Source organism: Mercurialis annua, linkage group LG7 (assembly GCF_937616625.2).
Source record: "Mercurialis annua linkage group LG7, ddMerAnnu1.2, whole genome shotgun sequence".
In the NCBI taxonomy this organism is placed as follows: Eukaryota; Viridiplantae; Streptophyta; class Magnoliopsida; order Malpighiales; family Euphorbiaceae; genus Mercurialis; species Mercurialis annua.
Window position 1 is genome coordinate 5861153 of NC_065576.1, and position 72089 is coordinate 5933241.

Genomic DNA, 72089 nt, shown 5'->3' on the forward strand with positions numbered 1-72089 from the left:
TTAGGACAATCATATTTAAATTTTTAAAAAAAATTAATTTTTGTTACAGTGATGATTTAATTTTTTTAATTTCATTCAATTTAATAAAGATTATGGGGCTTTAAATGAGAATTACGTGTCAAAAATAGCTTTAAATTGAAAATTTTGATATACTTTACTTTTAATATTTAATTTTGGTGATACTTAGATTAAGATGTATAAAAATGTGATTTATTTAAAAATTCATTACTTCTATGTCACAGGTGTTGATATTCTACATTCATTTATATGATCAGTCGAAGTAAAATACTGAAATAATAAAGTGTACAGAAGCAGCAGATTAATAAAATTATAAATGTAGCTTTCTTCAAAATGACTCTTAATTAAAAGGGTGACGACAAATTTATCTTATTATAAAACATGACATATTCATATTTTTACTTGATTAATTTACATCAAAAAGCTAGCAATGGACTGTAATTAATGTGCCAACTTACTGAATTTTCGATAATAAGTCGAGGGTAAATTCGGCTTTTAAATTTATATTTAAAGTTAAATAATTCTTTTTATTTTTTAATCAATTAATTATTAAAATTTGTATTTTCATCAGATTAAATAGTTTATATTAATCAGTTAAATCGCAGAAAATGTATATTAATATCAAATAAGTCAAACGTTGAAGATATATAAATTAAAGGGACAAAATTTGTCTATATCTCTAATGTATATTCTAAAATCCAGATTTGTCCCTACATTTAATTTTGGCTGAAATACACCCCAATGTTTCAAAACTTGCATATTTATGCCTTATTTTTTATGGGGTTAAATAATTCAAATTTTCTAGGCATCTCTTTCTTACTTGGATAATATGACTAGTACGCCTAAGTACAGGTTTGTTTATACCCCTAGTATTTATCTCGAGACCTAAATTTGTCCTTAGATTAAACACTAATTTAAATTATTTTTTCAATAAAAATTGAATGATTTTTTGAAAAACATTTACAATCTGTAACTCCGGCTAGTTAATCGGATGAACCTGATCTGGGTTAATTTCTCTCTGAAGCAGTTTTAGATAAAAAGGAAAATGTAGTTACTAGTTGGGACGACGTTTTAATCTACCAATTTTCAAAACAGAGGAAGAATCAGTATTATCATTTAAATTTAGAAGAGATAACACAAAAAATAGTAGGTATTGAACTAAAAAAAATCCGCTCATAAGAAAATACTTGAAAAGCATATGATGACGAAAAGGGAATATTGGAAGAAAATTGCAAAATTCTCTAACAACAGGTTTATCCTCTCGATCAGAGAGGATGAATCCAGATAGGGTTCATCCACTTTGCATGGGTTCATCATCAGAAAGGATGAACAACCGAGGATGAACTCCGGTGAGTTCATCCTCAAAGAGGATGAATCCAAGTTCATCCGATAAACTAGCCGGAGTAACAGAGTGTACAGTCGACCCTCTAATAATTAATATTCTATAAATTAATAATTTTAATAATTAATAGAAAATTGAGAGAACCAACTTCGTTTCACGTCGGATAATTAATAACTCTATTATTTAATAATTAATAAAATTTAAAATATATTATACATGAATATTAATTATTAGAGAGATTTTTTTAAAAAAATATATAACAATTGATGATTTATTTGAGACAACACTAATCTAAATTCATAATGTGGAAGTTAAAATACTATCAAATTATGACTTTCTTATTCTTTTGAGAAATTTTAAAAGAAGTTATTAGATAAACAAATTAAAGTAAGTAAAGTATCTCTAGTATAAAAAAATATTAAAAATTGTTTCACTTTATGAATACAACTTCTTAATAATTATTTTTTAGTTTGATATCAATTGATATTTTTTAAATTGAATATAAAATTATGTTTTTTAAATTGAGTGATTGTAAAGTGTATTTAGTTAGTTTTTTATAATATAATATTAATATTAGGTCTATTAATGTAAATGCTTTAAAATATCTTTTATAATTTTTTTATTCAAATTCAATAAATTAATAATTCTAATATTTTATAAATTTTTGATCCACCATGTGTATTAATTATCAGAGGGTCGACTGTAATTTAAAAAAAATCCTTCAATTTTTTTTAAAAAAATAATTTAAATCAGTGTTTAATTAAGGGCAAATTCACGTCATGCAGTAAACATTAGGGGTATAAATAAATTTGTACTTAAGTGTACCAGCCATATCATCCACATCATCATCTACGTAGGAAAGAAATGACGTAAAATTTGAATTATTTAATCCCGCCAAAAATAAGGGTATAAATAAGCCAGTTTTAAAACACCAAGGGTGTATTTCAGCCAAAATCAAAATTAGGAGAAAATTCGGATCACATGTAAATATTAGGGGTATAAACAAATCTTTCACTAAATTAAAAGTTAATTGACCAAAATTATTCGACGAATATTAATAGAGTATGATATCTAATTAATTAGTAAAAAGGTTTTTAAAATATAAAATTGAAAATCTAGTGAGACATAAATTTAAAAACCGAACTGATCCTTTGCTCTTTCAGTAATCAACTGCATAGGTAAAAAAAATATCGAAATCGTATTTTATTGATAAAAATAAAAAATAAAAGGCAAATGCGACGTCACTTTAGATTTTCACTTTACAAAATATATCACTAAACAAATCAGAAACCAGCTTAGTGCTCCATTAATAGGTGTTGGCTCAGCTAGCCGAATAGCTCACCAGCCCAACATTACACGCGTCTCCACGTCAGCAACTTTTTAACTATTGGCTACTCACACGCTTATCCTATAGAGAATTGCCACGTATAGAAAAGCGGGACCCGCTGCTTTTGTTTCTTCATGACTAAGCTAAAATAAAAATAAACTAATTGAAAAAAACCAATCAATTAATGGACCCATTTGCTTATGTCACCTCCATACACATTACAAAATAAATTAAAGGCAAAGGGTACTACGAAAAACACATATGTAGTGCATGTAGTGAGAAGTAGTAGTGAAGTGATCATTTATAAAATTATGTAAAAAATTGTTATAACTTTTTAGTATTATCTTAAACTTTTTTGTTTTAAATTATAGCTATTCATTTATTATTTAAATAACTAAACTTCATATATATGAATGATATTTTTAATAAAATTCATTTATTTTATAATATAATACATTAAAAAAAACATGTAGTGCCTACCTTCATATATATTATTATAATATAATATAATACATTAAAAAATAACTAGAGATATAAAGTAAATATTTATCAAACAAAATATGAATGATATTTTTAATAAAATTCATTTATTTTATTTGGATAAATTAAATTGTTTACTAATTTAGAGGAAGTGAGTATCTTGAATGTTTTATTTATGTTATTATATTATTGGTAATTTATTAAATTTTTAACACATAAAAAGACATGTAGTGCCTACCGACTCGAAATCCAATATTTTTTCATGACGAAAATACCCTTGATGGCATTTTTCTTGCCAAAATGTGGGTCCAAATTTTGTCAATAAATATGAGCCGCCTATGCTGCAATTCTTCCCTTTTCCCCTCCTTCCTTTCCTTCTTTCTATTAAGCAAAATTCTGCTAGTTTTTTTAGTTCTTGTTATTAATTTTAGTCATGTTGTCAACTATTCCGACTACCTTTCCGGCCACCGGCTCTTTGCTCGGAGATCCATTTCCGTCTTTCGAAGCTGGCTTCACCCCGTGGGATGATTATGCTCAATTCTTTGAGTATAATCAAGACTCACAAAACTCATCACCAAAACCGGTCGGTTCGAGCACCGGTTCTGTTGAACCGAACGAACAGAACCTGTCCGATCCAACTCCTGCCGACTCTAATTCCAGCTCTGACCGTGAACCAAACCAGACTGCGGTTTCGGTTATTGATGACCGGAAAAGGAAAAGGATGATATCGAACCGGGAGTCAGCCAGACGATCAAGGATGCGAAAACAGAAGCACTTAGAAAACTTAAGGAACCAAGTGAGCCGGCTAAGAGTTGAGAACCGGGATTTAACGAACCGGTTGCGATTTGTATTGTACCATAGCCAAAGTTTACGAAGAGAGAACGATCAACTCCGGTCTGAACATAGTATGTTAAGACAAAAGCTGTCGAACATACGTCAAATTTTGTTGTTCAGGCAACTTCAACAATTCACGTCTGCATGGCCATGCAATAATATAATCACCAATGAACAACAAATCTCATCATCGCTAATCACTTCATAATTAAGCTATTAATAAATAATCATCGATCAATGTTTGAAAATGAAGTTTTGAACAAGGGAACAAAGAGCAATGTTTTTCTCTCTCTCTAGCTTCTCTCTCTAGACTCAGTGTAAATGAAAAATGGTGGGGTTCTTTTTATTAATTAGAGGGGTGGATTTTTGATGGTAAAGGGTATTTTTGGAAAGTATATATTATCAGTTTTTGGTGAAAGCAAAGTTCATATGTGGTGTATAAAGCTAGTTAGTGTTTGGCTTATTATATAAAAGCATTAAAAGTAGTTTCGGCCATTGGCTTTTTCTTCTTTTGGTTTTAGAAATGATTAAATTAAACTATAGTTATTGTTAATAAGTACTATAGTAGTTTTGATAATAAAGATTATATTCTCTCCGTTTTTTATGGTTCATCTAAATAATTGTGGGAAATTCTAATATTAAAAAAAGTATCTTGTTAACCTTCAATTATAAAGATAAAGATCAAGATCGACTCGCCTAAGGCAAAGTCTAACTAAAAAAAAGCGCAAATATTATCATAAAATAAACGTATAATTCGAAATTTTGATATCGAACGAAGTATAATATTATAAGAAAACTCGAGCCAAAGGCATCATTTGACGGCATGAACATTCTGACAAGACAGGCATAACTCGTTCTAACAAATGATAAGCACACAAAAATAAGAATCTTCCGACACAAATGAGTCATTTTTTATGCATACCACGCATTCGATATATTCTTTCTAAAAGAATAAAAAAATGTACAACTTAAATGATACCGGAATCTTATGAAATAATAATTTTAATATGTATTTTCTACATTTTGACACTCATTTTATTATGTCTTATTTCTAGTTATACCTAATTAATTGCCGGAGTGAACGTCCAAAATTTTTTGGCATTCTTCTGGCGAATTTATTCTTGTTCTTAGGCGATAATCAACCATTTAGAGACATCGCAATTTGTGATTTATGACTATTTATAAACTCTCTGAAAAGCTCATGTAATTCCCTCAAAAAAAAAAAAAGCTCATGTAATTTCGAATTTTCTTGTCCCTTTTTAAATTTTTTTATTCATTAGATCTTAGTACTATTCATTTTTTATTTAATGGGTATTTGTGGACAAAAAATTTTAAATGTGTGGTTCTTGTTAAGTGATTAAAAGACTTCACGTCAAATATAACAAAAACATTTATATTTTTTATTTTTTATTTAATTATTTAGTTTCTTTTATTCAATAAGTCATATAAATTTTTATTTATCTAGTCCTTCAAGTTTGACATGTGACTCATTTTGGCAACAAGTCGAGTTAAGTTAACATTTAAATTTATTTTCATGCGTATTTTTATGGTGAGTATAATGTACACTTCTTTTTCGAAAAAAAGATCTACAAATTCAAAATAAATTAAATACAATAACTAGACAAAAACATAAATTTTAAAAATATCAAATATTTAAAGTTCTAAATTGCAGAGACCTAAAGATGAGTTTGTCTTTTGTTAAACCATCAATTTATAGTATTTATATTTGATTACATAGAGTAACTGATCATGAAAGTAGAAATTTAGCTTGGTAAATTCCACTTTTTAATAGAGTAATTTAATAAGAAGAGAAAATTGAAAAATAATTATTAAAATTATATAAATATTATAAAAAGTTAAATTGAACCACATATTCAATCATAATATTTTTAAAACTATAAGTTATTATTAATTATTTTATATCAATATAAAATTATAATTAGTTAATGCATGTGAAGCATTCTTTCCATCGCAAATTAATATATATTTTTATTTATTTTTTATTTTAAATTATAACTAAGTAATTATTACTTAAATGCTTGATTATTATATATACTCTTATTAATAAAATTATAATATAATAAAAAAATATTCTAAAAAAATTACAACTATGTTAAACTAGAATAAGTATTGTGTTTTCTTATAAATTAATTTAATTTATTTAGATAAATTAATTATTTTATCTTTGTTTTTATCCTAAATTGTCTATCAATCTTAAACAAATGGAATAGTTTATACCACCTTCAATTCAAATAATAAATAATTATTTTTAGTACAATCCAGTTCAATTGGTTAATACTCTTCAAATGCATTTATGAAATCTCGATTTTGAGATATAGCGAGATCAAGTTAAGACTGATCTAATATAATATATTTAACACGAACAACTAATTTAAATTAGATCTATCATTCGAAAAGGTAATAAATAATTATTTATAAAAGAACAAGTAAATAAATTGTAAAAAGAAAATGAAAGGATAAGAATATGTCAAAATAGGGAAACAGAGAAAGATAAATGGTAAAGAAATATTGAAGGATATTTCCGTCAAATAGTTTATACAAATGAGATATATAATTCGGACGACTTTGTATGGTCTAAGGTTCAGTTATTTGGGTGTCAAGATTGCGGATTCAAATTCCAATTACGTTCTTTTTTTAAAATGGAGCGGCTGAGATTAAGCTGCTGGCTATTATAGTCCGGTTTACTTAGATATGTAGGATTGCAGATGATCACATCCTAAAATTTGACAATAATTTTATATTTTGGTTCAAGGAAGTGAGTTCTTGACATAAAAAAAAAGTGAGATATATCAGTTATGTTATTTTATTATCTCTAAATGGAATAGAAACAGTTGAGAATTCATTTATCAGAAAACAAAGAGTTGAGAATTCGTAATTGAAGACGTAATCAAAATCATCAATCACATAACAAAATATGGATGTCTTATTCAATCGTCACTCCTAATTATTTTTTGTTCACCTTTTCAATATAGATAGAAGTTAAAAATGAACCCTGAAGTGGACTGTTTCATAATTTAATAATGAAGACAAACTCCTTATTTTATTGTTAAATAATTTTATTAATTTAGAATTATGTCCACCCAAATAATATGTAGGTCTAATATTAATATATATTTTCCCCATAAATTAAAAAATATATTGTGTTGAATTGCGTTATTGATCAATTTATTTAAAAGCATTTGCGTATCTTTTGGAGTAAATAATATTTTGATATGCAATGGATATTCTTCGCATATAATATTCTATACTTGAATGTATGAAATGTGCCATCCATACACATTTATCTTTCCCTTCTCCAATTAAAATCCCTATATGTCGATATCTATTAGCTGGATGAATAATTTAATGGCACCGCTTAAATTGAGAGACTTTAAAATTTATGAATTTTATTAAATTGATAGATATTAAATGCATGAAATGGAAATTCAATGGAGTTATAAATTCCACTGTTTGAATTAATTATAAAATACATGAATTTATAAGGATAAATTTAGAATACTTAAATTGTAATACAATCCACCATTTATAAAAAATGATGGATTTCAACTTTTCCACGCAGGGGATAGAAAATTAACGATGGATTTTGGAGGATGAGGGATTGTAACAATCCATGAATTCTCACGCTATTTTTTCACTAAATAATGAATTTTCATGAAATTTATGAATTATGCAAAATTCATAAATTTTATTCCTCTAAAATCTCTAAATCCAAACAGTACCTAAATTCTTTTAGATTTCCAATCATCATTTTCAACTTAGAATTTTTAATATTTTAAAAGACTAATTTCTTCACATTCTATTTTAAAAGATGTTGTGCACTTCTCGATTGTTTTAATTTTTATTTAGTAATCCCTTGTGCAAAACAAATCGTAAAGACTGTCAACTAATTAAATTACTAATGTATTAATTTAAAAATTAAGATTTACTTTTAGCAACTTTAGCCTTTAGTTAGGTGTGGAACTATACTTTTGTCTACATTTATTTCAAAGAACAAAATAAAGTACAAGGATTAAAATTTGAAAGTTATAGAGTCTGTGCATTCTGTTTTATTATTTGTAAAATTTAAAATTATCAACCATTTTCCAAATCTGCTTTCAGAGAAAAACACACACACACACACACACACACACACATATATATATATATATATATATATATATATATATATATATATATATATATATATATTAAATTATTTTTTAAAACAACAATTACAAAAGTTGGTAAAAACTGTTTGAGAAAAAAACATTTTGCTCAAATTCAGAGTCAAACAATATCCTTATCGTAGTCTAAGGTTACTTATGTAAATATTTTGTCAGGCTTAATCCAAATTGATTTTCTTGTACAATTCAAACTTTACATATCATAAAATTCTATTTAATATATTCAGAAAATGTGATTACTATCAGTAAATTATTTGTAATGGTAGGTATGGATTATAACATGTGATGTGCCAGCAGAAAAGTAAAATGTAGGGCTTGAAAGTGTTTACTACTTGTCTCTTCTTTCCTTGACTAGCAAGTTATAGACAACAACAAAACTTAATTTTCGAAACATTATATCTATTACCTAATAAAGTAATTATATGAAAACGTGTAGTTAGCAGAACATTCGTCTTCATTAATTAATTATTAGAATTAGGGGGTGTGCATTCAGCATCCTGTACATTTTGATAGTAAAAAATTATGAGATTAATCGATTTTTACGAAAATAAAAAAAATAAAGTGAATTCAATTGATTAAGTGCAGTTCATTTCAGTTGTATCAAAATATAAAAATATATTTCTCTTTTTCAAATTTAAAGATAAGATATGAAATTAAAAATATTTAAATTAGTAATCAAATTTTAACAAAAAATTAACATATAATATAGTTTAGCATTTGACCATGTGATAGATATTAAATTATATTTATAGTTCAATAGATTTAAAATTAAAAATTTAAAAAAAAATAAAAAAAATCAGATGAACTTAATACAAATTTTCCTTCACGATGTCCCTCCTTCACCTGAACCCTACCCTTCACCTGAACCCTACCCATAAACCAAACACCACAAACCACCAAACTCCGACCACCACTAAGCCACCCCATCACCAGCAGCCCCGGCCTTCCATTATCTACTTTGAAAACTACCCAGACCATTGGTTTTATTCAGACCTAGAACGTGCTTTTGAAAAGTTTGGTGTTTTTGGCAAAGTCATCATCACCAGAAGGAAGAACAAGAGAAACAGGAGATTTGGATTCCTCCATATCGACCAGAAACAGGTGATTGAAGACGTGGTCTTTCGGCTGAACACAGTCTCCATTGGTTATTTCAAAATCAGAGCTTTTATCTCGAAATTTCCAAACCCTAGTTACTCCACAATACAACGTCCTATTTCAGGATTACCCCGTCAACCTGTGCGTATTCCTTCTGCTCCAATCAGCAATCAGAGAGATTCTATTAGAGACTCAAGATCTTACGCCAATGTTGTCTCTAGCGACCCTATTCATTATAATATCGAGATTCAGGAGAATTCTTCCAGCTTATTGGTATCCGTCAGACGCATAACTAACCTGTTATTGGCTAGTTCTTTCCTGGAAAGCAATGGAATTTGCTTCTCTTCATGCTCCTTCTTGGGAGGACCTTACTTGCTGCTGAATTTTGAAACTATATCAGACCTTGACAGTTTCAAAAGGAATGCTTCAATTCTCTTTCCGGATTATTTTGATAAAATATTACCTTGGGATGGTCTATTTACTGCCAAAGAAAGATATACATGGGTATCATTCACTGGTATACCAATCTCTGCATGGAATGAAGAGTTCTTCATGCTTTTGGGAAACAGATTTGGGAAAGCCATATCGATTCATAATCTGATTATTACCAAGGAAAGATTGGATGCCGGTTCAGTTTTGATTTCAACATCTTCTCCTCTCATTGACAGTACAGTGACAGTTTTCATTAATGGGAAAGAATTCTTAGTTAACGCCAGGGAATCAGACTTACCGATGATGTGTTCGATTGACACAAACTGCTCATCCTCTCCGAATAGCTCAAACACTTCAAGCTCAGACTCAGACTCAGATGGACATTCAAAATCATCCTCGCCTCTTTCAATCAAGACCACCTCGGTCTCTTTACTACCGGCAGTTACGTCCTCACTCTCTCAAGATAGTCCAGTTTTCATACTGCATAATCCAGCTGTTACTTCGATGCATGATAAACCAGTTGACAGCCCTTCTAGTTTGCCTATCCAGAACTTGACAAATGTGACTCAGAGGAGGAAAACGAAATTTATTGATAACATTGGCAACCTTGGTTCAACCCGTCAAGAATCGAATTCTGAGAATACTATATCTGATGAAAGGATCAGAGACTGTGTTCGCCTTGCTTCTGCAGCTAAGGAAAAATCTGTTAACATCGACGAGGAGGCAAGGAAAACTTGGGAGATAGGACTCCAATTGGGATTATTTGGAGAAGAGAATGAAGAGCAGATCATTTCTCTTCTTTCACAAGGCATTCAGAATATCTCTTAAAAGAGAATTCTTCTACAGGTTATCTCTTTCTAATGAATTGTCCATTTAATCTTATTTCCTGAAATTGTAGAGGTGGTTTGACGTACTCTAGAAAGCAGCGGTTTATTCGTTCTTTGGTTTCGAATAATAATATTTGTTTATTGGGTCTTGTGGAAACTAAAAAAGCTTCATTTGATGATTTTAGTATTCGGCGGCTTTGGCCTAGCTTGGATTTCGACTTTTGTTTCTCTCCTTCACAAGGTGCTTCGGGCGGTCTCTTATGTATCTGGAACAAGAATTTGGTTATGCCGACTAGAATTTTAAAAGCAGACAGATGGATTTGCTTGGACTTTGTTTGGTTTTCTCTTGAGATGCGAGTTTTTATAGTTTATGCTAGTAATTGTTCTAGGCAACGGCTTTTGCTCTGGAATGAGCTTGCCTCTCATATTACTATTGACAGGATGTGCATTGTGACAGGAGATTTTAACGAGATTCTAGACCCTACAGAAAGGAGTAATTGCACGGGTTTTTCTAGTTCAATGCGTGAATTTTCTGACTTTATCTCTGGTTCCAATCTTATTGAAACTAACCTTCATGGCCGTTTCTTTACTTGGAGCAATAGAATATCCAGATCAAAGATTGATAGGTGTTTTATCTCGCCTAATATTTTGACTTCTTGGCATAAACATGTTCTAAAAGCGCTGCCAAGGACTTATTCTGATCATATTCCGTTGTTAGTTTGCTCGGAAGTTGCATTAGACTGGGGTCCAAAACCTTTCAAGTCTATTAATGCTTGGTGGGATCATCCGGATTTTTATTCTTTTGTGGAGCATTCTTGGCTTGATATTTCAGAGAGGGCCGTTTCTTCTAATTTGGTTTTCAAATTAAAGGAGTTGCGTAAAGCCATTAGAAACTGGAATAAAACGGTCTTTGGAGATTTGAATGTTAAGTCTTCGTCAATCCAGCAGAGTATCTCAGATTTAGAATGTGCAGCCGACACTCATTCTCTATCTGACCAGGAAACGGCTCGCCTATCCTCTCTACATACCGAGTTCAACTTGGTTACTTCTCAGTTGGAATCTTTATGGCTTCAGAAGTCGAGACTAAGCTGGAATTTATTCGGAGATAGAAACTCTAAGTATTTTCATTCGGTTGCTTCAAATCGTTCGAGGAGTAATCTTTTATCTCAATTGACTGTTGACAGCATTTGTTACAAAAACCCGACAGACATCAAGAAGAATGTCCACGTGTTCTATAAGAAATTATTTTAGAAAAAAGGGTCTCCGCCTTATTCTCTTCATCGCCTTCCAATTAAATATCTCTCTGCTTCTCAAGCTTCTACTCTTTCAGCCAACTTCTCTGAAGAAGAAGTCTTTTGTGCTCTCTCTAGTTGTGATAGCAAAAAGGCTCCGGGTCCTGATGGGTTCAATTTCTTTTTCTATAAGAAAGCTTGGAAAATCATTAAAGCGGACATTATGAAGTTATTTTCTGAGCTTTACAGTAATGGTGATTTTCCAGTTGGCCTTAATACTGCTTTTTTGATCCTATTGCCGAAAATTAAAGGAGCAACTGACATCTCAGATTTTCGTCCTATTAGTTTGATTAATGGCATTCTCAAGTGGGTTTCCAAGGTTTTGGCTATCAGGCTTGCTCCAATTCTCCCTTCTATTATTTCTGATAACCAATTTGGTTTTATCAGAGGAAGAAATATCCATGACTGTCACATGATCGCTTCGGAGCTTATAAATCTTATTCACAATCGGCGTGAACAGGTTTTCATGATCAAGCTTGACTTCAAAAAAGCTTTTGATTCTATTTCTTGGGAATTCATTCTGAAAATGATGGGTCAGATGAAATTTGATAATTGTTGGTTGAATTGGATTTCCTCCTTTTTTAATTCATCTCAGCTGTCAGTCTTGGTTAATGGTTGCCCTTCAGAGAACTTTTTCATGGGAAAAGGGGTTAGACAAGGAGATCCACTTTCTCCTATGATGTTTGTTATTGCAGTTGAAGCTTTGAGATCTCTTTTTGTCAAGGCGAATACAAAAGGTCTTTTGAATGGAATTTCAGTGGAAGGTTATAGCACTCCGATCTCTATTTTGCAATTTGCTGATGATACTCTTCTCTTTGTTCCTAATGATCTGGAACAAATTAGAAATATTTTAAGAATTCTAAGGTGTTTTGAGCTAGTATCGGGTCTTCAGATTAATTTCCAAAAATCTTCTTTAATTGGGATTAATGTTGACAAAGTTTCTTTAGACAGTGCGGCTGCTATCCTGAAATGCAAAATTGAGAATTTGCCTATTACATACTTAGGGCTGCCATTATCGTTCAAAAAAACCAATGCGAAATTATGGGAACCGGTGATTCATAATTTCTCTTCTCAATTATCTACTTGGCGAGGTAATCTCTTATCTCCGGCAGGAAGGCTTATTTTGATAAAATCTGTTTTGAGTAGTTTGCCCATTTACTACATGTGCTCTCTTAATATCCCTAAGTCGGTTGTTTTATGCCTGGAAAAATATATGAGACGTTTCTTGTGGGGAGGAACTTCGAATGGTCATTATTTTAGTAAGGTGTCTTGGCCGGTTGTTTGCTTACCTTTAGCGGAGGGTGGATTAAATATTACTCCTTTGAGATTAAAGAATTCTTGTCTGCTTTTAAAGTGGATCTGGAAATTGCTTAATGAGGAGAGCAACACTTTATGGTATGCAGTCACAACTTCTAGTTTAAATATTGATTCTTGGTTTGATATTCTTACTGTCAACAAGTCACGTTTATCACACCTTTGGCGTGGAATATTATCTGCTTGCATGGAAAATAAGACATTATGGAACATCTTTGTTTCACATGTTTCTTCAGTTATAGGAGATGGTAAACGTAATCGATTTTGGTTTGAGAGATGGGCAGGACAGAATACGCTTCAGCAGGATTACGATAATTTATTTCGAATCTGCAGATCACCAAATATGTTAGTGTATGACGCTTTTGATTGGCAGAATCAAGCTTTTATTTTCAGCAATTGGGCTCGTCGTCCTCGGGTGGGAGAAGCTGCAGACTTAGCCCGTTTGCAGCAGCAAATCTCGGCTGTTTCTCTTGTTCATGGTCAATTAGACCGGTTTTGTTGGATGAAGTCTCAACAATACACCTCTTCTTCTATGTTCAAACTGTTGCGTGAAAATGGAGAAGCTACTGTTCTAATGGGTTCAAACGTGGAATTACATTTCATTCGCTTGATTTGGAGAATCAAACTTCCCCCTAAAATCCAATTCTTTTTCTGGCTTTTGGCTCATGACAGAATTTCTTGTTACTCGGTCTTAGCTCGTAGGGGAATCATTCTTCGTGAAAATAGTGGTTGTTTATTATGCCTTCAAGAAGAGACGGCTGCTCATATCTTCATGCATTGCAATTTTTCTTGGAGAATTTGGTCTCATTTGATGAATTTGTGTAATCAGATTTGGGTTGTTCCTAGTACAGTTGATTATTTCTACTATTTTTGGTCTAACCTTTCGAAGAAACGGTATAGAATTCTTTGGAACTTGATTTGGTTTTTCACATTTTGGAATATTTGGAAAGCGAGAAATAGGCGAGTCTTCAAGTTCAAGACGTCTAAGATTGATAATCTTGTTTACATGAGCGTTACTCAGGCAGTCTTATTTTATAAGTCCTTCCATCCGACTTTTACTTATTCTTGCTTAGACGTTTTTAGAAGTTTGGATTTGTTCTTTATCCATTCTTGATTGTATTAGTTCCTTTGCCTTCCTCTATTTGTGGTTGTGCTAATACAAATATCTTTTATCAAAAAAAAAAATCAGATGAATTAACTATTTTTTCTGTTTTGTTATATGGTTAGAGTCGAGATTTTGTAGTCGATTTTAAACGATAAACCAATATCTTATGGGGCCAGGTCCAACAAAACTTGGACCTCTACTTGTCTGTTTGCCAGTCACGTGTAAAGCTTCTTTTTTCATTTGCCCCGCTTCAACTAATCAATCCTCCTTTTCTTTTTTCCTCAATAATTTTTTGTGGCTAATATATAATTTGGACCTTTATATTTGTATTCATTTTATTTAATTTAAACTAAAAAAAATTATTTGTTTTGAAATTTTATATTATATAAAACATGAAACAATGAACACCCTTTATGGAAAATTATGTTTCTGGTATAGATCAGGCTTGTCAGACTATTGATTTTTTTATATAAATCCAAGCTCAGCTCGAGTCCGGTCCGGCTTTCATATTTTCTAGAGGAAATTAGACTTAGCACTTAATTATCAAAAATAATTCCAAAAATACTTGAGCATCTTTTTTTTTCTGTCAACACTTGATTCCACCTTTTTATTTCATCTAGCACTTGATTCCACCTTTTTATTTCATCCAGCACTTGATTTCACCTTTTTATTTCATCCAACACTTAACCCAACCTTTTTATTTCGTCCAACATTTAACTTTATTTTTTTATTCATCCAACATTTAACTCCATTTTTTTAAGATTTAGAATTTAGATTTTAGGATTTTAGGGGTTTAGGGTTTATGATTTTAGGGTTAGGGTTTAGCATGATTTAGGGTTTAGGGTTTAAGATTTAGGATATAGGGTTTAGCATGATTTAGGATTTAGGGTTTAGCATTATTTAGGGTTTAGGGTTTAAGATTTAAAATTTAGGGTTTAGGATTTAGCATGTTTTAGGGTTTAGATTTTAGGGTTTAGGGGCTTTAGCATGATTTAGGGGCTTTAGCATGATTTAGGGTTTAAGGTTTAGTATAATTTAGGGTTTACGGTTTAGAGAAATAAGATTTTAAGTGTTAGATTTAATGTTTTTATTAAATCAAGTGCTAGGTGCAATTTATTTTCTTTTGTAAATATTGTCCGCAAATAAAAACGAACATAAATATTTTTGAGATTATTTTAACAAAATCAAGTATTTTTCAACTTTTCCCTATTTTCTATTCAATTTCGGCCCTTGCATTTTATACATGCGTGCTCGAGTCAAACTTTTAAATTTACATAAGAAATTATATAAAAATTAAAGCCTGAGTCTGTGTTTTTTTTTGGCTCGACTTCAGACTTAGGCCGGATATAGAACAAAAACTCATTGCCCAACCCTAGCTTAAGGTGATGGGACAGAGCGGACCGAGCTATTTACCATGCCCACAAATAGATATACTGACATGGACAACACGTGACATACATTTAACATAAATAGTGAGTACAATATGTACTTTTTTTAAAATGTTAATTTCAAAAAAAAAACATGTCCAAATTAAAAAAAAATATAATGTGTATAACATATGGCGTCTACATCATAAGAATAGCGATAATTATAATACCCCGTGTTTTTTCGGCATTTTTCTGATAAACTTTCCGATGCACCTTAGGTTGATTCTTATGGTTTGGTTTCTCAGAATTATGATTTGGGTGTTCATTATCTCTTATATGATGTTTTTAAATGTATTGAATGTCGTTCGGGCTTTTGGAGCGATCCCGAGTTTAAATTCAAAAATCGCATTTTTTATCCTAGGCAGTAGGATATCTTGGGCGCGACAAGGGAAGGATCTCGGGCGCGATACTCGTGTAGCGGGCGCGATGCGTGCATTGTGCAGTTTGCTACTTTTCTATAAATAGCTCTTTATTTCGACCTAAACTATTTTCCTTCATTTTAAAAACCCTAATTCGGCCGGAACACTTTGCTAACTCATTCTTACACCTATCCTCGTCACTTTTGATCCTTTGTTAGTGTTTTGGTCTTTGTTTTTGTAGTTTAATTGTTGGTTATTCATTTCTATCGTTTTAGATTCAACCTTGTAATTTATGGTTGTAGGCTGATTTTGATAGATTAATTTCTGGATTTTGGATTGCTTTGGCTTATCAAAAGATATATAGTCCTATTTCTTTATATTTTGCGTAGAGATTGTTAGGTTGCTGTTTTAGATCTATACATTTGGTGTTTTTGGATCTATACATTTGCGTAGAGAATTATTTAAATATAAAAAATTTAAAGACGGCATTTTATCGTTAGAATTCATTAAGGACATCTCATGTACATAGCTCATACCAAAAAAAAACGCTAGGAACAACCGGAAACAATCCCTGTGATTCACGGCTGCGGAGAGGCCGGCCACTTACCGGCCTCTGGTTCCACCCCTCCTTAGCAAGCTAATAAACTACCTAATTTCCATATATAATTAAATCTTCAGGAAAAGTACAAGTATAATTAACATCTAATCGACAATATTAACATAAAGAAAATGTTATTGATTTGATTCTCTAAATTAAATTAGCTTAATGGCAAAAAAAATCCAAACTTTTACGATTGATTGCAATTTAAACCAAACTTTTTAATTTTTACAATAACAGCCAAATTGCATTCCTTTATTGCAATAATAATCAAATTGCACTTTTTATATGATTTTTTTATTGAGTTTTTTGCCATTTCTTGTGAGTTTTAATATATTATTATACATGAAAAAATAATAATAGCCTAATATCTTAATTGAAAAAACAACAAGTTTGACCACCAATTTGGCTATTATTAAACAAAAAAATACAATTTGGTTATTATTGCAAAAATTAAAAAGTTTGGTTTAAATTGCAACAAGTTATAAAGGTCTGGGTTTTTTTATCATTAGACCAATTAAATTACTATTACAACAATTAATAGCTAAATCATTCTATTTGACAAGAGAAATACTAATCCTAAGCAAAACATGTACGTGGAACATTAGATTATACGTGCATTTTCCATCTTCCCTTCACCTTATTTCTAGGAATTGTAGGCAGATTTGGTAACTTAACCAAATTATCATCCTTAACATCACATGAATTCCTGCATGAAAATATAAGCATCTTACTCTTCTTTATTTTATCCCCAATAACACTAGTCTTATTGTAATTTTCACTATGATTTCTCTCATTCTTAGTGCACTCTTTATACGCTGCAAGAAAAGGGTCGTCTTGCCAAAACCCTAAACCTTTCGTTGAAATGCTTCTTCGCGGCGGCTGTAAATTTTGGCACGGAGGAAGAGGAATAATACTTCTCGTGTCTTGATCTGAAAAACTGTTGCGAAATGGAGGTGGAGATAGTAGTGGTGGTGGTGATGATTTCGGGGACGTTAGGTTAAGGGCATGTAGCCCTTTAGGAAGAGAGAAATCATGGGGAATGGCCTTAGAAATTCCGGGTGAGTCTTCCCAAGAGAAGGGTATATTCCCTTGTGAATAAACTTTTCTATGACTCATTCTCTTTGTGTTAATAGTAGGGTTTATAAGGTCTTATATATATTGAGAGGCGATTTTCATGCACTCTACACCCTCTAACCGCAAATAAATAAATTAACCACAAGAGCAAGCGAAGGAAACGTGAAGATGAAGCTGGTTTTTAGAATTTAAATTACCAATTCAAAGAATTATATGATGAATTTGGAGAAATTAATTGCTAGGTAGATGTTAAGATTCTTGAATGTTTGGTGGCTGTAATTTATACATGGCAATTTTGCAATGGGATTATAAGCAACTACCAAGTTTATGAATAAGTACAACGGATGTGATGAGATTAATTAATCAAGTTAATATGGCATTTAAAAGTCTTGAACAATTTTTTGGGAAAATCATTATAAGTTATGTGTGTGCCTGGTAATAAAGTAAATGCACTTTCCATCTTATGAGTGTAATTAAAAATAGATTAGCTTTTTATAAATAAAAAGGTAGGTAGGTAGGTAAGATTTAAATAAAATGTCATGTAGACCAACACCTAATTTGCTTGCTCTTGTGATACAAAAAAATACGAATCATACTGATAAAAGTGAGAAAAAATACATAGCAAAAGGACTGTAAAAAATCTCGTCGAAATATCTATAATTGTTCCGATAGGAAACCAAAGACGAGTTCAATAGCGTGGCACTAATCTGGCAGTAGTATAAACTCGTAGAGTTTGGTTCAGAAATTGACGGTAAGAATTATTTTTTTATTAGGTTCATTTAAATATCAGAGATTTTCTAGTTACAAATGAAACAAGACATTGATGGAATAAGTAAAATTTCAAGAGTTTTGGGTGAAAATTACCCCGAACCAACGTAAGCAAGGAAATTATATACTACAGCTGCATGATCATAATTTGTGTAACTTGTGCAAGCATAATTGAGAAGTAGAAGTACGAATGCAACCACTTAACCATAAAAAAAATGTGTCGTTGGGTTGAAAGTAATTTGGTGGAGTCAAATGTAAGGCAAAGTAATTGATTGGACCAGAACACAAAAAAATAAGACATTTTATGACCTATTGTTTTAATTTTATTTATGAAATGTAGGCAAAATAAATCTATGATTTTCAGTTCTTGATGAAGTTGATATCTAATGGTGGTAGCTGAAGGGGACTTAACTTATTATTTTTCAACATGTAAATCATGTTTGATGGACAATCATTTTTTGCTTCTCAATGAAATTGATAGAGTAGGTGAATCCTTCAGTTTCAGAATAAGAAAGAAATCAGGTGAAATGCTTCAGTTTTTAGTAGGAATAGACATAATATACTTGGGCGGGATTAAAAGATATAAAAAATGTTTGGTGACTGAAGAAGAATATATACAAAATGATATCGAGAAAACCGGCGATATTACATAATTGTTGATTGACGAAATAATACATAAAGACAACTAGATATAGAAATGCCATCGAAAAGAATTAAGAGACTATAGACGACTCAGACCGCTTAGCTATACTAAATCAGATTTGAAGCTGAATTTGCACTAATTTTGACTTTTATATTTTAAGTTTTAACTCATTTTATGTGTATATTTAACTAACTCGAACAGAACTCGTATAAATCTAATTTTTGTGCTAAAAGATAGTTTCGAACACGATGTTGCCATATTTGAACTTATACATAGAAGAATTGGGTGTCTACATAAATCCTAAGAATATAAAAAATATTTTTAAAAATGCTACCCGCCTTCTCTTTTTTTAAAAAAAAATAACCTTAGAAAAATTATAAAAAAAATAAAAATAAAAATTATTAAATAATATTTTATGTTTATTGCATGTATAATAAAAATCAATATAAAATTACAAGTTTGTCATTTAATATAGCATTGTGCATTGGAGTAAAAAATTAAAACTCATGCTATATTTAGCATTTTGCTATATTTTGTGCTAAAAATAGCACAATTTATAGCATATGCAATGGAGATGCTCTTATATCCCATTATACAATTATACATCAATCTAACATACTATAAATTTATTCATTGTTTTTCCTCTGCTTTTTTAAGTTGTCTCCTAAGAGCTATAACAAATCAGTAGACAAGTAACAAGCAACACAATAATTATTTTCTTACAAGCAATCTCTTTCAAAATTTATGTTTCATTCTGAGTCAAAACTAGTATAAGTGCTTGCTGCCAAAATCCCTGTTAGCAGATTTAAGTTTTTTTCCTAAGCTGGTAAAGCGACTTAATTAGACAAAAATATAAATAAAGCAATGCTCAAAATAAATCTAAAACAATCAGGAAGACATTCACCTTCGAGAAAATGCACCTGACATGTAAGAGGGAAGGCATGTCTTGATCCGTGAATGAATCATAATGTTCTCGCAGAAGGGCGGAAATCATTAGTTATTTATGAGATTGCTACACCAGGAAATTCCACACACACTGGTATAGACAAGTTTGACCGGTGTAGATGTATAAGCTGATAACTTTGAAGAAACTCAATCCTGCAAAAAGGAGCTTCGAATGACTTGTACTTCAAATCTCAGGCTCAGAAGGCTTTTCTTCTTTAGGAGGTGCAAACTGTTTGCTAAGCCGAGATCGTGTCCATGGATCCAAAGGATCTCTCTGTGGAGGTTGAGATGCTGGTGGTTTTGACTTCCTAAGCTCATTTTCTCTATCAATAAACCTGTTTAAATGTGTAGATACTTCAATCCAATAGAAAGCAAACCCCAAAATAGATGAATACTGAGTACAAAGTGGACTTGCATATGGATTAGCAAATGCATCAGATTTTTCATTTGAAGCGTACAAATTGATACTTATAAACAGACTGAGCACATATGGGAATTGACATATGTAGACTGTATATATACATAATGTTTTATCCAATCAGAAAGTCAAATTTTTGATGCAACAATACCCTCACTGAAATGGAAGACTTTCTTATTAATATCAGTTTATGCCATATTAGTCAATAGTCAATGAAAAATTCCAAAGTTCAAGAAGCCCAAGTAGAATCAAAGAATTGGAGTTGAAACTATCATTTGATTGGGTCAATTCACAGAATTTCACACTGTGCTGAGCGCGGTAAATGAGAAAAGATGATTACAATGAATGGCAGCAGCATCACACAGTCAGACAAACAATGGAGCAAAAATATATCTTACTCAATGTATGCCATTGGTGCCGCATCACCAACTCTTATACGTGTCCGAAGCAGTCTTGTGTAGCCACCTGCTCTATCTCTGTAAGACAAAACAAACCCAAGTTAATTTTTTTATGCGGATGAGAATAAAAAAGGGAAATCATAGGTCAAGATTTACTTGTAACGGTAAGCTAGTTCTGTAAAAAGCTTGTGAATTACATCATCCCCTCTAACAAAAGCCCCAGCGCGCCTTGCAGCACAAAGTGTTCCCTGCGATTTGTTTCCACAAAAAGAATAAACTGAAGATGTTGATAAGAAATAATTTGCGGTTATCCATAGCTTAGAAAAGACAAAGATCCAATTATAGTAGTGCCATTAAAGCAGGGCACATACACAGAAAAGTTCGAGACACTCCTAATTTCTACATTACTGCAGGAATACTTAAAAGCAGTCGGTAACAGACAAGCCATAAAGTCGACTCCCTTTTGTTTGCAGCTGATAGAAGAGAAGTTCAAAAATAACTGCAGGACCAATTTTGTTTGATTTTCCTTGTTCTGGTCTATCAACAAAAAAGAGTACTACTACTAGCAAAATAATACATAAAACGTGTACAGCCTACTAAGACTAGACAGCAAAACAAATCAAATCTGCATCCGAGCAAGAAAATAAGAAATTGCCGATTCTAGCAATAAATAACAGTTGCAAAATTTGCTCGAATCTTATCAGAGAATTTAGGAAGAATACCAGCAAAAAATTTACAATGAACATCCTCAAATTATCCAACTATGAAATGAAAACTATGATCAACCCCAAGTAAATCTTGACGTATGGTTTCCCTTTTTTTGTTCAATGAATAAAAAGAAGATTAACTATTTTGGCTAGATCATTAAGGTAATTTATTTCCTTCTTTTCATCGTTAATATGTCTATTTCCTAACGAATTCCAATTTTCATAGGTTCAATCGAAGCTTCATTGTTGTATTTTTCTGCTTGACTTAGGTTACATCTATATGTCAGCTCAATCGAACTCATGATGGATGGCAAATGAGTCTAAATAACGGTAGTTCTCTAAGCAGAAAAAGGGTTAAAAAGCTTCTATAAGTTTCACTAAGCTCTTGCTTCTACCGATTCTTTGTTTTGTTAGGTTGATTGTGCTGTTATTATTTAACCAGTGTCAACGTAGCTTCGTTTACTTGTCAATAATTATTTCTTAATCTTATAGAAGGTAAAAGAAACTGAATTATATAACTAATTCCTGAGGAATTACCTCTTTCCCAAGCTGTACCATATTATCGGCAAGTCGCCGAATTTCTTTTGCCTGCAAAAAAAAAACAATTTTAAAAAATAAAACAAGCAAATGCAAGTAACAACTGAACTCACGATTGTTCTGTTTACATAAATAAAACGATTAATGAAAGAATAATTAGATTCTTGTTCACTTAAAATGAAGCAGTCATAATAAACCCTAGAAGAAAGTACCTTGGCAACAGTGGTTTCAATACGTTCGTGCTTCACTAACTGGGAAACCATTGTTCTGCAATCATATCATATATATATATACATAATTATAATCAACAAATACATACATAAATGAAGCTAGAGAGTAATTAAAACAAGAACCCACCTGAGCATGGACATCCGGTGACCGGTTGGCCGGTTTAGCTTCCTGAATTTTGTCATTTTTTTACACACAAATTACAAACCGCAAACAGAACCGTAACAATGAAATCAGAAATACCCTTTTAATTAGGTCAAACACTGAATGAACACTCAAATTGATCAACAAAATGATTCCATGGGCTTTTCATTTATCTAAAAGCCCAAAATGGATTAATAGGCTTTTCTGGCCCAAGACAAAACCGTAATTACAGAAAAATATCATGTCCAGAAGGAGAAGTATGCAAAAATATCTCCACTATAAAATTCTCTGTTAAATTAGGGTTCCAGATTCATTTAATCTCAGTTTTTTTTTTCGTTTCACGTCTTATTAATCCTTTTTTGTAGTCTCTGTTTTTAATCTAACTATGTGAATTTGTTTTTAGTTTATTCAAAGTTAGATTAGAGGGCTGTGATGACTGAAAACATTTCTCGATACTGAATATATAATTTTGCTTTTGTATAAGGACCTTTCGAAAAGCAATTTGCTCTGTTTGAAGACTGTATTTGTGCGTGTCTGAGCCTTTTGTTTTTTAGATTTTTTTATAGTTTTTGAAATTTAAAAAAGGATTGAAGAAGAAATTTTTTGGGTTGCAGTGATTATAAAAATGAAATTTCTCGTACTGAAATGCTCTCTTTTGGGCATGGATCTGATAGACTCATTCTACACCCATAGAATCTGAGCAACCCCCAATTTTCTTCTGCTTTTTTTTTTGTTTTTTTTTTCAAAAAATTATAGAGATAATTATATTTTATGTGTGGAATTTTATGAGCTAATGCTCAGTACAGTTCCTGACTTGTAAACTTTAATACACACTTTCATCCATTTTTATGAGTTAAGTATGATATTTTTTATTTTTCAAATAATTATAAATAATTTTACATCAGCTGAACTTATTCATATTGAGAAGTTTGTCTGTTTTTTTTTTGTTAAATCTTTGTATTAATTCATTTTAAAAAATAGATAATTGTTTTAAAATTTGATGGTAGTTGTTAAACGATATTAATTTTAAAAAATAAAAATTTAGAGTTTTGGATACAACTGCAAAGATAATAGGAATTTTTATAAAAAGAATTATTTTCAGCTAAAATGTTTGTAAATATACGCTACAATTCTTATATTTTTGCAAAAATATGCCTGTATTAGTAGATCATTCGTATACAATAGTCCACTTTTTTGTAAATCACAATATAAAGTATTTATTTTTCATATTAATTTTATTTAAAGTGTATCGTTTATTGTTATTAGCTTATACTCGTAACATTTAATAAGGTATGATAGGAAGAATAAAGATAAATTTTTGAAAAGTTATACTCTCTCCGTCTTAAAATAATAGTCCATTTTTTTCCACATAATTTAAAAAATATAATTAATGTTTTAATTTTTCACAAAAGAGTTAGAATTTTATAAGTCTGCTTACTGTTTTATTAAAAGCACTCTTTTAAAGCAAAATAAATATTAAAGTAATTGAGTTATATATTGGTTTTAATTTTTTATTTTTTATTTATTATTAATTTCATTATATATTTTTAATAATATTTTAGAAAATCAACAACAACTGAATAAATTTGCAAAAACAAAGCTAAAAGAATTAGTTTAATGAGTCAAAATTATATGTCTGAAATCTTAGAGGTAATCCGTGATTCAAGTGATATTCGTACTGAACCGTATCAAACCGCTTAGAACCGAATGCTCGTGTCGAATCGTGCTAAAAAATAAAATTTTCGAACCGAAAAGATTTATGGTATGGTTCCGAAGATCTCATTTTAGAGATCCCCGACTTTTAATACGGTTCTCGAGATTTATCAATCTCGAATTCCTTGAACCATGAACTCTTAGATAACACACTAACATTTGTGAAATTTCTTTTACAAGTGTACTGCTTTTTTAATAATTAAAAAATTAAATAAAAATAAATATTAATAAATTTGATATCATAAATATTTGATTAGTTTATTATCTAATGAATAAAGGGTCAACGCGCCTCTTGAACTTATAACACAGAGCCATTTAATCCAATATTTACTTTTTGAGCAATCAATCCCATGATTTATAATTTTAATACAAAAATAGATTTAATATAATTTTATCGCAATAATTAGAAAACTTTTTAATTAATTTTCATAACTCTCACTTTCGATTTCTATTTTACGTGTTTTAAAAATATAATTATGGAGTAATCTAATTTAAAAATGAAAAAATCTGGGGTTAGTTGTTTTGAAAAATAAAAACTGAATTACGTGATCCAGTGATACAAGTTGAGGTGGCGCGTTGACCCTTTATTCATTATCTAACCGACGGAGTACAATTGTTAATTTTGGTGACATGGCATCCCACTTGGACATCTATTGAATGTCTAGTCAAACTAAATCACACCACATATTATATGACTGACACATTACACCATCCAAATCAGCACCACCACACTTTCTTTTCTCCATATTTACTCTAATATCATCCAAATGGCCAAAATTACTAATCAATATTGCCAACGCCACCAGCAACAACCCGCCGCACATTGTCGTTGATTAATCTTTATTACTTTTAAACATAATTAATAATTTTAATTTTTTGTCTATAGGAATTGATAAACTAAATCTACATTTAAAAAATATTATTAATTATGTTTAAAAAGTAAAAAATTTATTCAACTATAATAAATCAATATTTAAGAAAAACGATATGATTAAACAAAGAGTAAATGTCAAAGGGTGTATATATATATATATATGGATATATATAACAAATGCAATTAAAAAATTGATTTCCGGAGAATTAAAGATTAAATCTTGAAAAAGAGAGAAATTGGAGGTGGTGGGGATAAACGGTGTTGGAGCAAGCTGATTGTTGGCGTCTGAATGTGTGCCAGAGCGAGGCTAACGATGGAGTGGAGGCTGATGGAAGCGAAGGAGACAGGATGCCTGACGACGGTGCAGACTTTGGTATCGGTGGTGATAAATGGTGAGTGGTTGATGAATAATAAAAAAGATAGGTTGTCATGTAAGTAAGAGAAAAAAAGAACAAAAAATTATTTCTTTTGCTATAAATGTAAATCGACTGCTATAGTTTTGGGTGTTAATAGTTAGAATTTAATATTATCTATTATCGTTGCGGGACCTACATGTGTCCTTTAAAAGAGTTAATATCTTAAGGCATGAGTAAGAGCTCGCCACTAGGCTACACTATCTAGTTAACAAAGTATCATTTCACCCCCTTAATTTTTGTCAAAATTTCAAAGAACAAATCAAAATTAGCAAACCTGTATTATTTATACCTTGAATTTGTGTTAATCGAATCAAAAATTCTCTTTTGCTGACGTGTCACCTTAATTAGAGAATGAGTTTCATAAAAATTATAATTTAATTTAATTAGTCATAATTAAATGCTAATTAATCATAGTTAAACTCTAATTAAAATATGGACTTTTTTTAAAAAAAATCTAAATTTTTTTTGATATTTTTTTGGTTTTCAGGTGCTCATCGCTTGAGAGGAGAAATTGCTCCTCCTCTTCTCAGAGGAGGAGCAGCAACTCCTCACCTGAGAAGCGAATTTCCTTAGGCAAGAATAGACCTGTTCATGGAATGGGCTCGGGCCAGGCCCGCTCTATTTTTTAATTTTTTTTATATAAGTTCAAGCCCTGTCCGAACCCGTCTGATCTTTTTATTTCCTATTCAAATCCAGTCTTAATACTATATTTTTGCAGAGTAGAACCGGATTTAAGACAAAAAAATTAATTGCATAAGCCCAACTCTAAAGACCACATACCTAAATTTATAAACATGTCTAGACGAAAAGCAGATCTATTCTTTATTTTTGCGAGGAGCAGTCCTCGCCTGAGGACTCGCTCTTATCAATTTCAGACAAAAAATTAAAATCTAATAAAATAAATTATTAATTCTAAATATGTTTTATTTTCAATTTAAAATTTAACTTTCAAATGACTGGTGTAATTATTAAATATTTTGAATGATTTTGATATTTATTAACATTTGACAATCTTATATCTTTATCAAGCGTTTAGAAAACAAACAAATTATATGAAAAATTAATTTAATTAAATAATTTATTTATTAAAAAACTGTAAACAATATTTGGTGCTTTTGACAATTTGATTTTTGACCTGCAAATATTTTAATAAAGTTAAAAGTTGAATTTATTAAATTATCAGTTGATTCTAACTTTAAAAATAGTTTGCAATTAGATACTCCAAATTACAATTTGACCTCTAATATTTTATAAAAACTAAAATCACTATAGATTTATTATAAAAATTTAAAAACATTCAATAGAATCCAAATCGAATTGATTTTAAAAAAATTATTCATTGTAAAATTAGATACTTTTTCTATATTAGGCATCAATTCATCCTTAGAAATCTTACATCAATATTACAATTATTACGATGGTGCGCGCAACCCATAAATTTTTCAACATTGACCCAAAAACTACTCGAAATTGACTCGATTAATATCGAGTCTCGGTCAAGATTGTATTACTCGAGTTAATTATTAAGTCGAGTTCAAACTTCAAAATATTATATTTGATGAGCTTACAAGCTAGGCTAATCAAAGTAAATACACACACACATATACTCCCTCCGTCCCATTTTAAAAGTCCCATTTGACTTTACACACAGATTAAGAAAACATTAATTATTTTTGTCTTTTTATGTTTTTTCATGTTTTGCCCCTATTAATGATAGTGGAATTTTCCATAGAACTATTTTAAGATAACTAAAATAAGGGTAAAATAGGGTATTCAATGGAAAAGTACTCTAAAAATAGTAATGAGACTTTTTAAATGGGACATCCCAAAATAGAATATGAGACTTCTTAAACGGGACGGAGGGAGTAATATATAATATTTATTTATATTAATTTTTTATTATTATTTAAACATATCACCGAAATAAAGTCGAGTAGAACTCGAGTCTCAAATATTCTAACGAGTTTTAACTCAAATTCCTAAAAAAAACTCGGTCGAATCCGAGTGAAAAGTTTCAAGTTTTGGAATCGAATCAAACTCTAATTCGACAGTATTTTAATTCGACTCGTCTCGATTACACCCGTAGCTCTCCTTTCATTTACGCAATATCAAATAAACGTAGGATCGAAAAAAAAAAACATTGGCAACCAATTTACACATTTGAACTCTTTTTTACCCGGAATAGAAACGGAAAGCCCCTGAAACTTTAGGCTGACACAGACATCTAAATATTAATGTCTTTTGTATGTTAGTCCATTTTCAGAAACTTTTCTATTGTCTTCTAGTAGGACTAAATATGAACCAAATAAACTTAAACTAGTATAAAGGTGAAAAAAGACACGTAAAAGGAAGCACACGTCACTAATTAAGTAAGTGAAGTAAATTAAATAGCGTTGGAAAACCAGCCTGGAAACGTGTTCTTTCATTTTCTCAGCCTATATATAACCAGTAAAACCAGTGATAAGTTATTTCATTTATCAACTGCTTTAGTTTTCAATGGACCAACATAATTCTAATTCTAATTGGTCATCATCATCGTCACTTGACTTTCCTGATAAAGAACTCACACTGGCTTCCAGTAGTCCGAAGAAGCCTGCGGGCCGAAAGAAGTTTAAGGAGACGAGGCATCCTGTTTATCGCGGAGTTCGTTTGAGAGAATCCGGAAAATGGGTGTGCGAAGTGAGGGAGCCGAACAAAAAAACAAGAATCTGGTTAGGCACTTTCGCAACAGCCGAACAGGCAGCTCGAGCTCATGACGTTGCTGCTTTAGCACTCAGAGGACGTTCTGCTTGCTTGAATTTTGCTGACTCGTCGTGGCGTTTGCCAATTCCAGCTTCGAGTGATCCGAAAGATATTCAGAAGGCCGCGGCCGAAGCAGCAAAGGCGTTTGAGCCAATGGAGACGAAAGCAAATGAGTCCGAACATGAAAATAACTCCGGCGCATCGGAAAATGTGGTTTATATGGATGAAGAGGCGGTTTTTGGAATGCCGGGATTGTTAACAGATATGGCGGAAGCAATGCTATTGTCTCCGCCGCCGTGCCTACCCGGTATCGGGGAGGAGGTAGAAACGTACGAAGCGGATGTGTCATTATGGAGTTTTTCCGTATGATTGGTATTTATAAAAGAGGTCTTATGGATGAGAAAAAGGAAAGGTTAAGAAAGAAGTTGGGCGTAGCGTACTCAAATGTTTTTGAATAGTATGGCAAACCAAGCAATTATTCCAATTGTGTGGCTCCTACCTTATTCTGAATGGGTGGTGTCAATTCTTGCAAACTTCACTTTAAAGCCAAGCCCTTATATTTTGGACTATCTAAGCTGAGCTTAACTCCAAAAGAAAATGATGCGACGTTTTTCGTGGAAAAGATATTTATAATTTTTGAGATATTTTCGTGGAAAGATAATAATTTTAGTGATGTGGCATCCCACTTGGACACTTGACTGGACGTGTCATATTTAAGACACACCACATGTTGTATGAGTACCACGTTGCACCATCAAAACCACCAAAATCACCATCACACTTTATTTTTCTTCGTACTCACCCTCACATCATCCAAACGATCAAATTACTAATTACCGCCTACACCACTATCATCTGGACTCCAACCTAAAAAGATTGAAAATTTCAGATGGCCTATTTTAAAAATTAAATGGTGGTGAATATGGTGAAATTTTGGTAACTTAAAACCTCTCTTTTAAAAAGAAAAACCACCTATAACATTTTTGGGAAGGTTTGTAGGGGCTGTCATAACTGTCCCTACACAAAAAAAAACATATACTTTTATTCTTTTTTAATTTTTTTTAGTTAGGAGGGTCTGCCGACCTTTTTGACCCCCTGGATCAGCCCCTGGACATTGTTATTCATTGTCGTGAATTAAATTTTTATTACTTTTAAAAATAACTAATAATAACAATTTTATAAAATTTATCTTAAGGTTCATATATTGTTTTTATTTTCGTCTCTAAACGTTTTTGTTTTTCTATTTGATCCTTATATTTTTAAAAACAAACTTATGAGCTTTTTTATTAATAAAAGTGCGAAAGTGTGTGAGGTCAAATAAAATTATTTTTAAAAGTATATAAATTAAGTAAAAAAGTAAAGGAATTTTATAAAATTATTTTCGAAAATATAAAAATTAAGTAAGAAACATAAACGCATAAAAACGAAATAAAAAAAATAAAAAGTACAGAAAACTTAGGATATGTTAAACCTAATAACCTTTATCTATATAAAAATTAATAAAGTATATTTCTATTAATTATATCTAATAGTAATAGATTTATTCAATATTAATAAATTATTACATTTAAACTCAAAAATTATGATTAAATAAATGCTATATTTATTCAAAAATAAATGTAATGTTAATCAACAAATACTATTAATAATTTTACTTTCATATAACATTTATTTTTAATATAAAAAGAAGTACAATTGAAAAATCTACAAGAAATTTTGCAAGTCGGAGAGCAGAGAATACGCTTTTAGATGCATCGAATCAATCGCTTTCCGAATAACCTTCGTCGAAGATGGGCTAACTCTCATATCAATCACGAGAAGAGAGGAAAAAACCATACCTTAAATAAACAAGAGTTATATGAGCAGATGTTGCTGAGTAAGCGTACTATACATGATGGTAATTATGTGCTGACATAAACTTTTGAGACCAGAGTTTTTCCTTCCGCAAGGGACCTATCCGACTCGAATGAGGATCAATCTAAATGTGTAAGGGTTAAAGGTGTCATTTCATGGTTCGAACCCGTTCAGGTTGCCTCATGGAATTACCAAAAAAAATCTATAAGAAATATGCTGACACCAACCTCTATCAGTCAGTACCACTACTGTCACTTCTTCAATCGCCATTGTCGACATATGAACCCTAAATAAAGAACGACTCGCAAATTCATATCTAAATATTTATACATAAGAAAAAAAATACGAACGAAAATAATGATTTTGAAAAAAATTAAAAATTGAATCTTGAGTAGAGAAATTTGCAGCGTTGGAGCGAGACGGTTGAGGTGCGTACTGAGCGAGGCTGACAGACAACCACTTAATGCGTGCTGGAGCGACGGAATTGAGGCTTACAGAGGCGGAGGAGACGGTGCTAGATGGTGAGTGGTTGATAAATGGTGAGAAAAGAGCGGTTGTGAGAGAAAAAAAATTTAAAATTTTATGGTGAAAGAGGAGCTTAAAGGAGAGATAAAATTGTTAGAGAGACACATAATTAAAACTTTGGATGATTAATTAAGAAAATGCAAAGAAAAATGTTAATTTTTTTAAAAGAAATATAATTGGCTCGTATGTCGGCAAATAAAGTATAAAAGTTATATCCACATCATTTAAACTAACAATGTTAGTAATTAGACATTAAGGATGGTTTTGGTACGTTTTCCGACATGACCCGTTTTCATGACACCAGATTAAGCAATGTTTAGATTGAGCTTATATGAATTTGGATTATAAACGGGTCAATCCGTTCATGATAAGATTAAATGGCAGACTAAATCTATCTAACCCGTTTAAGACATGTTAAACACACGTTTAAACCTGCTTATTAATTAATTATATTATTATATGTGATCAAATACACATAGTTTATTAATTGCTATTTGTTGTAATAAGATTTATAGTTATTTTAGAATTGTTGTTTGTTTATACTTATTTAATTAAAAATGTGTTAAATAGGTTAAATATATTATTCAAGAACATGTACATCAAATTAACATGCGATCTATTTTACCATGTTTTAGTAAACGGGTCAGACAGTTCAACATATTTTAACCGGTTCAATAAACATGTCGTAGTTGAGTTTGACATTTTAATACGATTAATTAAACGGTTTATGTTTTGAATTAAAAAATATGTCTATTTAAAATACACGATAATATTTATGATATGGTAACACGAATTGTCAATCCAATTAGTAAACGAATCGAGCTCGTATTTGACAGTTTTCCACTCAATTGTTCAATAAAAATAAATGCAGGATAGTGAAAAACAAATATCGACGATGACTTGACGCATTTGAACTGTTTTACCGGAAAAACCTGAACCTGTCCGCTGACGCTGACAACTAAAAGTTAATAAGATTTTTTGTATCTTAATTATTCATTTTCAGAAACTTTTCCATGCATTGGCTTCTAGTAAACTACACTAGAATTTAAAATAGGCAAGGTGAAAAAGGACACGTAAAAAAGGAAGCCCACACTCTCCCAATAAGTGAAGTGAAGTAAATAACGTGTTATTTCATCATATAAATAAAACCAAAGATATGTTATTAATTTCATTTATCAAATACTAAAAATGGATCAATCTTTTTGGTCATCATCATCGCTCGACTTTCTTAATATAGCATCTTCATCTTCCGATGAAGAACAACACCTGTTGGCATCCAGTAATCCCAAGAAGCGTGCCGGGCGGAAGAAGTTTAGGGAGACGAGACATCCTGTTTTTCGCGGAGTTCGTCTAAGGGATTCCGGAAAATGGGTTTGCGAGGTCCGAGAGCCTAACAAGAAAACAAGAATTTGGTTAGGAACTCACGCAACAGCCGAAATGGCAGCTCGAGCTCACGACGTTGCTGCTTTAGCACTCAGAGGACGGTCGGCTTGCTTGAATTTTGCTGACTCGTCGTGGCGGCTGCCAATTCCTACTTCGGGTGATTCTAAAGATATTCAAAAGGCCGCGGCCGAAGCAGCAAAGGCGTTTGAGCCAAAGGAGATGAAAGAAGACGAGTCCGAACATGAAAATAACTCGGGTGTATCGGAAAATGTGGTTTATTTGGACGAAGAGGCATTTTTTAGAATGCCGGGATTGTTAGTAGATATGGCGGAAGCAATGCTACTGTCTCCGCCGCCGTGCCTAGCGGATAACAGGGAGGAGGTAGAAACATATGCAGCGGATGTATCATTATGGAGTTTTTCCATATAATTGTTGTATTACAAGTTCACTGTACAGTACTCAAATTTTTGAATAGTATGCCAACAAGATAGTCCAAATTTCCAATTGTGTGGCTACTACAGTCTGCTGAATACATGGCGTCAATTCTTGCAAGCCTCACTATAAGCCAAGCCCCTATATTTGTTCAAAGATATTTATCATTAACACTGTTAGTGACGTGTCATCCCACTTGGACACCTACTAGACGTAACGTCTAGTCACACTAACCACATCACTGTCATATCACACGTTATATAAGTGCCACGTTGCATCATTAAAAACACCAGAATCACCCTCATACTTTCCTTTGCCATCTATTTTTTCATTAACACTGTTAGTTTTAGTGGTGTGTCATCAAAATCACCCTCACACTTTCCTTTTCTTCATACCCATCCTTGCATTATCCTAACGACCAAAACTACTAACCACCGCACTATCAACCACCGCTACTCATTACCGTTAATTTAATTTTTATAATTTTTAAAAATAATCGAAAATTGTAATTTATATCTATATGAAAATATATAAACTATGTTTACATTTAATGATATAATTTTATTATTTAATAATAATAAAATTAATTAATCTTAATAAAATTTTATATTTAAAATAAAAAATATGATTAAACAAATGCTATATTTATTCAATAATATATGTAATTTTGATTAACAAATATTAATAATTCTAGTTTACATAACAATTATTTTCAATGCAAAAAAGTGTATAATTAACAAAAATTTACAGAAAATATGTTGCCACAGGCCTGCCGAATGCTACCCCTGCTGCCGCTTCCTCAACCGCCATCGCCGGCATATGAAACTCTAACTGAAAAATGATTAATTTGCAGATCCAAATTTAAAAAAATACAAAAAAGTAATTGTAAACTAAGAAATTGATTTTGTCAAAAATTAACAATTGAATTTTGAGGAGAGAAAATTTATAGCTCAATTTATGAGAAAATTTGTTGTTAATGGTTACATCAAAAATAGTGTTTATTCCACATAACCGGTACACCACGTCATTTTAAACAATAAATATAATAGCTTGTGATAGAAAATTTTATATATATTGTTTATTTCTTTTATCATTAAATATTCACACATGGCAAACGCTTTACTTGTCGCATGAATGATGTGGCACATCCACTGCGTAGTATAATTATTCCATCAAAAAATATAAATTTTTGTGTCTTTAGTGAGTGTTTGGAAAATAAACAAAGTATTTGGATAATTATTTCAATCAATAATTAATTAATTGATTGATTAAAGGATAATAAAAAATATTCTTTACTTTGATAATTTGATTTTTGACCCACAAACATTTTAAAATGTAATCAAATCTATAGAACTAAAAGTTGATATATTTTAATTTAGAATAAAGTTTGCAATTGGATGCTTTCAATTATAATTCAACCCCTAATAGTTTCTAAAAGGCCAAAATTAGTTTTAAAAATTACAAATTTTTACAATAAAACTTGTGAAACATTCAATTTAGTCCAAATCAAATTAATTTATAAAAGATCATTCCTTCTAAGTTGGACAGTTTTTCTTTGGTTATTGGGGATTTACTCTGTATTTTACTCGAAAATTGTTTGAAATTGACTTGATTAATTTATCAAGTCTAGCTCGAGTTCGAGCTACTCAGGTTAATTATCAAGTCGAGTTCAAACTTTAAAATACTATGTTTTATATACTCACAAGCCTGATCGAGATTTAATTAATATACCTTTTTACCTTTTATAATTATATATACAATATTATTTCTATTTTATATATATTAACTCAATGGAGCCGAGTCAAACTCGAGTCTCAAATATTCTAACGAATTTTAACTCGAGCTTCTAGAAAACCCGGTCGAATGAGTTAAGTTTTAAATTCGTAAAGATAAATTCAACTCGAATTTCACAGTATTTTTGACTCGAGTCGATTACACCCACTCACCTATTGTGTCCACAGCAGGTATAGGATAGTGAAAAAAATATCCATGAAGAATTGACGAACTTGAACTGTTTTTACCGGTAATAGAAACGGAAAAATCCTGAAACTTTCTTCTGACACGGACATCTAAAGATTAATATCGTTTGCATCTTAAAATATTTATTCATTTTCAGGAACTCTTTTCAATTGTCTATTAGGATATATGCTAATACATAAACCAAATAAATTTAAACTATTTGTAAACTAGTTAAACTATTTGTAAACTAGTATAAAGGTAAAAAAGACACGTAAAAGGAATTAAAACAGCGTGGGAAAACCAGCCTGGCTCCGTGTTTTTTCCTTTTTCTCATCATCTATATAAGTAACTAAGTAAAACCAATGATAAGTAATTTCATTTATCAACAGCATTTTCAATGGACAATCATAATTCTTTTTGGACATCAACATCACTTGACTTTCCTGAACAAGAACTCATGTTAGCTTCCAGATATCCCAAGAAGCCAGCGGGCCGAAAGAAGTTTAGGGAGACAAGACATCCTGTTTATCGCGGAGTTCGTCTGAGGGATTCCGGAAAATGGGTGTGCGAAGTTCGAGAGCCGAACAAGAAATCAAGAATTTGGTTAGGCACTTTTGCAACAGCCGAAATGGCAGCTCGAGCTCATGATGTAGCGGCTTTAGCACTCAGAGGACGATCTGCTTGCTTGAATTTCGCTGACTCATCGTGGCGGCTGCCAATTCCAGCTTCGAGTGATGCAAAAGATATTCAAAAGGCCGCGGCCGAAGCAGCAAAGGCCTTTGAGCCAATGGAGACGAAGGTAGACGAGTCTAAACTTGAAAATAACTCGGGTGCCTCCGAAAATGCGGTTTATATGGACGAAGAGGCGGTTTTTGGAATGCCGGGATTGTTAACAGATATGGCGGAAGCAATGCTATTGTCTCCGCCGCCATATCTAGCCGATAATAGGGAGGAGGTAGAAACATATGCAGCGGATATGTCATTATGGAGTTTTTCCATTTAAATAGTCCCCATTGCTATATACGAATAAACTCTTATGAATCAGAAAAAAGAAGGGCTAAGAAACAAGTTCAGTGTTTTTGAATAGTATGGCAACCAATTATTCCAATTGTGTGGCTCCTACCTGTGCTGAGTGGCCGTCAATTCTTTCAAACCTCATATAACTTTAGTGATGTGGCATCCCACTTGGACACTTGACTGGACACGTCACAGAGTCACACCACATGTTGTATGAGTGCCACGTTGAACCATCCAAACCACCAAAATCACCATCATACTTTCTTTTTCTCCAAACTCACCCTTACATCCTTCAAACGATCAAATTACAAATTTCCGTCGCCCACACCACTATCAACCACCGCTAATCATTGTCATTGATTAATTTTTATTACTTTTAAAAATAATTAATAATCAGAGCAAATTACTAAAAACCCTCCACATATGTTATAATTCACAATTTGCTAACAAACATCTACAAAATTATGTTAAATATAAGTACTAAATCGTTAGCGGAGTTATCAAATTATTTGAAAATGATGACATAATTAAAAATGAGGTATCAAATTGTTTGAAAGTGAATACCAAATTATTAACGAAGCTAACATAAATCTCTAGATGGAATCGAAAGTGAGGTATCAAATCTTTTGATTTTCCAATAAGAAATATTAAATTATGAATTATGACAAATGTGAGGGTCTTAGGGTAGTTTTCTTTAATAATAATCAGTTGGCAACATTTAACCTAAAAATATATTATTTTTTTTACTTCATTACTTTTACCATAAAAATTTATATGTATTTTATACTTTAAAATTGAACAAAAAATTTTAACGGAGTTAACGATCGGATCCTTTTTGAAACATTTTTATAACCATAAAAATGAGACAACACCATTAAGACTTAAAAATCATGCGCTCTAACAATAGAAGTTTATCAGTATTAATAATCTGGTAGGGACGAAGTAACCTACGGATATTTAATAGCAAAGAGTAATATCCAGGCCTAAAAGGATTTTAAACTTGGATGAGGACTTTTACAACCAGCACTGACTTATGTCTCACCCCGAACTACTTTCACCAAGGGAACTGTTGGGAATGAGGCATAAAGCTCATTTATTGCAAAGTAAGGTAGGAAGGCCACGTTAGCTAAGAGAATCGCTTAAGATTTTCTGACATGAAAGCATACATATAATGCACCAGCCATACTCAGCATACATATCTCCTACCAAAATAATTAAAAAAATATAGGGGGACATCTCATCAGACTGGATCCAATTAAAATTATTCATTTTATTTATTCAGTGACTTATTAAAAGTTCATTTTATTTTGATTTTTTAATTTAGGAAATTAAAAACTTAAATGATAAAATTATAATTATATATTATAATAATTTCAAATATGATTTTTTTTAATTAAGGCTTCTTTCTCATTTTTTTTTCATTTTTTCTCACACACAATCGCATCTCTCATTTTCTTCTCTTCTTATTCTCAAATCTCTCTCTTCCTTTCAAATTTACGAGCACAAAATGCCACCGCCTTTTAGATCTACAAACACAACGTTCATCGTCGTCGTCTTTCTTCCGCCTAGCTTCTAGATTTTTTAGATTCTTCTGTGATTGTTTAAATCTCTTATTCATATAATTGTTCTATTATTCATATAAATTTATTATTATTTTATATCTCATGTTACTGTCTTATATTCCAATTTGTTTTGATCCTACAGATTTTGTACACAACGAATTGATTTATGATTTTCTTAAAAAAATGCATCATAATTACACCATTTGTTGGTGTATTTATACTAAAAAGCCAAAAAATATTGTAAACACATTGTAAAAAATACACTATAAAAACGCCATAAAAACACTATAAATACACCATAAAAACACCACAAAAATAAAAGAAAGACACTAAATGTAAAAAGTAAAAAAAGTATTTTTGAAATTCAAAAACTAAACAAGGTTATTTTGATAAATAAAAAAGTATGAGATGATAAAGGGTCCAAAAATCAGATGGCGCGGTAATTAAGTTGCAAAAGATACCTAAAAAATTTCATCTATTTTTTCACTTTTTATCTTTCGAATTGTTAAAAAACATTTTCATACTATAAGTAAATTAAAAATAAAATTAAATCTTTCAAATTATTAATTTTTATTTAAAAAAAACAAACCAAATTGGTCGGTGCGCCTACTTAAAACCATATTAAAAAAATGAAACTAACCTTTTGATCTAGGCTGCATTATGTTAGAATTGGAGCGGTGGTGCCTTCTCTCTAATCTAGAGAAAGAAAGTATTTTTCACAACATCGATATTGAGCGTAAGAGATGGTCAGTTTTGGATTTACCAGAAATTTCATCTCTTAACTCGTGTATGTTTATGTTTGTGCTGTTTTTTAAATAAATTGCTCTGTTTCTGGGAGGTTTATGTGTGTTTTTTTTTTTCGTTTTCCATTTTATTTTTGTAGATGTTTACCTCGTCCAAGATTTTTCCGTGTTTATTCAAATTTCAACTTTACATTCTTTGAAAATTCAAGATTTTCCTATCTTCGTTCAAAGTATATTAGAGCGTACGATTGCGCGATTAGTGTTAGAGAAATTTTATATTGGAATTTATTTTATTTTTAATCACCTATTAAATTTATATATTTAAATTTATGTTATTGTTTTGTTTCTTATCATAAATTGATTATAGGTTTCAATTCGATCCACGATATACCTAAATGTTCGGAGTGTAAACTGTAAATTCTATGGAAAGAAATTTTTGATCTGGCCATATAAAAATATTCAGACAAATTTCTCCCGCCACACAATAAAAATATATCGCATTAAATCTTATAATACTTGTCACTGAGTGGCAGAAACGAAAATTGCAGAAATCAAATTCGAAAAATTTCAATATTCTACAGATGTCTATCAGCATGTCTTCTTATTTACGATCACTGCCACATTTCTCTAATTTGTCTTCTTTTTCTCAAAATTCTCGCAAATTAATTTCTACAACTCATCATCATCGTCATCACCACCGTCAATTTTCTTTGCAGAACACGATCTTGTTCTCTTCCACTTCTACCAGTAATCTCACTATGCCAGCCTCCGCCTCCGCCTCCGCCTCTGTCTCCGCCGCCACTGCCGATTTCAGCGCGGAAATCGGAGACGTACTTGGCGACGTTACAATTTTCACCGCTGCTGGTGAGCCTCTCATGCTTAAGAATCTCTGGGACCAAAGCCAGGTTTAATTTCTTTTCTGTATTCATTTATAATTTTTCTTTTTCTCTGATTTTCTTTATTTTATCTTAATTTGATTTTTGGATTTTTTTTCTGTTTGCAGGGAATTGCTGTTGTTGCGCTTTTGAGGCATTTTGGATGTATTTGCTGGTGATTAACTTGCTGATTTATCAAAAATTTCTTTGTTTATCAGTTTTTTTAATTGAATTGTTGTTTTTTTAATAGCTTATTTGCTTTAAAAATTACAAACTTTAACACGAATTTTCAATTTTGGAAATTTTAAATACCAAACAATTTTCTTAACATGATGTGGACACTAGAAAGGTGTTTATTGCGGTGTCCACATCAGCATTTTTTTTTAAGAAACATTGTCTAGTGTTTCAAATTGCAAAAAATGATGGTACATATATTAAATTGTCAAAATTAAAAGTTTGTTTTAAAATTGGACACACACTAAAGCTCAAGGCTTTTTTAGGCAATTTAGGTTTTTTTTATTGAAAATGTATTGAATTGATTTTTTGATGTCTGCTCTGTGTTCTGTAAGTTGGGAATTTGCTTCAGAATTGAAAGAGTCGAAATCGAGATTTGAAGCTGCTGGTGTTAAACTTATTGCAATTGGTGTTGGTACTCCTGATAAAGCTCAAATCCTGGCAGACAGGGTAATTCTTAATTCGTTTATTAATGTTTGCTTCCTTCTGATTTTATGGGTTATGTTTGTTTAGTTATTTGATGAAGCTAAAAACTCCGCGTCCTACTTGCAAAATTTGTATTCTATTCGGGAAATATTAGAAATTGCAGATGCATTCAGTTTAATTAGATTGTACAGGGTCATGTTTGGAGAGATCAAATACAGTTGCAACTTGCTAGAATTTGATTCTTTTTTAATTTGATAAAACAGCGCATATTCAAAGAAATGAACCAACGCTTAACTGATGCTATTTAGCAAGATTCAAATTATTGCTCATGATTATTCATTCCAGATATGGCATTAGTGGTGGGAGACTATAGATACTTTGTAAAATACGTAAAATATAAGTAGTGATATTCATTTGTCTGGTCATGTTTGGTGGACTACAATCTCTTTCGAGAACCTTGCATCCTTATATAAATGGAGTTTACTTTTTTTTTTTAGTTTATTTGATTCTTAAACAAAAAATAATCATTGATGATTTGAAGAAAGTTTGCCATTGTTTGGTAATCTTAGGCAAGTGCCTGTAAAGTCGAGCTATATTATGGCGAATGCTTTTACTATATCAATCTTGCACGCATTGTAATATCTTGCGGTTCTTGAGTCGGCCAAACTATTTACATATAGTCGTAAATTGAAACAAAATCATTGGAGTCAATGTTGTTTATCCACAGTCCCTTGGGCAGTTTATGTGTTTCCACTTTCTTTATCTTTATCTTGCTTTTCTGAGCAACAAATGATCATTAACGATAGCTTTGTGTGCCTAGAGCCAGTTGCTGTTTGACATTCATCTTTTCTATATTAAGTTTGGTAAGGTTTCGGTATCTTTCCTAGCTAGCGCCTAGCAGAAGCGATGTTCTTACTCAGATTTGGATTTCACATATCAATCATCATTGTCGCATCATTGGAATCTTGTTACATGTTTTGAGACTTGTGTTTATACTTTTATTCTTTTTTTTTTTTAGAAACTTGGAGTTGCATTTTACATACTTGTTATGACTGGTTTTGCCTTCTAAAGATGTATGTATAACTATGTTTTTTAGGAGTAGAGGTTTTTTTTGTGCGCTGTAATAGACAATGTCTAATTTCCCCAGGGATTTTTTTTTCCTTGGCGACGGTTGTGCAATTCAAACTAGTGCTCTATTTTCTTAAACTGTTTTGCGTACCATCAGACTTTTTTATTTCCCCATTTCCTTTCTCTTCAAATTCTTTATTCTCTGATTTGTTTTTCACTGATGATGTATGACCAGTTACCGTTTCCAATGGATTGCCTATATGCTGATCCTGACCGCAAGGTAATTTTATCTGTCTTTTAATGCTCATTTGTTACACATCTTAGTTCATTAATTGTAGACACTGAAAGACACTCATTTTGGTTCAGGCCTATGATGTATTGGGATTATACTATGGCTTCGGACGGACATTCTTCAATCCAGCTAGTGTAAACATTTCTTTTTGATTTCTCGATAATATTAGTTTCTGTTTGTTTTCCTTTTTCTGAGTAACTATTTTCTTGTAGTGTTTACCTTCGCTTTGTTTGAAGCAGGTTAAGGTGTTCTCAAGATTTAATTCTCTACGCCAAGCTTTCAAAAACTACACCATTGGAGCGACTCCAGATGATAGAAGTGGTGTCCTGCAGCAGGTATAACTTATTCTTGTCTAGTGACCTATAATGCATCTCCATTTTGAAGGTCCTGTAGGTTCATCCTGGTGAAGCTAGCTAGCCAAGCTATCTTAGAAATATCTAAAATTAAAGTGGTACACTACATATCATCCTTAATCCATTACCATCACATTTTAGTTCAAGTGTGTATATCTAGCTCCACTATGGTTCAAGCTTGAGCTTCGATGATATAACAACAAATTACCAAAAGTTCAAAATACATCTGTGGGTTTCGTTTCTTGTCATAAGTATGTCATCAAATCTTGAAACATGTAACTTGGTTTGTAAACTAAGAGCTTTTGTCGAGCTTCTCATTTTTCCGAATACCTAAGCTCAAACGCGATGCTCCCTGGTTTGTCAAACATGATCATTTTTTTACATTGATTTTGTTTTATGTAGGGAGGGATGTTCGTCTTCAAAGGGAAGCAGCTACTATATGCTCGGAAAGAGGAAGGAACAGGAGATCATGCTTCCTTAGATGATGTCTTCGACATATGCTGCAAGTCTCCAGTTGCATGAAGTTTTAATGCAGCAATCTTCCAAAAATAGGGTAATTACTTTGTGTAAAAAATATTGTCAAAAACAAAACTTTGTATAAAAAAAAATTATGTCGTTTATCTATGATAATTCATGGTTTGTAATACCTGCCTCAAATTATTCACTGTGAATGCTTATTTCCTATAGTTGGAGTCAAATTAATTATAGCTTTTTTTATTTGGTAACGAGGACTCACTTCTCCGAGCCGAATTCCATGATCACAGTCAAACCCCCGGATGTGGACCACCTACAATTCCACATATCTAGCAAATCCGAACTATAATTATAGTTTTTGATACTATTAAAAATTAATTTTTTAAAAAGTATGCAACTTATAATTTTTAGTTTTAGGATTTCTACTATATTATTTGTATTTATTGTTAATTTTAAGTAATTACCATTCTATCTAGTTTTCTTTTCCTTTTAAAAAAGGAGAAAATTAATCTTATCTACATATACTTATCTTGCACTAAACCCTAGTGGTCTCAGTCGCATATTGTAACTATTTACTCTTAGGACTTTTGTTTATACAGTTCATATCTTTCAATCTACTTATCCTCCAAGTTTACAGCGTGATTGAAAGAGAAAACACTTTATTATAATTTATAAAGTTCACAATTTATAACTATGGCATCTGATCCAGCAAGATTATTTGTAGGAGGATTAAAAAGAGAAACTAATGAAAAAATACTGAGAGATTATTTTGCCAAGTTTGGCCATGTGAAAGAAGCTCTGATCATGTATGATAAAGAAAACGGCATTAGTAAATCATTCGGTTTTGTTACGTTTGAAGATTCTTCATCTGCTGGTAAAACCTTCCATGAGGACCAACATATTATTCATGGACGAAAGGTTAGATTGATAATTAACTGTTGTTTATTCTAGTTATAATCAATGTGTATTAAATTTGTTTATCAATTTTAATTTTAATATATTAATATATGTATTTATGAAACTGTTGAAATCTCGAATCAAAGGCACCGAATTTCTTATAAAATTTGTTGGGTATCAAAATTTGTATCAGAATGAACATTCAGCTCTGCATGAAAATTTGCTAATTCTGAAACGTCATTGCTTACCATATTAATTGACTTATTTGATTCTTGTAAGCAATAGGTGTAACTCAAACTTTTATGGATTTTGTGTAATGTTGAACTCTCAGAGTATGTACTGACTATATTATACATACCGTACATATGTAAATTCGTTGATTACATAATACACTAATAAGTGAATACTCGTGTATTAGCATCTAGGGTTAGAATTTTAAATCCAATTAATTTAGTCCAGATTACAATAATTGCATTGGTTTTCAATATCAGTTTATGTTAATTTCTTTTCTTATTTATTATCGGATTTCTCGTCTTCTCATTGATTTTGGTTTATATAGGTGGATGTGAAACGAGCGATTCCGAAGAACCAACTTCTCAATAATCAAGAACAAAACAGTACTTGTATTCAGAACCATGGTAATTATAGGAATGGTAGTGGTGCAGAAGTTACGTGTACGAAGATTTTTGTGGGAGGGTTACCGAATAATACGAGTAATGAAGAGCTGGAAATTTTTTTTAAAGCATTCGGTACGATTATAGATGCAATCTCTATGTACAATAGAGAAACCGGTAAATCAAGAGGGTTTGGATTTATAACTTTTGATTCGAAAGATTCATTAGATATTGTGTTGCAGAATAGGTATCATCAATTTAAAGGGTGTCAAATAGAGGTTAAAAAAGCTACGGCTAAGATTGAAAATAATAATAAAAATTGTGGGGGAATTCATAATTTTTCATATTTTATGGGACCTTACTATATTTTGGGTTCTACAATTCCGTATTGGTATTTAGTTAACTTGGACGATGCACATTATCCACCATTTATGAATGGTGCTTGTGAAGCAAATTCAGGATATTGCTCTCCGATAATGATGAACAATGTTATGCAACACACTCTAACTTAACTTGCTGCAATTGATTCTCTTCTAAATGTAATAAGGTTCGTAATGTTCTGTTTATTCTTATAGATTATACTTTTAAGGCTTATTTGCATATTAAATTTTGACTTTTTACGTTTGTAGCGATTTAAACATATCATTTAAAACATTGCATCACACTTCTCATTCTTTTAAAATTTGAATTTTATAGCATATTTTTGTTTTTCGGCGTCGTTTTGTATAAAACAACATATTTTTAGTACATATTTTGTAGATTTATATTTTGTGAAAAACGAGAATATACTATAAAATGTCAAATTTAAAAAGAATGTAATATTTCAAACAATGTATTTGAATCACTAAAAATGTAAAATGTGAGGATATCAATCAGTCTTACTTTTAATTAGGTTGACATGTTATTTGTGATTTTGAAATTTTCTTATTTTTACTATCAATTTTTACTTCGGGTACTGTTTTGGAGGATGGACAACACAACACATACTTTGGAGGAATTAAAGGTACATAAATCCACCCCAACAATTGTAAATTGTGGAGTTAAGTTAGAGACTCAAACTCTTACTGGGTATTTTTTTTTACTTTTACGTCCACTTTTGATTTTAAGAGACCTAATTAAAAGTTTAATTACTTTGTTTGTTGATGTTTTAATTTTGAAGTAATGTGTATGCTACTATGCTATATGTGCTATGTTAGTCTGTTTTTGGTTTTTTAAAATTATGGTTATGTTATCATCCTACTTCTAGCTTGAGATTTATTAGGGGTGTGCAAAATCCATATCAAACTGAATAATTAAACCGACGGAATTGGTTTGGTTCAATTTGGTCACGGAACTAAAAGAATTTCAGTTCATTTTTGGTGTAAATTGAACCAAGAAACAAACCAAACGAACTCGTTAGATTTAAATTTTTTTGAAAGTTTTATTAATTCCGCTCCATTCAATTTTAAAAAGTAAAATTTCAGCTCCCTAAATTACATTTGGTTGGGTGTCTTTTTCATTTGAGCTCTTTTCCAAGTCAAAATAAGCGTTGCAATGCACTTCTTTAGAAAATACAAAATGAAATATACCCAAATCACATAATTATTTTTTTAAAAAAGAACAAGTATTTGTGTCTCATTCCTAATGTTAGTCTTAAATGCAAATCAAAAATAGAAAAATAATTTAAAATCCCACCCATCCATCCAAATTTCCAGGGCCTAAAAGCAGACATGAGCAGCACCATAACTCTACTAACTAAAGATAAAGTTGGAAGAATTTTTGGATTCTTCCTTACAAAAAAATCCAATGTCCACATAATTGTATTTAAATTTTGGTGTTGCTCCCTACAGAAAATTTTCTCTGTTTGGCATTCTGTTGCAGACAATATAGGTGTCCTAGGAATGTGGGTATTTTAGTGATTGGATTTTTTGATGGTTTCAATAAGTGAATAAGTTTGAAAGAAGAGAATTAGGTCATTGTTTTGCTTTCTTTTTCTTTGTTTCTATTTTTGTAGGGCAAAGAAAAGAAAAATATATCGAGCACCTATAATTATGACTCATTACTAGATTTTTAGATTAGTCACAACTAGGGGTGTGCATTATTCGACTCGGTCTCAAATCGAACTGAATTAATCAAAACCAATTTCTGTCATTTCTGTTAACCAAATTTTAACCGAAATAAACATAAATTGAATTACAATCGAATCGAAATAATTGTTTGGTGAATTGGTTATTTCGGTTAACTGAATAACCAAATTGCATTAATTGATTGTTATAAAATAATACTCCTTTGGTGTTCATTGTTCATTACAAAAAGTTATGGAGTAAATTGATATTTAAGTACGATAAATAATTACAAAAATACCTTAAATTTTCAGAAGAATACATAATAACATTGTTTATTTAAAATTCAATTAAGTTAAAAAAATCAGACCGAAAATCGAATTGAACTGAATTAATCAAATTTTTAATTTTTTTTAATCAGAACATAACTAAACAAACCAAAAATCGAACCAAATAAAAATTCCGATTTGATTCGGTTGGTTAATTTGGCTATACTCTTTGATTTTGTTTTTACAAAACAGAATTTAACTATTCAAAACAATATATCTCTATTCAAAAAGTAATAAAGGAAGATAACATCAAAAACTTTATTTAAACCAAAAATGCAGCATAGCTGCATTTTTGCAGTGACCAAAGTTAGTATTATAGCTATAGAGAATGAGAGAATCTTTTGTTTTTTTATTTTAATTATTGATTGAATAAGACATTTCATATTTTGCCTTAGTAGAGAGAGACCATGACATTTCAGAAGAAGGTTAAAGCTAGTTAAAGAAGAGTAAATGAGCTTAGTGTTTTTTTTATTCTTCTTTATTTTGGCAGAAAAACTGGCAGGAATTGATTAATGGGAAGACACTTTTAATTTATATGTATACACAATTACGTTTTTTTTGGTTTTTTGATTTTTCAACGTTGAAAAACTATTTAAATTGATGTTTTTAAAAAGGAAAAATGTTATTTAATTGACTTTTTATATCTTTTTTTGACATGACACTGTTTCATATATTAATTTTCTTTTATAAATTTAGTTCATAGATAACGTGGTGTACTGAGTCTATTTAATTTCTTCCTCTCAACACTACTATTGTTCTTTATATGTGAAACAAACCCTTTTAAGCCATGCACACAATAATAACTTACTATAAGCTTGTAGCACCCAAAGAAAAAGATAAAAACTCCGACTCTCGTCAAACTATATTATTTATTCCAAAATGAATATCAAAATTTTAATTTTTAATATAATTAGATTGTAATTTTTTATTTATAGGTGTCTTTTCTGATGTGGAAAAATGTTCTTATATCAACCGCCATTATGAAAAGAAAAAAAACTCAGTTCACCATGTTATCCGTGTACTAAACTTATTACGTTATGACACATCATTAAAATAGTAGCATTATCGTAATATTACTATTTTAAATACGTAAACAAATAATAAATAAAACTACAATAGTGTCACTATTTTAATGACATGTTATAATATTATAGGCTAGTATACAGATAACGTGAATTTCTCGCCATTATGAGTCACATATTTCTAGAATTATGCTGCTGACGATGGCTGCTGATATGGAAAATATTACTATAAAAGTATTTTTGTAAGACAATGTAAAATAGACCATAATTTTATTAAAGCTCACAGTTTAATTTAAAATTAAAGATTAAAATTAAAATACATAGTTGGATGAATCCTAGAGTTTATTACGGCACAAAAACAGTTCTCTAGTCTCTCTCACAATTATTTTGCTATCCATAAACTACTTTTTTCTGTTCAGCAGTTCTGTAAATCTGGTATTAGATTTTGTTTGGATTTTCTGTTCCTACAGTTAAATGCCATCAGTTTCTTTCTCATTTAATGCAAATTCATTTCATATCTATTTCATCATTAATGTTTTTTTTTTACTTTTTACTAACTTAACCATATAATTAAGACAAGATAAGGAGGTATCAGCACATAAACTCCAAGTGATAATTAATAGCATCCATTTTTTGTTCATAGTTTTTAAATAATACTAACAGTTCTTAATTATTTTAATTTAGTATTATTGTTTTGTTGTCCTCTAGGCCTCATTATCCATTTCGACATGTATTATTTTACATTAAAGTGCATGCTAGCACCTTGTTGCCGACCAAGAGCCTAAAAAATAAGGCATAATGTCTCCTAGATTGTCATTATGCACCGGGAACGTACGAACAGTTGAATTGCAAAAAATAAAAGTTTAATTATTCAAAAATATTTAATCTTTTTGGGTTTTTATGCATAGTTAGAACCTTTCAATATCGTTTAGTGTAGGTTAATTTTATCAATTGTAGTCTAATTTCAAGTACATTTTTATTGTATCTCTAATTAATTTTTTTGACTTCTTTTAATTAATGATCAAACTTTTAATTTCGTCAATTTTGATAAATATCTTTCGATCAACAAATGTTATGTTTGGTTACAAATTACAATTGAAAGAAAAAATACAAAATCTTTGACCTTTTTTTATAAATATATCTAATTGACTGCAATTGGGATATATTTATCGGAATTAGATTACAGTTATTCAAATTTAAAAATTGAGATGAATGACAAAAATCGACAGTATTAGGATATTTTTCATTGATTAGGTCAAATACAAAAAACTATGTATAAAAACTATATATAGGCCAAAAAATGAACAATAAAAATGAACAAATAATTTCAGTTTGGTTCGGTTTGAAATTATTAAGAATGTTAATTTTTTTATTATATGTTCGATTCAGAAAGTACAAAAATATTAATTCACTTTCGGTACAAAAATTCTGGTTAGTTTGGTTTAGTTCGGATTTTGAATTATTTAAGACCCTTATAAATTCGTTTCAATTTGATTTTGAAAAAATAAATTAGATTATATGATTTAATTCTAACATAATGTACAACCATATTTGCTATGGTCGAACACTAAACTCCATTTTTGCCGGCCAACAGAGATGCCAAGGATATCCCACGGGCATATTCTACTCCTCAGCACAAGCTGTGAACAAGAAGAAGATAACCTTGCAAGATTTATAATAATATACCAACTATAAGTACTAATAACACCATCATCACTAACTAAACAAATATGGATGGTCTAAAAGTTGTGTTAGTCACCGGTTGTGCCAAAGGCGGCATCGGCTACGAGTATTGCAAGGCACTCGCCGAGCAAAATTGTCAAGTCGTGGCCTCTGACATCCCTCAACGCATCGACGACATGTTAGACCTCAAATCAGAGAAGAATATAGAAATAATCGCCCTCGATGTTACATCAAACGAAAGCGTTTCATCAGCGGTGGACTATATTATATCGAAGTATGGGAAAATCGACGTTTTAATCAACAATGCCGGTATCGGAAGCACGGGACCACTGGCAGAATTATCACTAGACACAATTAGAAAAGCATGGGAAATTAACACATTAGGGCAATTAAGGTTAGTCCAAAACATTGTGCCCTACATGGCATCAAAAAGAAAGGGTATTATAGTAAATGTGGGGAGTGTTGTAGGGCTAGTTCCTACACCATGGGCAGGGTCCTATTGTGCTAGTAAAGCTGGGGTTCATGCCATGTCACATACATTAAGAGTTGAGCTTAAGCCTTTTGGAATTAATGTTGTATTAGTAATTCCTGGTGCTATAAGATCAAATTTTGGTAGTGCTACATTGGAGAAATTGGGAAATTCTGATTGGAAATTATATAAGGATTTTAAGGACTCAATTGCAAAAAGAGCTAATTCTTCTCAAGGTAGTAAATCAACTGATGCTTCAATTTTTGCAAGGCATGTGGTTAAGAAAGTTTTGAGTAGTAAACCACCAAAACAAATTGTATTTGGTCATATGACTTGTTTGTTTGGTTTGCTTTCTTGGTCTCCCCTTTGGGTTAGAGATCTTTTCTTCTCCACTCGGTTTAATTTGAATAAAAAGGTCTAGATAAGTACATAAATTATGAAAAGAATATATTTTTATTAGGGTTGTATGCTTATGGACCAATATTTATAAAAATATTTAAAATGGATTATATTGTGTGAGAATTTTGTATAAGAACTATATATGTTTAAGTTATTGTTAGTTTTGAGAATTTTATGATGATATAATAAAAAAATATGCAACTGTTTTGTTCAATTGTTAACGGAATTACTATTATGAGCTGTTAAATAGACAAAATCAAAAATTGAGTATATTATTCGAACGGTAGACATGGTCGCACGTCGGTTCGAGCTCAGAAACGGTTCGTTTCATATCTTTAAACTCGTAATTCAGTAGTTTTAAACCAAAAATGTCGATTTTTAAAGCATAGCCACCATTATCTAACGGTTCTACATGTAGTATTTTTTTTATTTTAATTGTTTGGTTAGTATTCAACGTCTCCTAACCTTTAAAACAAACATAGATTTATATATAGAGCAAATTATTCTAAAATTCATACATTTTTTATAATTCACATTTGCATCCATCTTGTTTTATGGTCAAATGATGTGATCTTTTAGTTTTAGTGATACAAACATTAAAAATTGTTATGTTGAAATTTCAGAATTTTGTTGTTTAAGACGAGAAAAATTTAATAAAATAGTTTATAATTTTGTACTGTTTTCATTACCTTAGTCCTTTTAAAAAAATCAGTAATTTTTTTTTTATGAACGAGCTTTCAGTTACATAACACTCTAATTATTAACAGGATATTGTCTAATTTTAAAACAAAAAGGATGAAAATATAAATATTAATTATGAAAAATATCAGAAATGTTAGAATAATTTGCTCTTAATTATATAAAAGTTGATGGGTATTGAGCTAACACCATTACTATAATGAAGGGATATTCTGACATACAGACAAAGAATAGAAAAGAGGGGTGAAAATGAAAGAAATGCAAAATATGGAGAGGCAAAATAAAGGAGTATAACAAGGCCTATCCCACCATTTGTAGCAAAGTCCCACTGACCCCTCTAACCTTATTTGTGGGTGGATTTAATCATCATTACTTCAATCAAAAACAACATTAATCTTCCCCCACTCATTATTCTCTTTTCAATTTCCAAATCATTTCCTCTAGAAAATCTGTCTCCATAAACTTGGATCATGCAATATTTTGCATGCAAATGCATTGTGAGATGTTTCTTTTTTTCTATTTTAGGCCTACTATGTGTCATGATAACATTCTTTATATATATATATATATATATATATATATATATATATATATATATATATAATAATAATAATAATAATAATAATAATTTGGTTCGGTTGGATCATTTGACACTGTAATAAATTTGGACTTACGTCTCGGTTTAAATAAAAAAAATCTCAATTAAATTTTAGTATAAATTGAACCGAAAAAAAATAAAAACGACTATTCATATTGGATTAATTTTTTTATATTTTTTAGTAATTTTGACTCGGTTTGCTTAAAATAAATAAATTTAGTTCTAGTGAAAGCACATCTTTAAATAAGACCTAGGGGTGAGCAAATATTAACTGAAACTGAATTAAATGAATTAACCAATCTAATTTAGTTAAAGGTTTTTGGTTAACTCTGTCATGAATCTTTATACTTAGTTAGGTGTTAAGAGTTTTAAAATTTAATTAACCAAATTAATTGAATATTTTTTTTTTATTTATTTATTTTTATAATTATTTTTTATATTTTTATCTATTTAACCAAATTAACCGATTAGTTTGGTCATTTTAATTTTATATTTTAAAAATTTGATTGTACGATTATTTCAATTTCGGTTAATTTGATTAATACGTTTGGTTTGGCTAAAATACTAACAACGAACTCATTTCTCTCCTTTTGCAGCAATTAGTGATATAGCATCATCATAGAAAAATATGAAAAATATTGACAAAATCATTGGAGAGTTTAGCTATTATTATGTTTCTTTTGTCAAGTCATTGTCTATGTTCTTTATAAATTAAAGTCATTGAATAAATGTAATTTCAGAGCAAGGGACAATATTTAGGTCCTTGAATTATCATAGGAGAATTACTGAGATTAGTATAGAGATTATGCTTCATACTATATTATATTACTCATCATTTTTGTTATTAAACCATTTATAGCTAAAACAATAAACCAATCCCAAACTCAATAGGTTTCTAGTCTTTATCTTGCTTGTAATTTTGTCTTCATGGAATTAATTAAAACTTAAAGTAGAATTAATAAAGTGCTTTTAAAATTCCTAAGGCTTTAATGGTATATATAATACAAAAATAAAATGTAAAGCATGTTGCTTAAGGGGGCCATCACCCATCATCCATCCAATATTAACTTTGAGCTACCCAATCATACCAACTCATACTGAACCAAATTTATCAATTTGTATCCTGATTTACTTAGTTATTATTGATTATTTAAATGATATTAAGATCTCTATTATTGGCCAAAAACGTAAATTAATTCAAAATGGAGAGAGTATATATTTAAAAACAATTTGTTATTTGTAAAAGTTAGTTAAGTTGTTAGGGAGTTAGTTTAATTGCTGAGCTGGCTTTATAGCCGTTGCTGATAACAAACATAATTGACAGTTGTCAATTATGTTCTATAAATAGGTCTGTAAAAGTTCTTTATCATTTAATGAAAATCAGTTCATTTCTTCTTTAATCTTCTTCTTCTTCAAATTGTTATATGCTTTGATACCATATAACCATGTAATTTCAAGGCTTACATCTGTCATTTAATGGTAAAATTCAGGCCAAACTGCAGAATATTTGACCATAATAATTGCCAACAGTTCAAAACTTATCAATAATAAGAGTTACGAGTTCATCTATAGATACCTCTGTTTTATGACGGCAAGATGAGGTGGCCAAAGATAGGAACGAAGGACTGGTAACCAGAAGAGGATGGACTTGATCTTTTAAGAATAAATTGTGAAGGGCTTTCAAGGTAGTGATCATTACTAGCAATTCCATTTAATTTAAAACATTGGCCACTATTTGAAATCTTCAAATCCATTCTTTCGAAACAACACTGCTACTTAACCTATAAGATCACATGTCTTCATCCTCTTAATTTCTACAAATATCGTCTTTTAGTTTTTTTGAATCCCTAAAATTTAAAATACCCTTAACACTGAGTTCCTTCTTCAAACTAGATTTTTTTTAAATTTGTTCAATAAAGACTCAAATAAACCAAATCCATTGTTATTCTTCTTAAATCTGTTAATTTACGGTGGTATTGGGAGGCAGCTCAAGGTGGTCCAGCCGCTGTTGGAACGGCGGCTGATGCTTCTTGGGATAGAGTGGGGTATGAGGTGATTTTGGATTGGAATTCAACCATCGTGTTTGTCAAAGGGTTGAATCTGCGATCCTAGAAGTTGATCCTACACAATCCAGACGTCATTGTAGACACGTGTACTATAATTGTGAATGGTTAGAAAATGAAATAATTTGAAATGTTGAGTCACCAACAGTAAAGGAAAAATGGTCAGGAAATGTAAGAAAAACACAAAATGGCTAATGGTGAAAATAAACACCGCTAATTGAATATTTGCGCTATTTTCTCTAAATTCTTTTCTATACAATATTTATTACATCCTATAATTATTAAAACTTACATTAACTTTTAACCGTGAAATATTTATTTATTCTTTAAAAAACATACTATATGTATAATAGTGAATATTTATTAAATTTGGTCCATCTGTACAAAAGTTGTATTTTCTTATCTATACAAAGTATGGTGAATTTTTTTAAACACATATGTATAATTTAAAAAAAAACATATTTGTATAGTAGTGAAATCTTTTAAACACGTATATTTTAAATTTAATATTGAAATGTTTATTAAATTTGGTCCATCTGATATAAAGTTTAATTTTTTATTTTAATTTTCTTTTTAGTTTTAAAGTTGGTTAGACTTGTTATGCACTCTATGCATTGAATAAGAAAATGGAAGTTGTTGGATGCACATTATTTTGTCATTCATGTAATTTTTCTACCAAAAAATGCCAAATATGAGTATTATATGTTCAATGAAATTATCTCTTGAAAAATGGTTTCTCGTATTAACTTCACTCATTTTAACTTAGTACTACTTGACAGTAATTAATTAATGATTGTCCAAACAAAATAACTGTAATGCAATCATAATAAGTGATCATAATACCAAACTATAATCAGTTTGATAAAAATATTTATTAGCATAAATCATAATAAGACGCAGAGTAATTTAAAAATGAAGAAATGTGAAGATAGAGAGTAGAAAGAAGGACCTATAACTGAAAATGAGAGACAACATAATATGATTATTGATTAAATTATAAAATGGTTTCACCGTACTAGTAAACAAATCTGAGACAATCAACGATTGACAGAGATTCAATTTGCCTTTTTATTCCGCTAACAATTAATTATAGACACTTGTATCTACGTGTATTTAAAAAACAATTAAAATAAGAATTGTCGATTAGAATCTCGTAAGATTTGGATATTTATTGTTTTTATTTTTATGCCAGTTTGACATGCTAGACACAATTAAATCGATTTTTCAGTAATAGCAATTTTTTTTCAATTTTGGTAATACTAAAAACATAACTAAACCGAATCGAATTGTATTTTAAAATTCAATTATAAAATCATGACCTTTGCGCCAAGTTTCAAAAATAACATAACCTTTGAAACGTGTCAATTATAGACACCACCTTTCATTTTTTTTCAAAAATAACATCTGCGATTTTTAGTGGCATTTTTGCTGACGTGGCATGACACGTGGCAGACCCATCGGTTGTCAAAGTCAGCAAAAATTCACCAAAAAATGTGCACAAGATGAAATTGAAAAAAAAAATGAAAGGTGGTGTCTATAATTGACACGTTTTAAAGGTAATGTTATTTTTGGAACTTTATGTAAAGGTCATGATTTTATATGTAATTAACTCTTGTTTTAAAAACATGTCGATTTTGACACTCACTTTCAAACAGAGCTGTAAAACTGCTTGAACCAGTGTTTTAAAAATCAATCCGGTGGGGACACTGGTTCCCGGTTCAATGATCGATTAAACCAGTTTAATAAAAAAATTAAAAAATTAAAATTAGCGATGCATTTTAGATATTTAGCGATCCGTCACTAATTCTTGTTGTCCGGTTCAACCTCCGGTTTTATACTGGTTCGATCTGGATCAATCTGGTCAGATCTGGTCCAATCCGATTCAACCGTAAATTTTGGTTTTTTGTAGTTTTAGACTGAATTACTGGCCGGTTTGTTATTTAACCGGTTTGACCAGCTAGTCCAGTCGATCCGGTTTTTAAACATCGGTTTGAACACCCCCTGTAGCAATACAAAAGAACATTTTCTACCAATGCACTATTTACTAGGGTGACCCTGGCTGGTTTGGTAATATCTTTGGCTCTGGCTGAAGACAAAGGCACAGCATGCAGTAGTATCGGACAAGAAAGAGCAGTCAAAAAAGAGAGACTAGCCAATACTTGCCTTGGATCATTTGATACAGAAACGGTGTCGTCTCTTCTTGTCCTACATAAACCCTAGAATTGGAAGCTATATACTGCTCTTATATATTTCTGAAGTGACTAGATGGACATTTTGTCTTTCTTTCTACCCGTATTAGATCCTCTACTCTGGCCTAAGATTAGAACTACTATTGAATTAAAGGACATACTCTAACTATTCATCCATGAAACTTGGTCACCACAACTAAGATTCTAGTCTAACTTTGAAATTGTTTATAACAAAATAAACATGTGATTTTTAGTCTTCTATAGGAAAATTTAAGAATTTTTTTAAATCATACTTTATTGGATCTCACATATCCAATTCCTTAAAAAAAATATAGTTAAATTTTTTTTATATCAGATGTTATGAGTGTCAAATAACTAATTTACCTAAAAAATTTAATAGTATTACTATTATTATTATTGACATACTAGCGCACGTGAATTTCCATTGGATTTGAATCGTGAAGCATAAATCCATCTAATTGAAGGATCAAACTTCAGACTTTTGGATTGTAGATAATATGATATTTGATAAGTCACTGAATGTTTGTGGGATCTGATAACTTGATGAGATTTGTAATCATAAACAAAGAGGTTAAGAAAAACGCCGACAATAAATAATGGTCGGTGTGACACTCAAGTCAATGGAAACAAGAGTATAAGACTGTAAGAAATAGTATAATTAGAATTTTACCTAAAGAAAAATCGTAATCCATCCTCAAAAGAAAAACAACATGTAACATTCGAGTCTAATACTTACTAAAGAAGGCACTTCTCTACCCCCCCTTTCATCCTGTAGATTTTCCAATTCGTTGAAGACTCGCCACCAAAATTGTATTCTAACAGTCCTGATTTGGCCTACGATGTGGCCCGACCTACTATCATTCTTTCCTATGATTATGAGAGAATGATTTATTTAGAAGATAAAAAGTTAGCACGATATGGCCTCGGTAATCTCCATTAGGCATATGAATTGTTCCCTAAGTATTCGTATTTTTATTGTAACTCAAGGTCAACTAATTCATTTTCAACTGTTATGGTCAATTAAGATAATATTTACAATGTTTTAGTAACTTAAGGATAATACTTTCTAATTTTAGACCAATTAAAGACAAATAGTATCATTTTGGTTATCGAATTTATTTATATTGTATAATTTTATTCTTAATTAACCCTAAAATAGAGAATATTATCCCTAATTGATCAAAATAACTGAAACCAGATTTGTTGACCGTGGGTTGCAAATCCAGGGGCCGGATGACCCTTTGCTAAAAATAATTTCATAGAGTGAACCGAACCCAAAAGATATAAGTAATAGTTTTATTATATTGTTTTTCATAGAATAGTTTTATTATATAAAATGGCAAAAATGGTATGGATTAGTCGCATTCAAGTAAGCAAAGAAAGAAAGGGGGAGACAATGTTATAACCAGTGAGTATATTTGCAGGGTATTACTGAGAAGTCCTATCCACTTGAGATAATGAAGTTTCTTGCAACCTACTCAATACTACTGCTGCTCCTATACTTTTGTCTTATGGTGTAGCTCTTTCTCAGGAGCACGTAACCAACCAAACCGACCGAAAATTAAACCAAATCAAACTAACCCAAAAATTATTGGGTTAATTTTTATTATGATAGTGGTTTTCTAAAATTAAGTGAATATTTTTCGTGCTATATGAAATTCTAATAGTAGTATTCAAAATGTATATTCGAGACATGTTTGGGTATATTACGTGATAAAACACCTTTCAAAAAAATAGTGAACAAACAAACTCAGTTTTAAAATTAATTTTCATAAAACATTTTCTTCTTTATAAAAGTGCACTCGATATTTTCAAATATTTTTCTTAACTTCTAAAATACTTTAAATGCTTCAGTTCGGCATTCATTTTTTCATAAAATATAATCGAACAAAAGGTCGTGTCTGAACGTACGCCTGGGTCAATGGACTCGGTGTTAATTATAATAATCGATTAAGGAGAATATTATTTATTTAAATTAATTAGGAATAATATTAATTATTTTGAATTAATTAGGAATAATATTAATTATTTTTAAATCAATCAAATAACACTCTTATTTTTTGCCAGTTAATTTTTAAATTGGGTTATCACAATTTCTAAATGCGGGTTTTTAATATAATTTAAGGATTAATTAATCTAAAAATAAAAATATATTATCTCTGATTGATTAAATGATAAAATGAGAATTAATTAATTCCAACCCACAAGTTCGAAATTCGTGACGACTATTGTCTCTAAAATATTCTTACAAATAATATTATTTCCTAAAAAAAGATATTATTTTTTATATGTTTAAATAAGGGTTAATGTCATAAAAATTTATCAATTTTACACGTTTTCTCATTTTAATCACGCTGTTTAAATTTTCTCATTTTCATGCACGAACTAGCACTTTTTCTCAAATTCATGCAGGGTGTTAAGGTGTCACGGCTCAATTGGTGTAATTCGCTGAGGTGGAGGTCATTTTACACCAATGAATGAGTGTTATCTCAGCACCGTACTTGAATTCAAGAAAAGTGCTAGTTCGTGCATGCAAATAGAAAAATTTAAATTGCATGATCAAAATGAGAAAATGTGTAAAGTTTGTGATTATTTTTGACATTAACCTTTTAAATAATAAAATATGTTAGTATATTATATTTTGATCTAGGTTTAATTCTCTATTTTATTGGTGGAATTAATTGGCATTTAAGTTTGATCTTAAATAAATAAACAAAAAAAGGGAAATGTGAAAAAGAAAGAATAAGATAGGAGCGTTAGGATAATATCAAGTAAATAGTAAAAGCAAAAGAAGAGGTCTTTCTCATGCACAGATCCCTATGGAATGCATCAACAATACCCAGCATTTCTCATTCTTTTTGTTTTGTTTAAAGGAACTCGCTTTGTTCTCTTTTCAAAATGAGCAAAAGCTCAATTTAGCCCTCAATTTTATATTCTCAAAGTTAAATAAATTATTTTCAATTGTTTCAGTCAAATAAATTTTGAAATTTATATTTCAAAATCAAATAAATCACTTATAAGTTGTAACTCTTTATTTAATTATATCACAATTTTTTCTAATCTGTATATATCAAACGCGAGACTTATTCAATACCAGAGTACAAGTTTTGAGGTCTAATTAGCTAAAAAAAATAAAAATGACTTACTTACCCTAAAATACAAGTTTTAACACTTAAATGACTTATTTAATTTTGATATACAAATTCAAGGGCAGAGCTGGCCCTTTTTCAAGCAAAAATTTATAAAAAAACAAAGAAAGAAAGCTTATAGATTCAGTTGCAGTAGTTTGGATTTTCTTTATTTAAGACAGATGATTATATATATTGGGTTATGATTAGTTTATTTTTCTTCAATGATTAAGTTCTTCAAGAGAAACTTATAAACCACCAAAGAAATGAAATCTATCAACAATGGTGATGAAAATTCAAACTGGTTAGGGTTTTCACTTTCTCCTCATCATCACCACTCTACTTCTTCTTCTTCTTCTTCTGCTCATCATACTTCAATGGCGCCAAGTTTTTTCGATTCTCAGACAAATTTCAGTTATAACAGTTACTGTAATGAACATCAAAATACTGGGTTTTACTCCTCTTTACCAGTTATGCCACTTAAATCTGATGGGTCTCTCTGTATTATAGAAGCTCTTACCAGATCACAACCTCAAGGTAATGTAATGGCTGGTTTTGTGTATTTTTTTTGGGTAATATTAATTTATCAAAGTTATAAGTTTTGACTTTTAAAATTTTATTTTTTAATGTGAAGCATCAGCAAATTTAGTGACATCTTCAACCCCAAAACTTGAGGATTTCTTCGGGACCCATCATCATCATCAATATGAAACCAGTAATCATACCGAAGCCATGAATCTTAGTTCAGACAGCATCTATTATCAAACTCAAAATCACAGACAGCAACAGATTCAACTCCAAAGCTACCCGTATTATGAAATGTTAGTAGCAGATCAAGAACAACCAAAACCATCCCGTGTTCCAAATTTCAATCTTCAGCTTCCGACAATAACAATTAATGGAAATGGCGACGAGTTAAGCGAAATGAGAAACTGGTATTCAAGAAACTACGCGTGCATGGCTGATAATAATAATGTTAGTGCAGTCACATACGGAGATTTGAATTCTTTGAGCTTGTCGATGAGTCCCGGCTCTCAATCTAGCAGTGTTACGGGCTCTCAACAATTTTCAAGTGCTGTAACTGAATCTGTAGCAGTTATAGAAACTAAGAAACGAGGGTCTGATAAAATGGATCAGAAACAAATTGTTCATAGGAAATCTATTGATACATTTGGTCAAAGAACTTCTCAATATAGAGGTGTTACAAGGTTGGTTCTTTGTTCTTGATCTTTTTTTTTTAACTTATTTTTTTAATTTATTACTGAATGTTTTCTTGTTATGAACAGACATAGATGGACAGGGAGATATGAAGCTCATTTGTGGGATAATAGTTGTAAGAAGGAAGGTCAAAGCAGAAAAGGAAGACAAGGTTAATTAATTAATTAGTAAATTAAAATTATATTTTTTGTATTTTATTTTTTGAAACCAAGTTTTTACACTAATTTTTGTTTTGTTTTGTGTTTGTCATGATTTGGGATCAATAATGATTTTCAGTTTATCTGGGTAAGAATTAATTTTTTTTATTGTTTAATATATCATGTAAAATTATTTTATAATGATTATGAAGTAATAAATCCAAAATTTAAATTTTTAGGAGGTTATGATATGGAAGAAAAAGCTGCAAGAGCTTATGATCAAGCTGCACTTAAGTATTGGGGTCCCTCTACTCACATAAATTTCCCTGTAATTATTGTTTTAACTTTTTTATTATTATTATTATTCTGCAATACTAATTTGTTATTAGAGTTTAATTTGATTTTTTTGTCTTTCTAGCTGGAAAATTATAAAAAGGAACTTGAAGAAATGAATGATATGACTAGACAAGAGTATGTTGCTCATTTGAGAAGGTAATAAAGAAAAAACAACAAAAAGTTTTTTTGGCCTCTCTTTATTGTCTGAAACTGCATGCTTCACTATTTTTCTTATCTTTGACTATCACCTTTTTTTAATGCAGGAAAAGTAGTGGTTTCTCTAGAGGTGCTTCTATGTATAGAGGAGTAACAAGGTCTCATTATCTTATTTTATACTTTACATTACGGAAATTTGTCGAGTTCTATATTTCGACTTTGAGTGTTAGTTTTTGAAAACGCTTTTAAAACTTTATAGTAATAAACTTTTTTAATCAAGTTTATTGTGTTATCATTTTCTGTTTCCACATTTTTTTATTAAGTATTTACGTTTTCGTGCAACATTATAATTAGTACATGTACTTAAATCCTTAGACTTTCTGTTTTGTTTCCTATGAAATTTATGTTAGTTTTTTCGATTTGGCTCAGGCATCATCAGCATGGAAGATGGCAGGCTCGGATCGGAAGGGTGGCCGGAAATAAGGACCTTTATCTAGGAACATTCAGTGAGTAACTTGATCAAACTCTATTTTTCCATTGAGTTTTACTATAGTAGTAGAGTAGAGTTAAGTATAATAATTAAAAATTGAGTCCAACTAGATTATTGTATAAATATTTAAAAAAAGTTCGATTTTTGAAGATTTGTTCTATTGTTTGTTTGTTTTTCTTTGATAATTATTTGTTAATTTTGTATATTCGTAGTCTTTTTTGCATGAAACGTCTTTATTTTGATTGACATGAAACGATGGTATTTTTCTGTAATTCCGTTCAAACAGACCATCTATACATAAAATTAATAGTAAAGGGACAATTTTAAACTCAAAAAATTAATAAGAACCAAGTAAAATAAAAGGTAATATTCTAAAACTTTTCAAAGGAATTGAGCCGTAAAAAATTTATTGCTCTCTGAAATTGTTAATTTAACTGTAATTTCAGGCACACAAGAGGAAGCAGCTGAAGCATACGATGTAGCAGCTATAAAATTTCGTGGTGTAAATGCCGTAACAAATTTCGATATAACAAGGTATGATGTCGAAAGTATTATGGCAAGCAATACGCTTCTTGCCGGAGAATCAGCAAGGCGAAACAAAGGCACACCAACCACTAATAATGATGCTGATGGGGCAATAAACAATAATCCTTCAATTCCTAGCAACACTGCAGTTGGAGAGGAAATAATCCCCTCGCTGAAAATCAACAAAATCGAATCAGATTGGAAAATGACAATGTACCAATCCGCCCAGCAACTCGAGCAAAAAACATCGAACATCGTCGATAGTTATAATGCCCGAGCCGCCTTTTCATTGGCACTGGAGAATGTGAATGAAGATTTGAGCAAGACGGGGAATCACTTGTCGAATGCATCTTCGTTGGTTACGAGTTTAAGTAGCTCGAGAGAAGACAGCCCGGAACGAGGCAGCTTGCCGATGCTATTTTCGAATTCTTGGATCCCAACAGCTCAAATAAGGGCAGCTGCAGTTTCATTGCCTCATATGCCTGTTTTTGCTGCTTGGACAGATGCATAGTCTAGAGGAGTGTTTTGGTTAGGTTGGAAAATTATTTTGCATGGGAACTAAAATCAAAACATGGGATAAAAGGGAAAAAAAAGTAAGATTGGTTGTTTTAATGTGTTTTTTTTTTCTTTTTCTTTTTTAAGATTTAGTAGTTAGTGGAGAAAATTGGGTGGGGGCAGGGTGGTAACTAACGGAGTTGTTGTAAGTAACACCTTTTCATGAACAAGAACCTCAAATTTTCAAACCTATATCCAATTCCATCTCTCATTTGTCAAAGTGAAAGTTTAATGACTCACTGAATTTAAAAAATACTGCTTTTTTCGATTTTAATTAAAAATAATTATTTTATTAATTATAGTTTGCTTTCATTTTTATACAATTACATTTCTGCAATCGTGTTCGATTTTATCTATAGTATACATGTTGAATGATTATCTAATATAATTAAGTTCGTCTAAGAAGCGATCAATGCACAAATAAAATCAAATTCAATTGCATAGACTTAATTTTAATTATAGACTTAATTTTAATTATATAATCTTTTAAGGTATAAAATACAAAAAAAACTTCGAGATTTCTCCAAAAATACAGTTCAGTCCTTTTTAATTTTTCGAGCACAATTCAGTCTCGAGGGTTTTTTTTGTACCTTTTATCATGTTATAATTTATAAATTAAAAGTTTTATTATAATTGATAAAGGTTCAATTGTAAAATAAATAATAAACTTTAGCGTGTTTTATAATTTTAATATAAATACTAAATTTTTAAAATATGAATAATTCGAATCACCGACTATTGATATGGACTATTATGGCATCCACTGTTCTGATGTCACATTAACATTTCTTATTAAAATAATTATTAAATGTTTTAAATTGTACAAAAATAATAGTTAGTGTTTTAAATTACTAAATTTTTAATTTATATTAAAACTACAAAACACGTTAAATTTTTTATTTTATTTTGCAATTATTTTGAACAAAAATGGAGAATATTTTTTTTTTTTGTTGATCATTAAGTAAGCCTAAAATGAGATGAATTGGAAAGAAATTCGCAAAGTGATGGTGGGGAAAGCTTTTAATTAATTAAAAGGCAATGTGAATGATTATTGCAAAATGGGATGATGACCCCTCACTCAATTCATAATTAGGATCAACTTTAGTTTTGGTATTATGAAGTACACAACATGACAGATATTATTTTTGGCTGCGAGGCTTTGAATTTTGACCATAATAATCATAAAGCTCAACTCGATCCATTATTGTTCTCCATCAACATAACATCATCATTACTCATTTCTCTTTTCTTATCTAAGCTTTCTCAAAAGTTTACTTGCATTTCATGCCAATAAATTTAACAAAAATAAATTATATAAAAACAAATATCAGAAATTAAATTAAACTAGTCGGGTTGGTTGGTACGTATTTCTAGTTGATCCAATTACTTTATTTAATTTATATTAACATTAAATTTCAATTGTTTATATTTTAAAAATTAAACTAAAATAAAAAAACTTAATTTTTTTATAACAGCAAATTGAATTCAATCATGTTAATAATTTGATACCTCACTTTCAAATAATTTGGTATGTCACTGTCAATTCGGTTAACAGTTTCGTATAAGAATCTACAGAAGGCTGTAATTGTTTGCATAACTGAAAGTGAAGTACCAAATTGTTTGATTTTTTTAATAGGTTGTACCAAATTGTGAATTATACATATGTGGAAAACCTCATGGTAATTTGTTCTTTAATTATTAAGTTTAATTTAATTTTAATATAAAATTTGCATGTCACCTTATAATATCACGTTCTTTCAAAATTATCATAAAAAATCACTACGTTTCAAAAAATATCAAATCTATCACCATTTTTAAAATACGGCAAATTGGAGCTCATTGGGCAAACATAAAATGGCATGATAGAACATATTTTTAAGAGTTAATTAAATTTTAGTCACTTGCTTTGTACCTATTTTCAATTTTATCACGACCTTTCATGTCTATCACAAACGTGTATTTCAACTTTCATATGTGCAATCCGGCGTGTTTTACCATGTCACTTTCCGTTTATCCAGTCAATTAAGATTTGCCGCAGTTTAAAACGGTGATAAATTTAATTTTTTTTAAACATGGAGGTTTTATAATGATAACTTCTAAAGAATTTAATGACATTAAAAAATGATATAGATGTGGTATTTGATATATAACGTATCCTAAAGATAATACTAAAACAATAAATAATAATTGATAATTAACGGTCAAGAAAAATATTCGGTCATTTTGTGTTTTAATTAGTTCTACCGTTGTGTGCGCTCGCGTATCATAATGTAGAAAAAGAAAATAAAATTGAAGGTATATTTGTTTATATACATATAATTAATTAAAGGAAAATCCTAACAACCCCATAAGAATTAGGGTTGGGCACATACATTTTGACATTATTAACTTTGCTTTTTCTGGTATTACAAACAATATTTTTTTTCCCTTACATAAAAAGAATACTCCCTGTTAAATAATTACTATCATCTTTAGACTTGAATCTTGATTGAGTGGAAGGGCCTTATGATATAAGAAATAAAGTCACTAAACAAGGCAGACATGAGTTAATCCATATATTAGTGGGTCTAGAACTAAATTGACAGAGTTATTAAATAATATTATTAAAAGATAATTAATTTAACTGTTGGAATAAATTAATACAATTAATAATTCTTATATTTTATTATGATAATTCAGGTGAAAACATCAATTTTAAAACTGTTTTAATCAACTCATAACTGATTTTAATAATACTTATCAATATTAAAAATATTAGCATATTGTTGAATATTTTAAATATTTATATATTAAATAACATTAAAAAAAATATTCCAGTAATTATAATTTATTTTTTAAAGTAACTAAATTATTTAATCTATAACAAATATAAAAGTGTATTTGCTGGGGAACACTTCCATTCACGGACAAAAATACCCTTTATATATTTGTGTATAACAAATAGAAAGATGACATTCCTAATCTATAAAGCAAACATATTAAAAATAATTATCGCAGTAGCTACTATTATGTATTAAATTCCTAATCTTAAAAGGAATTGTGCAACAACTATCATTATGTGTTAAACTTCTAATTCTAATAGGAATTGCACAGATATATCGTATATATAAAAGAATATGACGAGTTTTATTAATATTAAATAATCATATTATAATATTTGTGTTAAAGCTTTGATATTTTTTATATTAAATAGTTATTTACAATGAAAAACAATATAAATTTATTTCAATCATATTATCATTTTTTTAATAAAAACAATATCAAAAATTAAATATATTGCTTAATTCTAACTTTTTAACATTTTTAATAAAAATAATTAAAATTTTATAAAATAATTAAACAAAACAAATAAAAAAATACAAGTTTAATAAAATTTAAATAATAATATATTATAAAAAAATATACAATTATAATATTAAATAACAGGGTCATATAGATATCGTTAACGTGCGTAGCACGTGGCCAAAAAAACTAAGTCATATATAAAAAGCTATTGAATACCCTTATTTGAGATTTTGATGACTAGTCAAATTATTCACACATGTGTGCTTTGCTCATTCAATTTAGCTATCATTTGTCCACTTATTCCATCCATGTAGCCTCAATTCTATTTTAGATTTTGCTTTGACTTTTAAATGGAAATTAATCCTGTAAAACCAATAAATTTAGGGGCTTTATCAAAAATATTTATTTCTAAAATTTTAAAATGCTACTTTTTACTAGTTTATTAGTAGATTATTATTAACTCATTGACAGATTAGACATAAAGAAATACTTTCATAAAAAAATTAAAAATAAAATATAGAGCATAATTTTCCTAAATTTAATAGTAATTCACCCATATAATTTCGAGTTTTGTTCACTACAAGATAAACTTCCAAATTACTCCCAACTCCCAATAAACACCGATTTAGTAATAACTAAATAATGATAAAATAATTTCAAAAGGAAAAGTTAATGATAAAATTATTTTTAAAATTGTAAATTCCGAAGTTTGAATCAGGTAAATAATCAAATTAAAAATTTCTTCCAATATAATTTTAGTATCTCTATCAAGACTAAAAAAAAAAAAATTATTGCACTTATAACAATCTAACATCCAACTCCAAAGACTTAGAAGCAGTGGCAGAGGCACATGATTTGTTTGTTCAAGGGTTTAAATTTAGTGTGTGTTTCAAATATAACTTAGTGTTTGTTCAAGGGTTTAAACTTATTATTTAAGGGTTGGAAGTAGTGGTTTAAACTTAGTGGTGTACAAGTTTTGAACTTTGGCGAGATGCTAAATTATAGTACTTGATTTGTTTGTTCAAGGGCTATATGAGTTGTTTAGTGCTTGATGGATTTTCCTTATGCATGGTTAAATTTTGAGTGTCTTCTTGAGTTTATTGGTTTCAATGGGTATTATTTTATTATAAAGGTTTTTCTCGGATTTTTAACTTGGTTTATACCTTGGTTGTTGGACCGGGTTAGACATTGGTGGCCCGACATGTGAAAAGAAACTGAGCGACGTGATGACTCAGTTGACTCACTACTTTGAAATCGTTTTATCTTGAGATAATGTTTGATTTGAGTTTTACCCTATTCTGGATTATGTTTTAAAAGGCGGGAACTCAACCTGACTTGACTCATTATATAGGTGGTGATTGTTTATATGGTATGTTTATGCAATGTAACCGCGCTTTGACTGTGTGGTGCTAGTCATATGTGGCGTCTAATACTCCTTAGAATTAGGATTGATTTTAAATTTAATTTATACTTTTCTTAGACTCGTCAGTTGTTTGTGCTTTCAAGTCAAACCAGGGTTAGGTGCTTGCGTGGAGTTTCACGTGGTTGAGCAAGTAATGAGTTTGTATTATCGTTTACCGCTTTATTAAGTAAAGTATATTATTTTAAATATCGTATATGCAGCTTTGAAAAGGGTTTTTAACTCATAATAGATCTGGATTGTAACGAGCTACTCGATAGGTATTATCAAGACCGTGTGCACCAGTTATGTATATAATTGGCGGATTATTATTTGGCCTACTTTAATTTCGGCGAAGTTATCTTTAGCCTACTTTGAATTCGACGATGATGTATTCTCGTCTATTTAATATTGATTCAATACTTATTCCAATAATAATTTTTTTATTTATATATATATATATATATATATATATTTGTTTTAAAGGTTTTTCACTTAATAAATATAAACGTTCGTATACACTTATCTCAGTATAACTGACCCCCGTTATTTAACTATCTTCAGATTTTCAGTTTTGAGCAAGTCTTGGACCTCCACTTGATTGATTTCTCGAAAGTTTACTTTGTTTTGAATAAAGGAGTCAAAGTCATTTTATATTCTTAGATCGCAGTAATACTAGTTGTGTCTTTATTATTTATACTATTATTTTGCCAGTTGGTTTTGTTATTGTTTTACGTACGTTGTCATGATATTATTATGGATTATGATATGTTTATTATAAACGTCATGTTATTGGAGTCTCGGATTGACCCGAACATTTGTTTTATTAATTGTTGATTTAAACTGTTAGAATTAGGTTAGACTCTCGGTTGCCCCCGAGCAAGTTTGTACAGGTTTAATTGTATTGTATGTTTATCCGCGAGGCTAGTTACGAGTTTTGATACCACCATATCCATATCCTAATCCCGGTCACGATTTCTAAAATTGGATTGTGACATATGTCCTCTAATTTTGTACCTGTATATGGGTAGGGTTTGAAAAGATTCGGACCGATTTTGATCAGGCTTATAAAGGCAAGACTTAAGCCTGGTTCGAACTTCAAATATACTAAGTCCGGTCTTAATACTATTTTACAGAATCGGGCCGGAATCCCAAAGCGCACGAGTCTACATTAAATATTTATAATATTAAAATCTTAAAGCGCACAGGCATGCCAAACCGGACGGACACCCTAACCCATGAATAGCTCTTTGTTAATTCAGATTAATAGTAACATTAAAATTTATTTTATAAAATAATTGTCATGCGGATAAGAGCGGAAACATTTTTTTAATTTAAGCGGTATATGGATCACTTTTTATTTTTTTATTTTTTAATAATAAAAAGAAAAATTATATATTTTATTATTTTTTATTTATCTTAGTTTTAACTTTTTAAATTTAATATAATAAAAATTTAATATTTATAATCTTCACATGCTAAACGAAAGAAATGTAGGAAAGTGGTAGAGATACATAATCCAATTTACAAGATATAGCCAATAATAGAAAATTATTGGCAAGATCTAAGCTATAATTACTTTACGTAATCTATTCATGTCACCATATCTCCTTTTTTTTCCTTTTAAGTGGCAACCATGGAACCACATAAACATAATTGCTTTTGCATTTTCTAAAGACTACATTAATTCTTGGCGGGAAATTAATTATGTTAAAGGATCTTCATAATCTTTTACCATATCCTTTTTATTGAAATTTTGATGCGACTGTAGAAAAGTGAGCATTTGCATGTGAGTTTCCACGTAGCAAATTGTTATTTGTCGTACACATATATAAACAATTAAAATTAGTGGACTACTATTTATCGCCCTAAATTACTACTTACCGCTCAACTTTTTACCAAAATACCCCTAAGCCATTTTCAGTTTTTTAAAAAAAATCAATCCTCTCAATTCAATTAAAAACCCAACGAATATCCGAGCGAATTTACAATAAAAATGTCAAAATCGACTAGAGATAGAGGACGGAACCTCCGGTAAATAATCGGTTTTTATTTACTTAATTTTTTAATTTTTTTTTAATTTTTTTAATGGGCCATCGCCAAATCAAGGCGATAGCCCATAGGGTCCATCGCCAAATCAAGGCGATGACCCATTAAAAAATTAAAAAAAAAATTAAAAACGAAAAAATTAAAAACCGATTAATTATTTGAGGTTACCGCCCTCTATTTTTAGGTGATTTTGATATTTTTATTATAAATTTTCTCGGTTATTTGTCGGGTTTTTAGTTGAATTGAGAGGATTGAGTTTTTTTTTAACTGAAAATGGATTAGGGATATTTTGGTAAAAAGTTGAGCGGTGAATAATAATTTAGGGCGGCGAATAATAAAACCCTAAAATTTAAAGAAATAGAATGAGTTAGTTCAAGTGGTAAGCGGCTTGATATCACTTAAGTAAAGTCTCAGGTTCAAGACTTATGAATGCAGATAATTTCTGCTGGCAGACTCACCCACCACGCCAAGTGTGTGACGTGGGTCAGGACTAGCCAGTGCAAAGCCTGTAAACCGGATGGACAACAAAAAAAACCAAAAAAAAAGAGAATAAAATTAAAGGAATTTGTTTTTGATAATGAATTAAAGGAAAATCTTAACAACCCATAAGAATTAGGGTTGGGCACAAACATTTTGACATTATTAACTTTGCCTTTTCTGGTATAACAAACAATATTATTTTCCCTAACATAAAAAAAATACTACCATTTTCCTGTTAATTAAGTATCATCATTAGACTTGATTGAGTACCTTTATTCTTATTAAGTGGAAGTGCCTTAATTATGAGTATAAGAAGTAACGCCACTAAACAATGCAGAAATGAGTTAATCCAAATATAATATATTGGTGGGTCTAGGACTAAATTGACAGAGTTTATAAAATAATATTATTTAAAGATAATTAATTCAACTCTTGGAATAATTGAATACAATAATTCTTATTATTGATTATGATAATTGCGGTGAAAAGATCAATTTTAAAATTCTTTTAACCAATTCATAACTGATTGTAATAATTTTTTCATGCTAATAAAATGTATCAATATTATAAATATTAGCAATTTCAGTTATTTTTGTATATTTTTAATATTTATATACTAAATAAAAATTAAGAATAATTTTATTCTAGTAATTGTAATTTATTTTTTAAAGTAACTAAATTATTTAATTATATATATATATATATATATATATATGCAGATATATTTTAAAGCTAGTTGTGCCTCAAAGTACAGTACTGGTGCATGAATGAACAATAATCTCAAAAAAAAAAAAAAATTAAACCCCAAGATGTAGATGAGTTGTTATGGCGTTCTTCTAAATTAAGTGAGGTCGCGGGTTCGAACCGTACATGTATGCAGCCGTTTAAAATTTAGGGTCAGAGTTTGCCTCCCGCAAGGGACCTACACGGTTCGAATAGAGATTAGTTTAAATGTAGAAGGTTTAAAGGTGTCGTTTTATAGTTGAAATCCGTTCAGGAAATCTTATGAATTCTGTATAAAAAAGTAGTCTTTAGTTATTGTTTTTTCATGCAAAAAAAGAAAAAGCTTAAACAAGGAAAAGAAGACACAGTTAGGTCTAAAGGAATATCAACTCTCAATATGTTTAAAGTGATGACTAAACCCTAAATATTTGTCCTTAATCAGATAAAGGCGTACGGACAAGTTGTTCTTCAAAATATTAATGTAATTTTTAAAAGAAAAAGTTAAATAAATGATGGTGTCTACTGTCTCCTACTCATTCTATACACAGTTTTATGCTTTAATCACCAAAATGTGATTTACATTTACTAATCAAATCTCTTTGTCTAATTACCAAAGTTGGCAGTCGTCAAAAGTAACTAACTGATCGTCTATTATTGTTTTCACGAATGCAATCACATTTGATTAATGTTAATAAAAATTTATGAATGTATTTATTAGGAATAATATAATTATTTTATTTTTAATTTACTTTATATATTTTATCATTTGATTAAATTTAAGTGATTAGAATTCAGCAAATGCGAATCCATTCTTAATTGTATGTCGTTTTAGAGTATGGCAAACATATTAAGGAGGTAATTAATATATACTGAAATTACTAAACTATCCTTATTGGTTATTATTCATTAAATACTTATCTTATACATTTCAAAATAACTTTAATATTATTGATTGAGAAACAAAAAAGCATAGAAAAGTATAAAAATATTTAGAAGTTTTTATAAATTAATTCTTTCATAAATAAATAGATAGATAGAATTAAATGAAGTTATTTTAGATAAAAAATAATACCATGTCTTAAAATTTCTTAAAATGTCATATAACGTAAAATATTTTTAAATTTTATTCATATATTTGAAAGTAGAGGGAGTAGTATTTATTTAGTAGATAAAATAAGGCAAAAGGTACAAAAAAACCCTCGTAGTTTTAACAAAAGTACAAATCACTCTTTTTACTTTTTTGGATATAATTAAGCCCGCTTTGTTTTCAAATAGAACAAATAACCTTTTCATCCAGCATCATTAGAAACACTCGTTAATGGCTAACATGTCTCTCATAATCATATAAGGAAAAAGTTCAAAAATATTTTTAATGTTTAAAATATTTACCGAAAATTTTGAGGGGGTAAGTGTCTCAAAAATAAATCAAAAGGGTTTATTTGTTCGATTTTAAAATAATAAGGATTTAATTGTTCAATTTTATTAATATGAGAGCTTAATTGTATCCAAATAAATAAAAAAATTGATATGTACTTTTAAAAAAAACCGAGGATTTTTTTGTACCTTCTGTCATAAATTAACAAAATAACAGGTACTGTTACAATGAGCACTTTCTATATAATTTCTCCTTTAACTTTCAGACTAAGCCCAGTAGAAACAAAAGCCCAAAGGAAGGATATAACACGTGGCCTCAAGTCCAAAGGAAACATTTCTAATTCTTCTCCACACATATGATAATAATAAATATCATAATTAATTCAGAAATATATAATTATTTATATTATAACTATAATTAATGTGATTTACTTGATTGGTTATGATATTTATTATTGCAACATGCCGTCCGGTAAGTATATGGTTCATAATTTTATATGTGTGAACTACTAGAAATCAGTAAATTACTAACGAAAAAATCATAATTTAGTGACAGATTTCGGTAGGTTATTTATTAATTTTCGAATAAGAGTAGTATTAATTTAATTTTAATTAAATATGTTAGTTAACTTTTTCTGCAGGGGTGTAGGAGCAGGAGCAGGAGCAGGAGCAATATATTAACTGAATGGGAAATCAAAGCATTGCATAGATAGTTTACTGTTTTGAATGAATTCGTAATTTTGTATAAATATCAATCCATGACATACAATATATATTTGGATGAGTGACTTTAAATTTACATCTGAATTTATGTCCTTTGAAAGGAAATGCTATATTGTTAATATGTTTGGCGTTTTTACTACATTTTGAATTTTCATGAAATACATACGAAAGTGTGACTCTGACTTGCTCCATTATTAGAAGAAACTCAAAATCAATTATGATCAGGGGCGAATTCAGGACTCCAACGTAGAATGGTCGAAATTTTCACGTTCGGCTATTTAGTATAATCAAACGACAAAAACAAAGTTTAAATGTGGTAATTATGTTCAAAAAAATGTGTGCTAAGTTTTAACCGACTTACAAGAAAAAACATCAATTCACTTAAAGTTGCATAATTCAAAGTTGTCCATAATTAAAAAAAATAACAGATTTTTTATATCATTTTTTCAAATATTCCAACAAATTCTATGGTCCAAACTTGTTAGTCCGGTTTTCATCAAAATAGGCCCAAAAACCCACAATTCGTATAAGATCGCATAATTCAAAGTCGTCAATAATTACAGAAATATCAGATTTTTGATCCCATATTTTTCATAAAATTCAAATCCGCATTTAACTCCACGTGACGCACAAAATTGAGAATGCAAGTTTGACATACTGATGGAGGAAGAAGGATCATATCATAAACTACAAGAGGGAAACAGAGCAGCAACATGGCCTAGTATGAACCATTAACAGGAAAGTCCTACAGTTGAAGGGCATTAGTTTGGTTACAATTAAGTTGTGGGTCACTGCACCTACAAACCAAAAGATCTAATGAATTAATAATGAGCAAGATGTAGTAGCAACCTCATAATTCTCATCTTTTCATATCTAATTTTGACTTCTTTGGTTCCCCATTTAAAATGACCCTCTCATTAGGCCTGTAGGGGACCTTACCCTATTGAGGAGCCATTACATTTGTAGGTTGGTCCTTTCTACTATTTGGGGGAACAACTGGACTGGCCCATAAATAAATATTATGCAGCTGCAAGCTGCAAATTAA

At 30.2% G+C, this 72089-nt stretch overlaps 8 protein-coding genes and 2 non-coding genes across 10 annotated transcripts; 9 read left to right on the forward strand and 1 right to left on the reverse strand.

Annotated features, from left to right (window-relative positions):
* The first annotated feature begins 3504 nt into the window (after nucleotides 1-3504).
* LOC126654958 (basic leucine zipper 4-like) lies at nucleotides 3505-4541 on the forward strand. The gene has a single exon (XM_050348965.1). The coding sequence runs from the start codon at nucleotides 3601-3603 to the stop codon at nucleotides 4207-4209; it is 609 nt and encodes a 202-aa protein (XP_050204922.1). The 5' UTR covers nucleotides 3505-3600; the 3' UTR covers nucleotides 4210-4541.
* Nucleotides 4542-19807: 15266 nt separating this feature from the next.
* LOC126654440 (uncharacterized) lies at nucleotides 19808-22607 on the reverse strand. Its single transcript, XM_050348295.1, has 6 exons — nucleotides 22485-22607; nucleotides 22340-22394; nucleotides 22128-22178; nucleotides 21040-21131; nucleotides 20884-20961; nucleotides 19808-20402 (listed from the first exon to the last, which is right to left on the reverse strand). The coding sequence occupies exons 1-6, from the start codon at nucleotides 22538-22540 to the stop codon at nucleotides 20252-20254; spliced, it is 483 nt and encodes a 160-aa protein (XP_050204252.1). The 5' UTR covers nucleotides 22541-22607; the 3' UTR covers nucleotides 19808-20251.
* Nucleotides 22608-22923: 316 nt separating this feature from the next.
* On the forward strand, nucleotides 22924-23042 carry LOC126658987 (small nucleolar RNA snoR126). The gene has a single exon (XR_007634550.1). It is a non-coding gene; the product is annotated as a small nucleolar RNA snoR126 (small nucleolar RNA).
* A 61-nt stretch (nucleotides 23043-23103) lies between these two features.
* On the forward strand, nucleotides 23104-23205 carry LOC126658984 (small nucleolar RNA snoR8a). Its single transcript, XR_007634547.1, has one exon. It is a non-coding gene; the product is annotated as a small nucleolar RNA snoR8a (small nucleolar RNA).
* A 4793-nt stretch (nucleotides 23206-27998) lies between these two features.
* Nucleotides 27999-29075, forward strand: LOC126656689 (dehydration-responsive element-binding protein 1A-like). The gene has a single exon (XM_050351296.2). The coding sequence runs from the start codon at nucleotides 27999-28001 to the stop codon at nucleotides 28611-28613; it is 615 nt and encodes a 204-aa protein (XP_050207253.1). The 3' UTR covers nucleotides 28614-29075.
* Nucleotides 29076-31303: 2228 nt separating this feature from the next.
* LOC126656690 (dehydration-responsive element-binding protein 1A-like) lies at nucleotides 31304-32885 on the forward strand. The gene is made up of 2 exons (XM_050351297.2): nucleotides 31304-31308; nucleotides 31778-32885. Exons 1-2 carry the CDS (start codon nucleotides 31304-31306, stop codon nucleotides 32433-32435), a joined length of 663 nt encoding a protein of 220 aa, XP_050207254.1. The 3' UTR covers nucleotides 32436-32885.
* Nucleotides 32886-34794: 1909 nt separating this feature from the next.
* On the forward strand, nucleotides 34795-41611 carry LOC126656691 (thioredoxin-like protein AAED1, chloroplastic). Its single transcript, XM_050351298.1, has 8 exons — nucleotides 34795-35227; nucleotides 38485-38624; nucleotides 38723-38769; nucleotides 39164-39278; nucleotides 40558-40602; nucleotides 40689-40748; nucleotides 40854-40949; nucleotides 41370-41611. Exons 1-8 carry the CDS (start codon nucleotides 34795-34797, stop codon nucleotides 41487-41489), a joined length of 1056 nt encoding a protein of 351 aa, XP_050207255.1. The 3' UTR covers nucleotides 41490-41611.
* Nucleotides 41612-42011: 400 nt separating this feature from the next.
* LOC126657721 (uncharacterized) lies at nucleotides 42012-43495 on the forward strand. The gene is made up of 2 exons (XM_050352466.2): nucleotides 42012-42359; nucleotides 42898-43495. The coding sequence occupies exons 1-2, from the start codon at nucleotides 42135-42137 to the stop codon at nucleotides 43462-43464; spliced, it is 792 nt and encodes a 263-aa protein (XP_050208423.1). The 5' UTR covers nucleotides 42012-42134; the 3' UTR covers nucleotides 43465-43495.
* A 4580-nt stretch (nucleotides 43496-48075) lies between these two features.
* Nucleotides 48076-48918, forward strand: LOC126655271 (short-chain dehydrogenase ptmH-like). The gene has a single exon (XM_050349380.1). It carries the CDS (start codon nucleotides 48076-48078, stop codon nucleotides 48916-48918), a length of 843 nt encoding a protein of 280 aa, XP_050205337.1.
* Nucleotides 48919-57735: 8817 nt separating this feature from the next.
* Nucleotides 57736-61231, forward strand: LOC126657589 (AP2-like ethylene-responsive transcription factor ANT). The gene is made up of 9 exons (XM_050352297.2): nucleotides 57736-58131; nucleotides 58229-58802; nucleotides 58881-58963; nucleotides 59089-59097; nucleotides 59189-59277; nucleotides 59368-59441; nucleotides 59549-59599; nucleotides 59871-59947; nucleotides 60378-61231. Exons 1-9 carry the CDS (start codon nucleotides 57861-57863, stop codon nucleotides 60965-60967), a joined length of 1818 nt encoding a protein of 605 aa, XP_050208254.1. The 5' UTR covers nucleotides 57736-57860; the 3' UTR covers nucleotides 60968-61231.
* Nucleotides 61232-72089: the final 10858 nt, after the last annotated feature.

Coding starts and splice junctions, on each gene's coding strand:
- LOC126654440 (XM_050348295.1), bottom strand. CDS start 22,540: ATGACAAAATTCAGGAAGCTAAACCGGCCAACCGGTCACCGGATGTCC. Junction 21,132..22,127: donor TGGTACAGCTTGGGAAAGAG/GTAATTCCTCAG, acceptor AACAAATCGCAG/GGAACACTTTGTGCTGCAAG. Junction 20,962..21,039: donor GAACTAGCTTACCGTTACAA/GTAAATCTTGAC, acceptor TTTGTCTTACAG/AGATAGAGCAGGTGGCTACA.
- LOC126657721 (XM_050352466.2), top strand. CDS start 42,135: ATGGCATCTGATCCAGCAAGATTATTTGTAGGAGGATTAAAAAGAGAA. Junction 42,360..42,897: donor ATATTATTCATGGACGAAAG/GTTAGATTGATA, acceptor TGGTTTATATAG/GTGGATGTGAAACGAGCGAT.
- LOC126654958 (XM_050348965.1), top strand. CDS start 3,601: ATGTTGTCAACTATTCCGACTACCTTTCCGGCCACCGGCTCTTTGCTC.
- LOC126656691 (XM_050351298.1), top strand. CDS start 34,795: ATGGACAATCATAATTCTTTTTGGACATCAACATCACTTGACTTTCCT. Junction 35,228..38,484: donor TAAACTTGAAAATAACTCGG/GTGCCTCCGAAA, acceptor TCACTATGCCAG/CCTCCGCCTCCGCCTCCGCC. Junction 39,279..40,557: donor CTCAAATCCTGGCAGACAGG/GTAATTCTTAAT, acceptor ATGTATGACCAG/TTACCGTTTCCAATGGATTG.
- LOC126657589 (XM_050352297.2), top strand. CDS start 57,861: ATGAAATCTATCAACAATGGTGATGAAAATTCAAACTGGTTAGGGTTT. Junction 58,803..58,880: donor CAATATAGAGGTGTTACAAG/GTTGGTTCTTTG, acceptor TGTTATGAACAG/ACATAGATGGACAGGGAGAT. Junction 59,600..59,870: donor ATGTATAGAGGAGTAACAAG/GTCTCATTATCT, acceptor GATTTGGCTCAG/GCATCATCAGCATGGAAGAT.
- LOC126656689 (XM_050351296.2), top strand. CDS start 27,999: ATGGACCAACATAATTCTAATTCTAATTGGTCATCATCATCGTCACTT.
- LOC126655271 (XM_050349380.1), top strand. CDS start 48,076: ATGGATGGTCTAAAAGTTGTGTTAGTCACCGGTTGTGCCAAAGGCGGC.